This window comes from Erigeron canadensis, chromosome 5 (genome assembly GCF_010389155.1).
Source record: "Erigeron canadensis isolate Cc75 chromosome 5, C_canadensis_v1, whole genome shotgun sequence".
In the NCBI taxonomy this organism is placed as follows: domain Eukaryota; kingdom Viridiplantae; phylum Streptophyta; class Magnoliopsida; order Asterales; family Asteraceae; genus Erigeron; species Erigeron canadensis.
The window spans coordinates 23,447,023-23,519,111 of record NC_057765.1 but is presented as its reverse complement, the minus strand read 5'-3'; the positions used below and the strand labels follow the sequence as shown (position 1 = coordinate 23,519,111).

The following is a 72,089-nucleotide window of genomic DNA, read 5'->3' as shown; positions in this document are numbered from 1 at the left end:
TATGTAAAAAAACATACGTGAAAACACAAAAAAGAAAAGTGACATCTACACAACACTAAATAAGAAATGATTTTTTAAAAAAAAAGTAGGTAGGCTATCTATAGAAGCTGCTTCACTATTCACACCAAATGTTTTTAAATCAAAATAAAAAATGAAAACACAAAGATGACAAATGAAATCTACACAACACTAACTAAGAAATGATAAAAAAAAAAACCCGAAGCAGGTAGGCTAGCTGCTGAGCTAGCAGCCAGCCAAGTTACTTCACTATTCACACAAAATGTTTTTAAATAGGTTATAATAATATGTATGCTTTTGCAGTTATGTTTTTGTAATTAAAAAATAATATAAATTTTTTTTGAAAGATAAAAATCATTCGGTCATTCACTATTATCATTACTATTCTGGAATAATACAACAATTACATAAGGATTGTTATTTTACATTAAAAGAGTTTTAATCTTCCCCACTAATAGACCCATGTTTCAATCTACTAGTAGACCACAAAAAACCTATAGACTTGACTTGCGCAAAAAACATTATGACTACTAACCGTTGCTTGCTCAAATAGTTTCTTGTTTTTAGCTTTTTAAATGCATCAACATGTAACAAAAACAATACTTTTAAATATCTTCCTCCCCTTCTTGACTAAACCAATCTCGTCATATATCCCAAAGAAGCTCTTTAACCGAAAAATACATAAGCGATCCCACCTTACCACACAATAATCTCTAAAATTTAAGCTACCCCAAACCTAAATTTAATTTAGAGGTTATACTGTATTGTAGGTCTGATTGGGGTTATAAACAAAGGTGCAATAATCTCCAAAAATTAAGCTACCCCAAACATAAATTTAATTTACTTTAACGCTAGGTATTTACTCAATTGATCAGATTAATATTTTTTGTTGTGAGATGGGACACGAGTTTGTTACTTATCACTAGGAACTAAACTACTTTTTGTCCTAAATCCCCAATTCCTTAAATTTAATTTCGGTTATTGTTATAATCTTGTGCTCGTTTTTTTTTTCTTAATTTACTTTCAGATTAAAAACTGTTTCAATAATTCCATTCCGGTCACTACTTTCTATCTATCTATCTATCTCTATTTATATATTCATTTCTTTTGAATTATGGTGGCAGGGAAGGAAACGGTAATATATTATATATATATATATATGGCTAATTGATTGAAAATGCATTGAACTTTCACCTTTTTCCCATTGTATGCATTCAACTTTATAATTCATTCTATAGTGTGCATTGGATTACTTATACCTTCGGTACCCGATTACTAAAATATATATTTGTTGCCAACCAGGATAAATTTGGTTACGTGGATAATACGTGGATATATATTAGGGTTATATATTTCATTTAGTCCCGCTCAAACACATTCACCCCTAAATTTCATTCCCCCCAAACACACCTACCCTTCATTCACTCATAATCTGCTCTCAAAAATCCAAATTAGTTTATGATAATCACTTGATTTTTCTATTCTAATGTTTGATAAGGTATGTATTAAATTACTTGTTTGTTTAATTTTAGGGTTTTTTTCCCCTAATATTCAATCTTAGGGTTCTTTTCTTTTTTATAACAAAAAAAATTTGTTTATAATCTAGATGCAGGATGGTTGGAACACCAATAGCTACACAAGGTTTTGGTTTTGATGTACATCTTGGTGATGTGTTTATGTGCAACCCATTGAGGTATGATAATGGTAATGTTTTGCCCATAGATATCAGTATAACTGATTTCGATTAGTTAACTAACTTTTTAGAAAAGGAAATTGGTAGCCCATTTAGTGATTTGTATTATACTTTCCCGGGAAAAACACTTGAAAATGGTTTGCTGCTGTTAGATAACAATGATGATGTGAAAGTAATGTATGAGATCAACTATTGCTATGGTAAAATAGATATATATGTTGGTCATTTTCATGAGAACTTAAGTGAATATTTAATAGAGATGAACGATGTTAATTACGAGCCTAATGAGTTTATGGATGACAAACGTGAGACAGAGGAAATTACGGATGATAATAAAGCATTTGACAACGGGAAAGCCAAGGTTGATGACGCTGTAGTTGTGGATTGTGACAGTGAAAGTGAGTTTGATAGTGACTATGTATGCGAAGAAAGTGACTCTGAAAGTGATACGACTTCCATAGATCACTTATCAGAAGAGAGGAAGAGTTGAAAGAACTTAGATTTATGAAAGCAAATGCCAAAAAAGCAAAAAAACCAGTCCGACAGCCAAAGTTAGGTGTTCCGAAAAGATCAAAAAATGGCCAAGACCCTATGGATGCAATTGGAGAACATGGAGAGTTTATGGAAGAGCTTTTGAAGAAGTTAAAAGGTGATGAAGCTCCAAGCGATCCTTTTAAAGCTATTGTAAAGGTAGAAAAGTCGCCCATACATGATGAGAAAACTCATTGGAGATTGAAGAAACCAATAGTTAGTGAGAGATATACAAATGCAAAACAATTTAAGGACTGTCTAACATATTATGCCTTGGCAAATGGTTTCTCGTTGTGGTATCATAGGAGTTGTGAAAAGGAGGTGATTGCAAAGTGTGGCCAGAGACCGCCTAAACTAAAAGATCCGAAGGAAGGTAAACGAAGGAAGTATAATAGATACCCTAGTGTAGCTAGAGGCGAGGGACCGAAATGCCCTTGGAGATGTTATGGAAGAAAGATGAAAAATGAGGATTCATTTTAGGTTATATCCTTGGTTGATGAACATACTTGTGTTAGAATCTTTAGGTTTGGATCTTTGATAAATTACAATTGGATTGGAAGGCAGTTTGGTGATAAAATTAGAGCGAATCCAAACATAAGGCTAGTTGACATGGCAGACTTGGTGATGAAAAAATATAAGTGTATGGTAACTCCTAATCAGTGTCGTAAGGCAAAGAGTTGGGCATTAACGGAGTATGAGAAGTCCATTGAAGAGCATTATGGTTTGTTAAGGTCTTATGGTGATGAACTTTTAACAAGCAACCCGGGTTCAACAGTTAAACTAGGAGTAACTCGTAACCCCGATCAGAAAGTGTATTTTGACAGATTTTCTGTTTATTTGCATAGCTTGAAGGAAGGATGGAAAAACGGTTGTAGGAAGATAATAGCTTTGGATGGTTGTTTCTTGAAGAAACCTAATCAAGGGGAACTATTAACTGCAATAGGAAGGGATGGGAATAATCACATTTTCCCTGTGGCTTGGGTGGTTGTTAGTCTGGAGAACAAACAAAACTGGACTTGGTTTATTGAGCTTCTTGCGGCTGATCTAGAAGGTATATATATATATATATATATGTTAATACTTCCTTATAATTGTTAAACAGGGCTGATAGAAGCAGTAAAAGACATAATGTCATATGCTGAGTACATGCAATGTGCTAGACATATATATGAAGGTTTTAGGAAGCAATTTAGTGGGGTTGAATTTAGAAGTCTTTTTTGGGTAGCATCTAAATCTTCATATCCTGTTTTATTTGATACTATCATATATAGAATTAGGGCTGCCAACCCAAATGCATTCAAATACTTGAGTGAAAAGAATCCCAAATCTTGGTTAAGGGCGTTTTTTGAAATAGATAGAGGGTGTGAGGCAGTGGAAAATGGTTTTAGCGAGTGTTTTAATGCTGTGATTGTATTATTTAGACATAATGAAATGACTTGACTCGATTTATAAAAGAAACGAGAAATTTTTATTTTTTTCAGAAGATACCCACTGCGCCGCAATGGGAGGGTGCAATCCCCACTGCGCCGCAGTGGGAGCGAAACTCCCCGCAGACCAGACTTTCCCCACTGCGCTGCAGTGGGGGATGCCCACTTCCACTACGCCGCAATGGAAAATGGCTGGTCCAGGTTCAATTCAACTTCAATTGTTGACACACAAAACTTCATACACTTTACAATTCAGAAATCGACCTTCAACATATATCATTACTAATCATCAACAAGTTAAAACACTTTTACATCCATAATCAAAATACCAATTTGAACCAACTATCAAGGACACAATTAGATGGGTCATTTACCCAATTTACCCAAGGTGCCAAAAAGCCATTTTTTTAAGCACAATACTAGTTACAACCTTACACTATCATGAAATCATGACTCAAAAGATGACATTGCTATATTTTCATACAAAAGACACCAAATTGTACCAAGAGCCAAGATGAAGAGGGAAATCTAAGTCTCGAACCAAAAGGATAGCATTCTTCCGCGAATGGTCAAAATACCTTCAATTTCAACTAGCAATCCTAATCAACACTTCAATCAACAAGCCTAGTTCCTTCTTCCAGAACTACCTATAAAATGGTGAACAACTGACAGGTAAGCGAATGCTTAGTGAATATGCTTGCATATAATCATATAAACGAAGGAGGGCAATGCACAAGGGACTGTTGCATATGGACTATGACACCGTTGTGTCATATCCATAATACTCACCCTTGCACCAAGCATTACATAGATCCATATAAGCAGATGATTACAATAACAATAAATATCACAATAACAATGCTCCAGATGAGCCTATGGCCACTAATTAGGCCTGTAATCAAATTCAACCATAAACATGGGACTAACGCCAAATCAATTACCACACATGGACACACTCAACATCGAATGGTAATTGACCAAACGAAAATACAAAGATATGCAAGTATACTCACTTCCTTCGCGACACAATAAACAATTCAAGATAACCGCAATAACAACAATTCAAGCTTTCAACCTATCAACATATCATAATGCACATATAAGGCAATATTCACATTCCTAGCTATTACATCATAGCCAAACCAACCTTTCACTAGCATTCCTACCTTCTAATCACCCCATATCAAATCAAGACATCATCATCATCATCAACATTACTTCACTTAACTAGCCAAAACATCATTTTTATAGTTGGAGTTTCATTACCAACATTCTCATTATAAACAAATTTTAAATAAACAACTAAAACATAATTAATATACATGAATTTGGGGAAATTTATACATAAACTAATCTCTAACAAAAAACCCCCAATTTACCCAAAACAAGAACCCTACTTCTTAGAAAAGAAAGAAATTGGGTTAAGAAATTAATACCTTAAGGGATTCAAGAACTTAATTTAAGACTTAGTTCACAATTTATTCTTCCCCCTTTTTCTCTTGGATTTTCGGTCACCACCACTAACACCACAAACCCTAACTTTTCAATTTCTAATATAATTGGAGATGATTATTGTTATTGTTCTTGGATGAATTGTTTGGATTGCATGAAAGGATAGGATTTAGATTGAATAAAATGAGAAGAAGGTTGGAGAAGAACTGAAAAGGAGAGTGGAATGGTGACTAAGTCAAAACAAATGTGGCTGGCATCTTCTTGTAATGCCACGCCCCCCTTCACCTTTGGGTAATTTTTACTCACTAACTGTTAAAGTTCCAACTAAATTAATCCCATATCTAAAAATAAAATACCAGGAAATTAAGTTAATGGCAAAACTATAAAAAGGGGTTAATTTCTTTACCTTAAACCTTTGGGGTGTTACACATAAGCCCATAATAACCATGTTAGAAGCTATTAGGGTCATTGTTATGGAAAGGATGAACATTATGAGAACACTTGCTGAGGATTGGGTTGGTGATATTGCTCCAAATATTGTAAAGAGGCTTGAATGGAATAAAGATCAACACATGTATGTACACGATTTACATTGTTCAGTTTGATTATAAAGATGAACTCTAACTGATTTTATTTTTGTAGCAACTAGCATGCACATTTTGCAGGTGGATTTGAGTTTGAAGTTAGACAAAAGAATGAAGCTTTCAAAGTAGATGAACATAAAAGAACTTGCAGTTGCAGGATGTGGCAATTATCTGGTTTGCCATGCCCTCATGCATGTTCGACAATATTTAAGCTTGCTAAATTACCCCAAAGATTATATCCCTGCATGGTTTAGAAAAGAAATGTACATTAAGGCATACACTACATATCTTAGATCAGTTGGTGGAATGACAACTTGGGTACCAAATAAACTGAACAAACCTTTACCATCACGAATCAGAAAAATGCCATGAAGGCCTAAAAAGAGAAGAAGACGAGCTGCACACGAAGGTGGTACTGGAGTTAGAATATCAAAGGCAGGTTCTAAGGCAGGTTCTGTTATGACTTGTAAAATATGTTTTCAAGTTGGTCATAAAAAAAGAGGTTGTAAAAATACACCAAAGGAAAAACCTGTTGAGGTGTCTAATCCGGTCGGAAGGCCAAGGAATGATGGCAGGCCAAGTGGTGTTGGATTAAGTGGTCAAACGGTAGGTGGTGGTGCTCAACAAGTTGGTGGTGGTACTGGATCAGTCAAATCAGTCGGTAGTAGTTCTCAATGTGTTGGTGGTAGTGCTCGTTCAGTTGGTGATACTAGAAAAAGGAATGGTTCAACATATGGTTTAAAAGGTATAATTATGATATTACTTGTGAACTTCATACATTAATGTTTTTTTTTTGTTGACTTAAATTGGTTGATATAGGTGGTCCAAAGAGGATCTCAAAAGAGTCAAATAGGAATATGTCAACTGCAAATGCAACTAAGAATGAAAATGTGTCAAGTGGACTTAATTATGAATGAGGATGTTCCCAAAAAGAAAGTCAAGTCAAGTACTAATGTGATGATATTAAGTTGCTGATTATGTTTAAAATTCCTTTTTATACCCATGTATTTTGTTGATCATTTATGAACTAGTGATCCAAAATGGCAACTGATCTTTTGTATAGGGTGATGGCATTTATATAATCTTTTGGGTATGACAGTGTAATGACTTTTGTAAATGGATTTTTTGAATGAAAATGAAGCAAGTAATGGCATATAATGTTGATTGTTGTATGTACAGGCTAAACAAAACATGGAAAATGAATTCAAAGTGCACATGGAAAATGAATTCAAAGTAATGATATGGAAACAAAATAAAAGTGACCGGATACACCTAAGCTCATTACCGGTTAGAAGTAATCCAATGCATACTATAAAATAGATTATAAAGTTGGGATAAGTGCCTCAAAATGTAACTAAGTATGGCCAAATGTCTATTGTAAGAACCAACTATTAGTTTTGGATATTGTATGGAAGTAACTTGGTAAAAGAGTCTAAAACATTAAAAAGTGACTTGTTCCATCATTAGCCGGTAAATACTCTATTTTCTTTTTAATTATTTCCGACGTGGAATATGTGAGCTGGCAAATAACAACAAAAACTAACTTACATATAAAAACAAACGTTGGATCAGTTTCTCATTTCACACACACGAAAATTCCAAACCAAATCCACACATACAACATACGAAATCCAAAATTCGTCTTCAATCGATGTCTATTTAACTCTTCCACTGCTATATCAACGTATGTCCTTCATTTATCTACAAGTAATTCATGTTTTGTAGCAGATATAGAAACGGGGGAAACCGAAAACCCTAATTTTTCATTTTTTTAAATTTTTTAAATTTATTGCAATTGCTTTATATGTCAGAATATGCAAGATTCAATTCCTCATATATTCTTTGACCGCAGATACTAAGTATCTTTGGGAAGACTGTTAAAAGTAATTGTCATCTCTTGAATACTCATAACAGTTAATAAAATGTGATAACTTGGTTCAGTGTACAGGAATGTAAGATGAATAAAGGGGTATTACACATAGGATAATGTTGAGTCATGGATTCGCTGAGGGACTTAGCGAGCTAGTTTATCAGGAAGCTCTCAGCGAATGACTTCTTCAGCGAGCTTCTGTACCAGCAAGCATTCAACAAAGCATCAATTATCTTCATGTCTAAAGGATAAGTTCAATGACTCACCGTCCAGTTTTTGTAAGTCAAATATGGGCGGGAAAATGAAAATAAGGAGGATGGTCCCAAGAACACGTGTTGATCAAGAAGGATGAAGACATGTGACCTTGTACCAACAATGGTACCTTGGTGTTTCTCTTTCAACATCAACAAAGAACTCTGCAGATCTGTGTCAACATCAACTAAGGTTGTCATGTGATTCCAATCTGCCTATATAAGGAATCACTTGACCTAGCCACCATTCTGTTGGTCTTTGCATCTTTCATATTTAGAGTCTTCTTTGTATTTCATTGTTAAGTTTTTGGTGTGTCAAAAAACTTAAGAATCTTTTCTTTTCTTCTTTGTTCTTATTGTAAAACCAACCGACCATGTATTCACTGTTTAGTTTATAATACATACAACTAAACTTTCTTTCTTTCTTGTTCTTGTTTTAATTAGTTTACATTAGTTGTTAAATTACAATAATCTTGCAAACGTTGGGACTTTCAGTTGGTATCAGAGCAGTGTTTCGATACACTGAAACTGATCTGAGTTGATCGTTTGCAGATTATTTTTTTCTTTCTTTTCTGTATCTAAAACCCCTCTTTCTTATCTTCTTTGAATACATGGCCTCCGTACCCTCTCTGGTAAACAACCGAGATTTCAGGTACGTCTCCATTCTACCTAGATTTGAAGCACATGACTTCGGATCTTGGAAGGAGAGAATGCTCCTACACATCGTAGGAGTCGAACCCTATCTTATGACCATCTTGACCAGAGGACCATATGTACCTGTACTGGTCACTAGAACACCAGGAGCAACTGTTGATGCTCCAGAGGCTGTCACCGAAATAGTGAAACTAGAGGTACAATGGACAGACGATGAGCGAAGGCTTGTCAATCTAGATGCTCGGTTGAGGAACCTTATTAATAACACTCTTCCTGATAATATCATGAAGTCTGTTGTCAAACTTCTTTCTTCAAAATTGGTGTGGGATAATCTCTGTACCAGATTCGATGGTACGGCTGATGTTCTTTCTACCAAAAAGATCGATCTTAAACGTGCCTATGAAGGATTCTTCTCTCTACCTAATGAGAATCTAGATGACACTTATAATCGATTTAAATGTCTTTTGAATGATATGATCAACATTGGCATAAAGTATGATAAACTCGAAATATGCCACAAGTTCATTGACAGCTTGCCGAGTAAATGGCAAGGAATAAGACAAATTCTTCGGAACACCAAACAACTGAATCAACATGACCTTGAATCTCTTTATGGCACTCTTCAATTTGAAGAGAGAGCCCTTGCTCAAAATTTGAGAGCAGAAGCTGAGTGAAAACGTCATGCTGGTTCATCTTCTTCTTCCTCTCTATCTAATACTTCTAATAATTATGACCCTTTAGCCTTGGTCTCTGCTGAACCTATCAATCTAAATGATGAGGTTAGCACTTCCACTCTTCCTCCTTCTATTCAGTCTCTTGTCGATATTCTCGATGCTGACGAGAAACAAGAGATGTTCAGTGATTTTATGGATTTTGCCTTAATCGCTGGAAAGAGGTATTCCAGAAAGTGGAACAAATGTAAGTCGGTTGCTCCATATAAACCTCCTGTCGACAAGTCTTAGGAGGAATACTGGAGATGTGGTCAAAAAGGCCACTACCAAAAAGTTTGCAAGGTGTCTATTCCCACTTTACAGGTATCGAAGCCCTTTTCTTCTTCATCAGTTAAGCCATCCGATGAATACAAGAAGAAATACTATGAACTTCGAGCCAAAATGGCAGAAGTTGAAGAAACAAAGCTTCCTGCCAAAAGTCTTGTTGCTGAGCAACATGACTGGGCAGAATCTGATGATTCTGACGCTGAAGGCGAGGAGTATGTTGATGCCATTTGCTTCATGGCTCTTGCTGATGACCAGGCACTGACAAAAGATCAAGTGTGTTCTAGTCAACGGGTCAACGTCACACTTAAGAAGGTATGTAATATTTCCTCTGCATCTGAAGAGGATAAACCTAAAATTCATGAATCTCTTACTTGTGATCTTCAGTTTGTCGAATCTATTCATGCTGATCTTCAGTTTAAGCTTAACTCAGTTAGTGCTGATCTAAGTGACAAAACTGACAAGCTCAAGGACTTAAGAAACGTCCATTGAATCTCAAAAACTTGCTAATCAAACCTTGCAAGTTTCAAATGAGAAACTAAAAGACAAGGTCGCTGACCTTGAACGAATTGTTACATCATGGTCCAAAGCATCAAAGCTTCATGACCAAATTTTCAGCAAACTTATGCCTACTCAAATCAAAGCCATTATTGGTGGAGATTATGAGACAACAACTTTTGTTACCGCTCACTTTGGTAAAAATCCTGCTGCCGAAGAAAGGCTTCCACCAAGTGCTGTGGCCTCTCCTGAGGAATTAATGAAGTATTACTTTATAAAGGGAATGGATAATTACCATTCTGAACTTGGTAATAGTTCATCCTCTCCAAGCACTTCTTCCTCAACTCCAAGATCTGAAACTAGCGAATCTTCAAGATCTGCTGAAGTTGTCCTCCCAAATCATTCCATTATTGACATGATGCCTAATGAAGGAAATCCCTCAAGTTGTAATACTAAACCCATTGCTCCTTAAGTTGTCACTGTTGCACCTAAGGCTTTTGAACCCTTCAAAAGAAGCAAGGTTGTTGTCCCTTATGACTACAGTACTCCTCAACGAGTAGTACCTATGAGTCAGATAGCTGATAACTCCATTCTATTAGCTGTCGCTGATCACCCTGTGTGTCAGCCATCCACTTCAATCATTCATCCTCATGCTAAAAGTAAGTCTGATATGCATGATCGATTAATGAAAAGACGAACAAGGTTTGCTGATACACGCTATCAGCAACCCAATACAGTCTATGTCCCAAAAGGAACATACTTCCCTTTGCAACCACCCCCTATTCAGCAGGTCAAACCTCATCAGCGATTAGAATAACAAATCGCTCAAGCTATTCGTGTGTCTCAGCAACCCAAACTTGCTTAGCAGGTTAGACCACCTCAGCAAGGAGGTCAGCGAGTTGCTCAGACCTCTTTAGGACACTCTTCCTCCAATGCTCAATCAAAGGGTAAGTCTGTTCTTGGATCAATCCCTAAATCACATCCTCCTCATCAATCGAGGAAGAAAAAAGACATCATCTGGAGCATCATCCTCTGCTACCAATCCTGAGATAAGTGCATTAACCAAGAGAGTAAATGACTTATCTTCTCAGCTGAAAGAGTTTCTAATCTCTCAGAAACAAAACCCTAGAAAGTGTTATCTCTGTGGAGAGAGAGGACACATTGCTGCTGAATGTCCTAACCAGGAGTCTAGAAATCCTCCTGAGATAGTCATTCAGCCAAATCCACCCTCTTTTTCTTCCGCTGCTCCTTCTACATCTACAATGGAGGAACCAGACTCTCCCATTGAGTCTAATGTTAGCCCTAATTCATTCTCAGTTCTAAATGACAGGCAAATCGCTGATCTAATTGCAGCTCGGCGAATTGCATTTCCTCAGTCTCAAGAGATCATCACAAATGATCATGGTAGTATTCTAGTTGAATATGGTGAAAATAATCATGTCACCAACCTTACCATTCTTAACACTGAGAATACTGTCACTTATGTCTCTCCTGAGAATGAAGGAATTCATGAAACCTCTCGTGATATGCCTTCAATCAATGAGACTGCTAATCACAGAATCTCCTTACCTCTTGAACCTCTTCAAGTCTCTGCTGAACATTTCATCACCAGACACTCTAATGATTCAACCTAAATCCTTCTTATGTTATCCTGCAGGCATCGTTAGGAAAGGAAGTGTGGTATTTGGACAGTGGCTGTTCAAAACACATGACTGGATCCAAGGACCTGTTGGATAACTATGTGGAGGCCAATGGTTCCACAGTTGTGTTTGGTGATAATTCTACAGGCCAAACAGAAGGATATGGTTCTCTCTCAAGTGGGCTGATAAAATTCACTAAGATCGCTTATGTAAATGGGTTAAAGCATAACCTTATCAGCATCAGTCAACTGTGTGATGCTGACTACAAGGTCGTCCTTGACAAGTATCAAGGCACAATTGTAAATATCAATAAAGAGGTAGTGTTAGTCGCTCCTAGAAAAAGAGATGTCTATTTAGTAGACTTTACTCCTGTCAAAACTGACAACATTTCTTCTCTAAAGCTGCTTCTCAAATTATTTGGTTATGGCACAAGCGTATGTCGCATGTGAACTTTAAGACAATTAATTCTCTAGCGAAGAAACATCTGGTTCGAGGTCTTCCTCCTTTCACTTATGAGAAGGATAGGCTCTGTGGTGCCTGTGAAAAGGGTAAAAGCCATCGAGCCACTTTCAAAACAAAGCAAGCTAATTCAATAAATAGCTGCTTTCATCTTCTTCACATGGACCTTTTTGGTCCAGTGAATGTCCAAAGTATAAGGGGTAGCAAATACACTATAGTCATTGTGGATGAATATTCACGATACTTGGATAATTTTTCTCCATTCTAAGAGTGATGCTGCTGAGGAAATTATTAAGTTCATCAAAAAGATTGAAAACCTCAACAGCATACGTGTTAAAGAACTTAGAAGTGATCATGGCACTGAGTTCAGAACCCACTCTTTTGAAAGTTTTTGTGCTGATCAAGGGATTGCACAAAAGTTTTCTTCTATTCGAACTCCTGAGCAAAATGGAGTAGCTGAAAGGAGAAATCGTACTCTCATTGAAGTTTCTAGAACAATGCTCAGTGAGTGTTATCTTCCTAGCAAATTCTGGGCTGAGGTAATTAGCACTGCCTGTCATACCCAAAACAGGTGTCTTATTGTCAAAAGACATGATAAGACTGCCTATGAGATTCTTAAGGGTAAGAAACCTCAAATTGGATATTTCTATGTTTTTGGTTGCCCCATTTTTATTTTTAATGATAAGGATCATTTAGGTAAATTCGATCCTAAAGCTGATGATGGATATTTCCTAGGATATTCCTCCATCAGCAAGGCATTTCGAGTATTCAATACTCGAACTCAAAAAGTAGAGGAATCAATTCATGTTACCTTTGATGAAAGTAACTCAGCATTAGGAGACATATCTACCGCTTCATCTGCTGAGGCAAATCTTGAGGACCTCGCTGACACTCTACATGTTTCAGCGACTCCTCAGAATCTCTCTGAGACAACTGACGCTGACCTAGCTAATGCATAAGCAATCAATGAGTTTGTGGAAGCTCACATTTACTCTATTGACCCAATTGAGCCTCTTCTAAGGAATGTTAATGTCTCTTCCATTAACACTCTCCTTGCTGAAGCTCAGGATAATGACAGTGTCGCTGAGGAAATCTTCCATGATGCCTCAGCAAATCCTATCCCTGAATTTGCTAATGAGGATTCCTCTCAGCAAGAAGTGCCTTCTACACTCAGTGATCCCCTTGTCAGCATTCCTGAACCATCCTTATCAATTGATTTCTCCTCGTACTCTCTTCCTCCCATCACTTCATTTGCTGTGACTCACTCTTCTTCCATCCATTCACCAGCACTTCAATGGACTGCTGGTCATCCTCTTGACCATGTGATTGGAAATCCACTCGATGGTGTCCAAACCAGAGCAACGACAAGCAATACTTGTTTCTATGTTAATTTCTTATCTCAAATTGTGCCCAATAATATTGGGGAAGCGATGGCTGATCCTTCTTGGGTTGAATCTATGTAAGAAGAACTCATCCAATTTGAGAAACATCATGTCTGGTTTCTTGTTCCTTCTCCTTCCTACAAAGAACCTATTGGCACTCGATAGGTTTATAGAAACTAGATGGATGAAGCAGGTGTGGTAATTCGCAATAAGGCAAGACTGGTGGCACAAGGTTACACTCAAGCTGAAGGCATTGACTATGATGAAACCTTTGCTCCAGTCGCTCGCCTTGAAGCCATTCGTCTATTTCTTGCTCATGCTGCATATAAAGGCTTCATTGTCTATCAAATGGACGTCAAGAGTCCCTTTCTTAATGGTACTCTTGATGAAGAAGTCTATGTTTATCAGCCTCCAAGCTTTGAGGATTCAAAGCATCCTGACCATGTATACAAGCTCAATAAAGCCTTGTATGGTCTTAAACAGACTCCCAGAGCCTGGTATGATACTCTTTCTACCTTTCTCTTAGATCATGGGTTTCAAAGGGGAACTATTGATAGCACTCTTTTTATTTATAAAGAGAGAGCTCATGCTTTGTATGTTCAAATATATGTCGATGACATAATTTTTGGTTCCCTTTCTACTAAGCTATGTAAGAAGTTTAGTGCTCTTATGTCAAGTGCGTTTGAGATGAGTATGATGGGTGAGTTAACCTTCTTTTTAGGTTTACAAATTAAGCAACTTCCCACAGGAATATTCATCAATCAAGAAAAATATATTAGGGATATGTTGCATAAATTTGACTTTACCCATGTCACTCCCAAACGTACTCCCATGTCTCCTCCCAATAATCTTCATGCTGATCCTGATGGGAAGTATGTGAATCCCACTTACTATAGAGGCATGATTGGGTCGCTCATGTATCTCACAGCGAGTCGCCCTGACATTATGTTTGCCACATGTCTCTATGCTCGTTATCAAGCTTCTCCACGTGAGTCGCATCTCCTCGCTGTAAAGCAAATCTTTAAATATCTCAAAGGTACACCCATATTGGACCTTTGGTACCCTAGAGATTCCAGCTTTGATCTTGTTGGCTTCTCTGACTCCGACTATGCTGGATGCATGCTTGATCGGAAAAGCACCAGTGGAGGTTGCCAACTGCTGGGAGGGAGACTGACTAGTTGGACTAGTAAAGAGCAACACATAGTCTCCATCTCCACAGCTGAAGCAGAATATGTCTCTGCAGCGAGTTGTTGTGCCCAAATGCTTTGGATGAAGCATCAACTCGCTGATTATGATCTGGAATACTCTAAAAATCCAATCATGTGTGATAATACAAGTGCTATTGCTATTACACACAATCCTGTTCAGCATTCCAAAACCAAGCATATTGATATTCGATATCACTTCATTCGTAACCATGTCATGAAGGGAGATGTTGAAATCTATTTCATTCCAACTGATGATCAATTAGCTGACATCTTTACTAAACCCTTGGATGAAACTAGATTCAAACTGCTTGTAAGCAAGTTAGGAATGCTAAATCGGGAATCAGCTACATGATTTGTCATGTATGTTACCTCAGCAATTCTAAGTTTGTCTTACTCGCTGAAACAAAAAGCAATGAAGAGCTTAGAGTATTCATCTAGTCCAGTATCAAACGGTTGCTAGTAAAGACTTCTAAAATCCGTTGATCCCTGTTGCTTTGGGAAAAAGCAAAATAAAGGCAATGGAAAGTCAAAAGTTTCCATCTAGTCCAGTATCAAATGGTTACTGGTAAAGACTTCTAAAATCCGTTGATCCCTGTTGCTTTGGGCAAAAGCAAAATAAAGGCAATGGAAAGTCAAAAGTTTCCATTTAGTCCAATAGCAAACGGTTATTGGTAAAGACTTGTAAAATCCGTTAATCCTTGTTGCTTTAGGAAAAAGCAAAATAAAAGCAATGAAGAGCTAAAAGTCTTCATCTAGTCCATCAGCAAACGGTTGTTGGTAAAGACTTATAAAATCCGTTGATGGCTGACAATTTGCCAAAAATTGTTTTATCAGCGACCTCGTGTTAGTCACGAGATCACTGACCTTCATCCTTTATATACTTGTCTAAGCACCGATTAAATCCTTCCCTTCAAAAGAGGTGCTGAAGCATTTTATAAATAAAATAATATCAAAACATATCTTTTCGATATTAAATAAAACATAGGACTATATCTGAAATTATCTATTTCGGATGCAACTATGTTGGTGACGTGACACTCTTTTGAACCATATGTTTTATAATTCAAACTAAAAGTCACCCACTTGTTTCCTTGAGTACGTCACCCGTCCACTTGTGGCTGTCACTGTGGATCTGACTGACTGGTTCCGTCTGACACATACGACGCACACTCGAGTATTTGTGGACAAAATTTTCCTTTCCTTTCTTTAAACGTTACTCACAAAAGAGTTTTATATTAAATATGTGTACATATCCTATACATATATATATGACAGTTGTTAAATACAGCTGTTCCACAGTTTGAACAAGAGGAGAGAGAAAACCATTTCTGTCTTTTCACTTGATTAATCATGGTCCATCACCATACCTTATATATACAAACTCATATTCATTTTTCCATTTTCACGCTTTCTCATAACTATTCAGCTTCACTCAAATCTCTTAAATCTCTCAAACTACTCATCTTTTCTTAATCAACACTTCAAATCTCTTCAATGGCTTCTTCATCAAAAATCCCTCAACAACAAGAAAACATTGAAATTCCATCTACTTCCGCTGCCACTGAACAAATTCCTAAATCATATCTAAACTCTCTTACTTATACCCTTCTTCTAATGTAATTAAATCTTCCAAAATCTCCTTTTCTGCTTCGGATATGGTTGTAAAACCCAACAATCATATCGGCTCGTCTGACGTGCCAAAAGGCACAAAAGGATATAAGCCGATGCTGGATTTCATCCACGCATCTCCTGCCAGTTATTGCATAATGGCGGATCCGGAGAAGAATTTTGTTCATCTTCTCCGAGAATTCTGGTGGACATGTAATTTTGATGAGCCCAACTAGACGATCACTGGTACTGTTCGTCAGGGGTCGAAGATCATCACCATTACACCGGAATCTCTTCGCCAAACCCTTCGATTTCCACAAGAAACTGACGATAATAAGTTTGTGGAAGCCGTTGGTGATGATGTATAAAAGCATGGTTGCCCTCTATTGAGTATAACCATCAATTAAGAAACCCTACAGCTATCCCAAGCAACCCATTGAAGCAGAATCTGCCTGGGATCTGGAGGGTATTATTCACTCATGTGATTCAGTGCATGGGTGGAAACGATGGATCTTATAATCAAGCATCAGCAACATCGATGCCTATGATCCATGCACTGCCTGAGGGGCGATTTGTTGATTACGCCCAGCTGATCTTCAATGATATGAAGAACAAGATCACCATGAACAACAGGTCTCATACAGTGCCTTTTGTAAGTATCTTCTCTCTTATCTTCAGGGAGGCACTAGGTGAAGAATATGTGTTGCTAAATGCTGCCACTATTCCAATAGCGAGAGTGGGGAACAACATCAACAAGCAGCCCGGTGAGCATCTGGTTGCTCGCTTCACTTCTCACATTAAAGAGGTACTCTTCTCACTAAACTCTTCTTTATACCCGAAAGATAGCGACTGGGAGGCAGCACCTCTATCTGATGCGGTGGCTGGTACGGTCGCTGTGCATGCCTCAATGCCTTTAGAGGCTGGCTCGCTGGTAAACCCCCCAGTGACCTCCAAAGCCTCCAAAAAGACCAAATCTAAATCCAAGGCAACATCATCAACATAAACTCCACAATCTTCACCCTCCGCTGACGTCCTTAAACGTAAGCGGAGTGTACCTAAGGGCAAACCCAAGGTTAGGACGTCCTCACTGCCCAAGGACATTAGTACCCAGGCCACCCCAACAGGTTGCTAACGAGCTAAATGGGAACAGCATGCAACCACCTCAAACTTCTTTAGGCGAGGTTGGTGAAGATATTAGGTCACCCCAACCCACTAGAGTTCTAAGTCCAACTCCACCCCCAAATATTTCCCCTTCTTCTTCAATACCCTCCGAGTCATTGACAGCAGCCAAATCACAGGTGATGATAGAGTCAACACCCTCTACAGCCGATGATGTCCCAGTGGAACAACATACTGAGATTGAGGCACCAGGTTCCTTTACCCCCTTTATTACTACAAGTGTCTCGGAAACTGTTAGTACAGGAACTGAGACCATTGTTTTTGAAAAAAGTGTTGTTAGTGATGAAGAACTGGGCAGTGAGTTAGACCTCCAAGATGATGATGCTGAAATCAAACTCACTGCTGCAGAGGAAAGTGAAGAAGAGGTCATTACTAGTGGCTTCTTGGCAGAAGACTTGGGATATGTGCTAATCTCCTCTCCTCCCACTAAATTTGAGGATACCCCAGCTTCATTAAATGATATGCCTCCCTCTCCTAGCTATTCTCCAAGGCCTACAGCTACTCATGAACAAATTGGACACTTTGGAGAATATGCAACTGAACTTAATGATGTTGAGCTTCAGCGAAGGGTGCAATATTGTCACCCTCAAAGACTCAAGTCAACAATTTATATTGAGGTAGAAGAGCTTGATGATGAGATTATGAAAGTACCTCCATTGCACCATCCAGATTTCTTCAAGGTTCCTTGTGTTCGATATCCTGTTTCTTTAAAAGCTCTCAAGGTTCCTTTTGCTGATGAAGATCTCCAAACTGCATTTACTGCCATTAATGTGCCTGGCCTTGATTATGTTGAAACTTGCCAGCTGCACGAATTATTAAGGAGGGTGCAAAATCTGCCAAAGCCAAGGGAATAGACATGGTTATCTGTATGGTTGGCTGGTAGACAAGATTGTTGCATTGAATGCTGATGCTCATGATCAATTTCTGAAGTTGATCACTGGTAATGATGAGATGATTGATGAAATGGCTGAATTGAAAGATAAAGTATTTGGGATCATCAAGGAACATCACTACCAGAACAAGTCTCATGAAAGTCTTCTTAGGAGAAACCAATTGCTGTTGGATCAAAGCATGAAGAGAGTCAGCACTTCCAATTCTCAAATTTTTTCCTCGCTGGACAAGCTAACAAATGAACTCCACGCAGCGAAGGTCACTGAAGTGCCTGGCCTCTTATCCTCTCTCAACCAACTCTCTCAATCAAATATTCTCTTCACCGCTCAACTTCATCAACTTGATCTCACTGTCTCCTCCTTCTCAAAAAATCAAGACAACTTTCTCACCACCCTTACAAATGAAATCTCTTCCCGCAAAAATCAAGTCTTCTCTCGCACTCCCTTCCAAGTTGCTGTTGACAAACAGTTGCTTGAAGAATCTGTAAGCAGAACGAAGAACCTAGAAGACGAGGTTGCATCCCTTAAGGGAATGATAGGAGAAATGTTGGGACTCCTCAGGCGAGGAAATGTGCAAGTAGCTAGTCCCTCAACTGCTTCCAAGGGGGAGAAAATTGAGAAGGAGGTCCCAGCAACTCAAAGTAATGAACATATGAATGCTGCCCCCATGCTGAAACTGACAAAGTTGAGACGGTTGTAGAACCGGCAGCAAGTGTTGAGGGGGAGCAAAATGAGAAGGTCGTTGAACCAAGCATCGCTGAGGGTGTGCCAGCGAATGTTGAAGAGGTAGTCGCTGATGATAGTATGCCAACGAGGCCAATAAATGTGTCTACTTTTAAGCCAACTGCTGATTCCATGCTGCCCTTGAAAAGAAATATGCTAATAAGGGTAAAGAAGTTGTGGTCACTAAAAGCAAGCCCCCTAAGATTCCCTCTTCAGCAAGGGAACAACAAGAAAAGCTTATGTCTGGGGCATTTCCCAAGTCCTCACTATCAACAATAACTGCTGAACTTACTCCTATAGAAATCGTACTTCAAGAAGAATTGAAACAAAAGAAAAGGGAAGAAGAACTTACTGAGAAGTTTATAAGTGAGCAAATTGTTAGTGAGGAACTAAAAGATGCCGATGATGATGTAAAAAGATTGGCTCAACAGTCTGGTGGCCTTGAAGCTCTAAAGAAGAGAGAGGCAGAGTTCTTTGCCAACAAAACAAAGAATTTTGAAGAAAGTCAAAGACTCTACCTCAAATCAAGGGAAGTTAGGCAGAGAAAAGAGGAGATCATGTCTGTCAAGGTCTCGCTCACTCAACAAGAAATGAATCTTAACATTCAGAGGAAAGGTGTGCCCAAGTTGTATACATTGAAGAATGTCACTAAAGATACACTTGGGCCAACTGAATGGATTGAGATTTACAAGTTGATCAAGGACAAGAAGGGTGTAACTTATGATCTCTTGATCAAGATGGCAGGTGAGCAGATAAAGCACACTCGAAAAATGGAGCAAAAATATAAAGTTCAAGACTCCCTCCTCAGCACTGCAAGACATCCATTTCCTCCTCCTCCCCAACAACCAAGAAGGGGTGTAAAGAGAACAGCTTCTGGTCAAGCAGTCTCTCAGCGTCCCTCCATTCTCAGAACTGTACCAAAAACAGATATTGATGAGGAGCCGCTGCTGAATTTAAAGATGCCCTCCAGAACCCTCTTCATGGACGGAGTATATGATGACAAGCTGGGAGGCTTCTGTTTTTGTAATGTTCATGAACTCTTCTTCAGGACCAGTGAAATAGGAATTGTTCCCTCTGGCTTTCTTGTTAAAATAAGAAAATATTGCATTCCTCCAACAATCATGAGTTCATCAAATTAATTGATCAGGAGCTGATGAAGCCAGCAAGACAACAAGACAAAGGTTTCATTGAAGCAAAAGAAGAATGTCTATGGGAGTAGTAACACTTGTAAATTTTCAATTGCTCTAATGTAAATGTTTGTCATATATAATATCAGCAATTCTCTCAACTCTTTTATTATTGTTACTTGTAAAATCAAGTATCATCTACTCCGCTAAGTCTCCTCGACGAATAGGGGAGATTGTTGAGTCATGGATTCGCTGAGGGACTTAGCGAGTTAGTTTATCAGCAAGCTCTCAGCGAATGACTTCTTCAGCGAGCTTCTGTACCAGCAAGCATTCAACAAAGCATCAATTATCTTCATGTCTAAAGGATAAGTTCAATGACTCATCATCCAGTTTTGTAAGTCAAATATGGGCGGGAAAATGAAGATAAGGAGGATGGTCCTAAGGACACGTGTTGATCAAGAAGGATGAAGACATGTGACCTTGTACCAACAATGGTACCTTGGTGTTTCTCTTTCATACCCGATATGGAACTCTGCAGATCTGAGTCTTCCACCAATAGATGGTTGACAACATTCGAGGTGTCAACATCAACTAAGGTTGTCATGTGATTCCAATCTGCCTATATAAGGAATCACTTGACCTAGCCACCATTCTGTTGGTCTTTGCATCTTTCATACTTAGAGTCTTCTTTGTATTTCATTGTTAAGTTTTTGGTGTGTCGAAAAACTTAACAATCTTTTCTTTTCTTCTTTGTTCTTATTGTAAAATCAACTGACCATGTATTCACTGTTCAGTTTATAATACATATAACTAAACTTTCTTTCTTTCCTATTCTTGTTTTAAGTAGTTTACATTAGTTGTTAACTTACAATAATCTTGCAAACGTTGGGACTTTCAGATAAGTACTGTTGTATTGCTGCTTGTGTATATTTGCTACGAGAGAGGCGGAATAGAAGGCAATTCAAAGTTGTTGAGTTGTGTAAAGGAAAACAAGTAGACCCGATTCTTACAGTTATCAGATACAGTTATCATTCATTGTTATTACAACTAATAACTTGGTATATTGTAATACATATATTGTGTTAATTTGCTTAACATATCATATGAGTATTATCAACCAGTAATTTAAGTTTCCGAACTGTTGGTACCTTAAAAATTTTAGTTTACATAAGACCGCTATATACTGATCAAGTGATTAGGGCTCATGGTTTACCCTTCTCCGTACGTTAAATGTTTTTACTGGCATTTATATTATTAGTAGGGTTGACGCCCAGTCCAATGCATGACGTTGTGCCAGCACGTTTTGTTCTTTCAAATTGTATACAATGTAAACATGGAAGCATGATGGGTGTTAACTTAGGATCAGAAACACAAAGATATGCCCTTGTATTGATTATATAATCCTACATTTAAGGGAAGGATGTATGATTGATTTAGATGATAATCTCTCATGATGATCAAGAGAGTTCACCAACAACGTTCAATAAAACAATTAGCAGAATAAATTACACTGTATCAATATGCATGTTTTTGTATGACTATCTATGAATAAATGAGTTTTTAAGGTTAACAATGCCATTTTGCATTTGGTTTTAGGGTTAAATATGACATTCTATATGGTGGTTATGAATGCAGTCACTGAAATTACTTTTTTGGAGTGTTATGAATGAGTATTATCTTCAATGAGATATATAATTCAAGAAGTTGTTGGACTGCTATATTGATATACTTTGGTAATTGATAGGCAGGTGTTACAAAACATACATCTATATCTACCAAGTTCGATGGTTGGTTTAGTATTATGTCGGTCGAAGAAAAGTAAAGGAAAGATGGGATAGAACCTGGAAACGTCACAACAAGCTGTTAGAGAAGGGAAGGCTATCTATTGGGGACCTGAGGGAAGTGTTTTCTGGAGGTATTATTTAGCGTAAACATCATCCAAATGATGATTGGGATGTATATCAATTGCTAAACAAACATGTATATCATTACGTTCTTTCTTACATTATGTATTATGCTTTGAGTTAACCAGCTAAATATTTTTCCTAATACTCTTCTAATGCGTGATTGTTTTTTTCTGTTATTGATAATGTTCATTTATTTATTTTGCAGGTCTACTCTTTAGGAGGTCTTGATACTTGATAGACGATGATGATGATTATACAAGGTATTATAGATGATAGAAGTAGGCTCAATTAAAGGGTGATATAAAGGAGATAAATATATGATAGAAGTAGCTAGGCTCATTTAAGAATCATGAAAAATACCAATGACATGATACTATGGTAGTTAAAGCATCAAGAATATCCGATTTGCTTGACTCTATTTTAGTAAATTATGTTTTAATTAAGAGTATTTTTAGATATATGTAGAATTGTACTATGTAATATTTTACTGATATATTAAGATACTCATTTAACTTTTATATGTTGTTCCCATATGTATATCACTAGCACGGTTCCCGCGTCGTGGCGGTAACATTGTGATGGTAGTAATGGAGGCGGCGTCGAGTAACATGAAATTGATGTAAAAGTAATTAATGTAAAATGTTAATGAAAATATTTTAAAAGATAAATAATTGGTAGTGTAATTTAATCATTTGGGATATTTTAGATAATTTTCTCATTTAACTTTTAAAGAGAGGGTTATTTGTAATCAAACGTTAAATAGGGGTATTTTGTGAATTAAAGAATGTTGAATTTCTTAAAATAAGAGAGATCATTTTGATTTATAAGGGGTTATAGATATACGTTTGACTATTAAACTTTCAAACATATATTGTTTAAAATAGTAATAATAAATTTGTAATATGTGAATTATGTGTTTGATATGTAATTGATAATATTGAGATGAAATGTAATAGATAGATACATGCATCAAATGATTAGCATTAATATATGGATAATGGCTACAAAAGAAGAGTGTGAAGGGTAATGTATTCTAAACATCAACCTTTACCAGCCCTTTGAAATAGAATTGATTATTTGTCTTGCCTTTGTCAAGTTTTCGTATACTCGTGAGACACCCAACCTTTTTTTAATGTAAGATTTCATTCTTTTCATCTTTTTAATTAATCTTCATCAGTAGCTTTGGCCTGGTAATGCCTTTGAAACAAAGTCACGCAATATAAAGTGTTCCGTCTAAATACTACATAGCAATTGTGATTAAGAAAGCCTCTTGGTTTGTTGTATTTGATGATGTAACACACATGATTTGATCATGAAAGCTTTCAAGTCAAATAAATATTTAAAATTGTCAGTTGACGTCGTAATTTGTAAATGGTATCGTAATTAATTAGTGAGTGGTCTCGTAATTTAAGTCGATCAATTTTGTAATTGTGGGTTGGCATCATATTTTTGTTTCGGTGTTGTAATTTTAATTTAGCATCGGTGTTGTAATTTTAATTTAGCATCGCAATTGGGTCTTACATTGTAATTCAAGTCTGACATGGCAAATTCGGCCTAATAATTTGGCATAATATAAAACCCTTCTATTTTAGTACTCTATACAAACCCTCATTTTTCATCCACTTGGCCCATCAAGCAAAACACACACAAATTCTTACTACCTCACATTTATAGTCTTTTTTTTGATTTTTCGGTTTTACTTTCAATACACCCACTACACACCAAATATTAAACATTTTACGTCTAAAACATTTAGAGTCATATACTACAACTATCCTCAAAGTTTGGTACGGTTTCATTAACAAAATTTAAGGATTTCATAAATTTTTGTAACTTTTTGACCAACTTTGCTTAAATGGGTTTTCAAGATTTAGTCTCTTTTTTAGTTTGTAACTTTAGTAAAGATTTTTACTGCGAAAAATATCACAAACGAAACTAGACATGTGTTAAAGTGCAACTTTTTTTGTTTTTACATCATCTTAGTGAGTCAAGTACTATATGATGTTTGAAACGTCTCTCAGATCAAAAGAATCGATTAAGATTTTCTAGAACAATTTGTGAACAAGAATAATTCTTTTTGCGACCCCGTTAATTTGTGACTTCGGAATTTCATTTGCGATCTCGTATTTCATTAATGACGTCGCAAATCATTTGAGACCCCTGATTCAGACCCTAAATTTAAGACCCATATCCAAATTGAGATCCCAAATCCAAGTTGAGAACCTATATTTAATTTGAGACCCAAGATTCCAATTAAGACCTTAAAATAACTAACGTCTGTTAGGTATTGCTTGGCTAACTAACGGTAGTTACAAAATGGTATTTAACGGTGTTTATTTTCAAAGTTTAAGTTTTTAACTTTTGTCACTAAAGTTTTGCGTAATTTACATTTTGCCATATAATTTTTGGTTTTGAACCTTTTTTCATCAAAACTTTATTTCTTTCTTATTTTTACCATACAACTTTTACTTTTTAAACTTTCACCACGGATACATTTTTTTCGTTACATTTCTCCTGTTACTTTTTGCCACATAACTATAGCATCTTTTTTTTCAACTTTAATTTTCTTATCTTTTTTAATTTTTTCCACGTAACTTTGTTTTTTTTTAAGTCTAACTCCGAAAATTTTCTTTTATTTGCTTTTAATCACATAGTTTTTGGTTTCTAAATTTTGTTACTAAAGTTTCATTTTTTTACTTTTGACCACAATTTTTATTTTTTTAACTTTTGTCACGAAAATTTTATTTTTCGGCTTAATGTTCTTTAACGTTTATCACGAAAGTTTTATTTTTATCCCGAGACAACATCCCCGTACAAATACTTGTTATTTAAGTATCAAAAATCTCTTGCCGAATTTAAATCAAGGATTTCTTGAGAGGCCTCCCACCTCTTACTGGGCATTTGTATAATCACTACTAATTAAACCAAAAACTTATTCACCAAAAGTAAATTAACACGTGCCAACTTATAACATTTACTGGCATGCGTGTGCAACTACGTAACACTTGTAACTATTGTTTCTTACTCCATAAATGCAAAAGAATACTTTGGTGTTCTAAAGATAGTCGTGTTGAATACTTAAATTTATAAGTTCAAACTTTATGAGGTCTACAGTATTTTCTATACATTGTGAATTTTTTGTATACAAAAATCATATATATGGGGGCATCAAAATCAAGTTATCAGGAGAACAAAATGCAAAGATTGAAGGCAGCGTTGATGATGATTGTGGCTGATTTGATAATTGCTGGATTTAATGTTTCATATAAAGTAGCTTCACATGATGGAATGCATATGAGCGTTTTGATTACTTATCGTTACTTGTTTGCTCTCATTTGCCTTTCTCCATTTGTTCTCTTCGCCATCAGAAGGTTATCTCGATCTCATTATGCTTTATGTTATTTTGTATTTACGCAAATATATAAGAAGTTTACTAAAAACTACTTTATTTGAGCAAATCAACTTTTTGGGGGTTATTATAGTAAAATCATACAAATAAATCAAAATTGGCTACTATAAAAAGTAAATAATGAAAAGGTGCAAGCTAATGCTTGCTTATTCTTGAAATAGATGTTATTTGTGTCTATAATTTTGTTTAGAAAACACAACAAAAGAAAATATTAGTTAGTAACAAAAAGACATTTATTTCCTTTTTTTTTTTTTTTTTTTTTTTTTTTTTTTTTTTTTTTTTTTTAATAATTATCAATTTTTTGTCACTAACAAATAACAACCTAAATTTAGTCGCAACTGGAGCTAGAAACCAAAATTTTATGTGATTTATTTTATAACTAATAGGTCCATCATAAAGAACAAATAAAAGATGTTTTTTGTTCACTAGTTTTCTAATGAGCAGATTAAGTGATGAACAACTTTTTTAATGTTAACGAAATAAAATTATTATTAAGAAACAAATATATACTTATATTTATATATATACTATTAAATAAGAACAGTCTTAATGTAAGAACACGGTGAGTACACTTAAAAACAAATTTTGATGCATTAAAAGTCCATAAAACTAACATAGTGTATAACTAATTATCATTATTTAAATGTTTAATAACACATTGGCCTGTCAAAATCAAGAAAATCGTGTTTTTTGTTTTGTGCATCCATCTTGGATGCATATTCTTCAAAATGATGCATCTAACAAAAAACGTGATTTTTTCGATTTTGACGGATCAATGTGTTGTTAAACACTTAAATAATGATAATTAATTATGCACTATGTTTGTTTTATGGACTTTTAATGCATCAAAATGATTTTTTAAAAGTGTTCTTACCGGAGTGTTATCTTTTATATATATATATATATATATTATTTGTACAGTAACAAAAATGGTTTTTAGGAACAATGTTTTTTAATGACTTTCCTCACGACGTGAGCCAATTTACCCGGAGGGCGGACTGTAAGGATGTGAGTCGTGTTATTTAATTTGCTGGTATATATACGTCATTAAAAAACATTGTTCCTAAAAACCATTTTTGGTAATGTACAAATGATCATAAGAGAACCCTGCTATTTCATATTATATGAATAATTGTCGTGTATCTGTAAACTCTTTTGTAAACAAAATTATTTTACAAACAACATTTCTTCACTACTCTTAATTTTTATAGTTTTATCATCGAACTGAAAAAATGTTACATGTCATCATCACACTAAAAAAATATATAAAAATCCACTGAAAATAATTAATTTTAGAAGTAATGTTGAACAATTATCAATATTCGAATTAAAAATCAAATTTGAAGATTAAAATTTCAAATATAAATTTTGAACTTTAGTTTTAATACAATAATCACTACAAATAATACAAATAATATTGCATTTGTCCATACTTTTAGTTAATGTGAACAAATTAAAAATTTTGTAATGCTTTTATGTGTAAAAATATGTAAAATTAAAGGTGTGTAAAAATTTCTTTACACTAAAAAGTGTGTAGATTTAAAAGTTCACACTTTTTAGTATGAATATTTCTAATTATTTTGTAACACACCATTTGTTCACGCTAACTAACTATGAACATTCATAATTATTTTGTTAGCGTGAACAAATGGATTGTTACAAAATAATTACGAATGTTCACACTAAAAAGTGTGAACTTTTAAATTTACACACTTTTTAGTGTAGAGAAATTTCTACACACCTTTAGTTCTACATATTTTTACACACATAAAAAGCGTGAAATTTTTTTTAATTTATTCACGCTAACTAAAAGTATGAACAAATGCAACACTATTTGTAGTAAATTTAAATTGTTTCATTTTTTAGATCAATTTTGAAAATTCTCTATCCAATATGGATATATCTAGTCAGCACTCGGCAGGTTATGCGCATGTGGCATCCACCTCTTAGCGTATGTGGTCTCCACCATACTAATAACTTGACATATGTTTGTGAGTGTGACATCTCATGCATGTAGCTAGCATATGACCTTGTTAAAGAAATAAATATTTTAAAGAAATAATTAATCCTCTAACAAAATAGTCTAAAGATTTTTTTAATTATTGGATGATGATATGTGAAAAAAATCAGGGGACAAAATTAGGAAAGAGAATTAGTGGATACCACATCTTAACTATTATTTATTTTTTTTCCTTTTTCACATCTCAACCACTCATTTTCTTTCTTACTCTTTCTAGTTCTCTCCCTCCTCCTTCCTCTCCGGCCACCACCTTCATCTACGGCCACCACCATCATTTACGAATACGACCACCAACTCCTCCTCCTTCCTTCTTCTCCGGTGACACAGTCAGACAACCACCGCCACCACCATCATCTCCGACCATTCCAGCCATGACGTCGGCGCCGACAGCAAGGGCTATGCCCGTACCGTATCAAACCACCACCATCTCTTGGATCGCCGCCCATCAGATTCATACGATTCCTATATGCGTCCGGTGACCCATTTAGTACGAATGAGAGCAATGCCCGTATCGTATCCACCCGAAAACAAAATTGATTGTTGTCGGAAATGTCGCGGTCATTGCCAAAGATTTCATCGGATTATGGAAAATGGGATTTGAGGTTTGAATAGAGAGAAAAAAAATAAATAGTTGATATCTTGTCTTAATGGTACTAATTTAAGATTGGTCTTAAAATAATCCAACCCACTAAAATAATGCCCTTATTTTGAAAGATATTAGATACTCTAAAAACTTTAGCTTAATAACATTTTGACGAATATTTATTTCACCGGTTTTGATATTTTTATATACATGTTATGATTCATCATGTCTATGTTGAATTGTTATGTTATCAGATTAAACGAGCTAGTTTACACCAATTTATTCACACCTATATATACATATATGTATATATATATATATAGATCATATAGTATTTACACTTATGATTGCATAAAAAACCTCCAAACTCAATTTAAGTTACATTTCAAATGTTGGAAAAACTATCATACTAATTTATTTTATGTTTACTCTAGTTTTAATACCCGTGTGCGATGCACGGTTTGTGTTAGTATGCATTTTCTAGTGATTTGTTAGCTTTTTAAAACTCTGAGTGCATAAAATGTATACCAAAATGGTGACACAAGTAAGAAAAAACTCAATCAATATATATATATATATATATGTTAGGTCCAGTTTTGACTATAAACTGGAGCTCTCCAGCTGCATCTGGAGAGCATAAAGAATTGTCCGAAATATTAGAAGTCCAGTTGCATTGTACTGTTTAAGCAACTGATGACTTTCTCCAGTTGAGATCTGAAGACATAAATCTGAAGACCTTCTAGTTGAAGTCGAAGACAACAAGTGGAAGAAAGGAAATGGCAATGGCAGCGAAGCCCAGTTGACATTTCACCATATCAATTAACTAGAGATCATTCAGTGTAAATGCCTTTACAAAGCTTTACACTGATTACGAAGAGGACCTTTTACACTATATCCTTTTAACCGGACAATAATCTTGTCTGTGGATAAAAGTGCAAAGATGTAGAGTCGTGAATAAAGTAACCTTTTGTTCTACTTTATTTAGCACACACAAAGGATTATTTACTAATACTTTTGTGTGCTGTCAAACATATTTCTACGTCGAAGTTGAGATCCCAATGCTCATACTTCGACTATAAATAGAGGTCCTTGCCCAAGCATTTCAACAACTTTGCAAACACATACATTCTGCAATATTGGTGAACTTGTGCAATATTCTCTCAATCGTAAAAAGAAACATTTCACAACTTTAAGTGTTTCGATTGTTAGGAAAATTTCCAAGTATAGATCAATTGTATTTCATAGGTTGTTAGGATATTTACATCTTTGTATTATCTTGGTTCCGCAACAACCTTGTATTTTATTTAATAATCAATAAATAAAATACACTTGAAAATTACATATTGTCTCACCAATTATATATACTTGTCAGTTACATTATTCCATTGTATTTACTTATTCCGACTGTCATCTTAATAAGTAACATTCCAGTTAACCTGGTACACTACTCACTCTAAACTGGTCACGTCCAGATTAAGTGATAGTGTTGCAAAGTACACTCACCATTGACATAGAGGTGTCTTCAGCACCCATCTAGTATTAGTTGGGACTTACAAGTGGTATCAGAGCAGGCAGGTTGAATTGTTTCAATTCTATAACCTAGGTCTGCTTAATGGCTGCTGAAGGTGAGAATGGTTCTGGTCCCCAAAATGAAACTAATCCTAATCCTAACATTAATGTTACAACTCCTTTGAACACCAATCATCCTCCTCCTCCTCCTCCTACACCTGGAGCTAGCCATGTCCATGTAAACTATTCCAATACTCCAGTTCCCAAAGTCGATGGGAATGGTGAGACCTTTGGTACATGGAAAGCTAGAATGCTCTTGCATTTTGGTGGGATAGAGAGGTATATGTTGAATATCCTCAAGGATGGAGCATATATACCCATGTCCAGTGGTGTTAGCCCTCTTCTTGACCCAACTGGGAGAAGAGGTACCAGGGAAAAGTCTGAGGAACATTGGTCAGACGAGGATCGCAGGCTGGTTGATCTTGATACTAGACTGAAAAACATGATCCTTGCTGTTGTCCCTGAGGAACTAATTCCAACACTTGTGTTGTTTCCCAGTGGTAAATCTATGTGGGATGAATTAGTTCTCCAGTTTGAAGGAGGAAATGACACCATTGTCACTAGAAAGGTTGCACTAAACTAGAAGTATGAATCCTTTTTTGCTCTTCCCAATGAAAGTTTAACTGGTACTTATACCAGATTTACTGGCCTAATTAATCAACTTAGAGGCTTGGGAGTGGAGAAGGATAAGAATATTCTTCTTGAGAAATTTTGTGATGTATTGCCATCCAAATGGGCACACATGGTTCTTGTCTTAATACAAGGTAAGACCTTGCACAGCCATACTCTTGCTTCCCTTTATGGAGCCTTCAGATTCACTGAAGATAATGATGCTGCAAGGATATTGGCTGAGCAAGATGCTTTAAACCATGCTCAGAGTTCCAAGGTCGCCAACCTTACTGGGCAACCTTGTGCTGCTTTAATGTCTGCTGAGAATGTCCAGTTACATTCTATGAAGGAGATGTTAAACAACTTACTGAACTCTGGCCTAACCACAAATCTAAGTAATGGTTGTGAGGAAACTGACGATGATGATCTGGTAGCCATGATTGCTAAAACCTTTAACAGGTTCAAGCATAAATCTAATCGATTTAATGGGTCCAATAATGCTTCCACTTCAAATTCTCTGGATAAGGCCAATCTTCTCTGCTATAAGTGTGGTAAGAAAGGTCATTTCATGAAGGAATGCAGATCTAGTCAAATGAACAACCAAACTGGTCCTGTTGTCCCAAATTTTGTCAAAACTGATGATTATAAGGCCAAATACAAGAAACTTAAGGCCCAAATTACTCTCATGTCTCTTGAACAAGAAAAAGAGAAAGAAAAGAACAAGTGCATGATGGCTCAAACTGAAGGGAAATGGGAACTCTCTGATGACTCATCTGATGATGAAGAAGAGATTAGAGATGTGTGTTTCATGGCATTAGAAAATCAACAACCAGTGGTAAAAGATGATGTTGTTTCTGGAAGATGGGTGGACATCATTTTAAAGAAGGTAAGAGATTATGATGTTGAATTGGATACTGAACCAAAACTGGATATTGCTGAGTCATTAAATGATGACTTGTTATTTGTTGAAACTATGAGAACTGACTGTGAAAGATACTTGGAAACAGTTTTAATTGAGTTTAATAACATGAAAAGTCAAATTAATGATTTGCAAAGTGTCCAGTTGGCTCTCAAAGAGTCAAATTTGAAAAATGAGGCATTGGAAAGAGATAACCAAAAATTAAAATTTGATCTTGAAAAGGAACACATGGTTATCAAATCTTGGGTACAAGCATCTGGTAAAAATTATGACGCTTTTTCAAAAACCATTGATGCTCAAAAAACTGCCTGGAAATCTGGTGATCTTCAGATGACAGCTGTTTTACCCACAATTCACCAGATGCCAAAATCAGTTAGAGTTGAGACTCCATATGACTCCTCTAACATTGCCAAATCTGAATCCATTAAGACTACCCCTGTTGAGGTCAAAACTAGAGCCAAAAAGGCTAAAGCTCCAGTTAAAAGAAGCTGGTGATAATCCTTTACCTCAAAAGTCCAAAGAGCCCAAGACTCCAAAGACTCAGAATTTAGCTGAACCCAAGTCCAATGTTCAGCAGCCTGAAGAAAATAACCTTTTGTTAAAACTGGAAAGTCAACTCCAAAATTTGTCTAGGCAAGTACAAATTTGTACTGCTAGAATAAAAAATCTGGAAGGAGCTTCGTCTTCTTCAGTTGAAAAACAAATTGTTAAAACTCCTCCAATGAAGCAAAAGCAAAAACAAAATCAATCAGCTCAAAAAGGAGCAAAATCTGGAATGAAAAAGGAGGATGTTGTTCCCATCAAACCAATTGTTTTTACTCCTGAAGCTGGAAATAATCCTCCAGTTCCAACCCAAGTAAATCTGCAGAGACTTCTCAAGAGAAGTCTGGTGGACCCATCAAGAAAAGATGGGTTCACAAAAACAACTAATTATCTACTTGGGTGTGCAGGGCGATCGAAAGAAGAATATCTGGTATCTGGACAGCGCTGCTGGACGGACAATGACCGGATGTAAGCCCCTGCTGGAAGAGTTCACTGTCCAAGATGGACCGGCAGTGACATTTGGTAATGATGGAAGTGGGAAAACTGAAGGATATGGTGTCATTGACAATGGAAAAGTCCAGTTCACAAAAGTTGCATTTGTTAATGGTTTGAAATATAACCTGATAAGTGTCAGTCAACTTTGTGATGATGGATATAAGGTGTTGTTCGATATTGCTCAAGGTACCATATTTAACAAGGACTAGAAAGTGGTGATGATTGTACCAAGGAAAGGGAATGTGTACTTAATGGACATGGAACCAGCTCCAAAAGAGCATTGTTTCTATGCCAAAGCTGATGAGGACACCAACTGGTTGTGGCACAAAAGGTTATCCCATCTTAATTTCAAGAATATCAATAAGTTATCTAGAAAACAACTGGTGGAAGGGATTCCTTTAATTTCCTTTAAAAAAGAGAAGCCATGTCCAGGGTGTGAGATGGGCAAAAAGAAAAAGGCCAGTTTCAAGACCAGGCAAAACTTCAGTATCTCTGAACCTCTTCACATGCTGCATATGGACCTCTTTGGTCCAGTGAATGTTCAAACTAAAGGTGGTAAACGATACACTTTAGTTGTTGTTGATAAATACACCAGGTATTGTTGGGTGGTATTCATCAGATCAAAAAGTGATGCACCTGGTGAAATCATCTCACTCATCAAAAGAATTGAACTCAAATATACCAAGAAAGTGTGTCAGTTGCGAAGTGATAATGGTACTAAATTCATCAATAATGAATTAGAGTCATTTTGCACTGACACTGGCATTTCTCAAAACTTCTCTTCAGCTCGTTCTCCAGAGCAAAATGGTGTGGTTGAAAGGAAAAATCGCACTTTGATTGAAGCTGCAAGAAGTATGTTATCTGAATCAGGTCTTCCTACCAGTTTTTGGGCAGAAGCAGTGTCTACAGCCTGTCATACCCAAAATCGGTCAGTCTATGTCAAGAGACATAGGAAGACTGCCTACGAAGTCCTCAGGAATCGTAAACCAAACATTGGATATTTTCATGTATTTGGCTGTCCAGTTTATATTTTAAACGATTCCAGTCAGTTGGGAAAATTTGATGCAAAAGCTGACGAAGGTGTTTTCGTGGGGTATTTAGATATAAGAAAGGCCTATAGAGTTTACAATTATAGACTCCAAAAGGTAGATAAGACAATTCATGTCACATTCGATGAATCAAATGAGGCAATCAATAAAAGACCAAGCCTTGATTTATCTTCAGTTGACCCAGTTGATTTTGGTGTATCTGATCAAGTTCATCAATCAGTTTCTACACCAGAAGATGTTTCCAGTCATCAAGACTTGGAACCAGTAGCACAGAAGAAAATCTCCAGTGACACTCCATTTTATCTCTCCATCAGTTTCAATTTACCACAGAAACTGGTGATTCAATCAGATGTTCATGCCACAACAACATCAGAACCAGTTCAGACTTCTTCGGTTCTTTAAGACTTGTTTGAAGATGATCATGTCAATATGCCAGCTGACACTGATGATGAAGTTGAAGTAGTTTGGACTGATCCTTCTCCAGTTGCCACAACTGTTGAAGATCGTCAGGTGTCTTGCACTGATGTTGTGCAATATCAACCTAGTCAATACACTAAATGGACAGTTGCTCATCCCATTGAGCAAATTATTGGAAATCCAGATAGTGGGATTCAGACTAGAAGAGCCACAAGTGAACAATGCTTGAACGTCACCTTCTTATCACTGATTGAACCGAAGAAGATTGACGAGGCTTTGGCAGATCTAAGCTGGGTTGAGGCTATGCAAGAAGAACTTAACCAGTTCGAAAGGAACAATGTTTGGGAACTTGTTCCTTGTCCTCCAGGGTTAAAGAAAGAACCCATTGGAACGAGGTGGGTCTACCGAAACAAGATGGATGAAGATGGCAATATTGTCAGGAACAAAGCAAGATTGGTTGCCAAGGGTTATTGTCAAGCAGAAGGTGTTGATTTGGATAAAACTTTTGCTCCAGTTGCAAGACTTGAAGCCATAAGAATTTTCTTGGCTTATGCTGCTCATTTGCAATTCAAAGTCTTCCAGATGGATGTCAAAAGTGCGTTCCTTAATGGAAAGTTGGAAGAAGAAGTGTATGTTAAGCAGACTCCAGGGTTCTTGAACGAAAAGCATCCTCACTAGGTTTATAGACTAAACAAAGCTTTGTATGGTCTTCGTCAAGCCCCAAGAGCCTGGTATGACACTCTAACTAAACATCTTCTCAATAATGGTTTTCAAAGAGGTGCAATAGATAATACCTTGTTTATCTTGAAAGAAAAAGGTAATATCTTGTTGGTACAAATTTATGTTGATGACATTATATTTGAGTTGTGTAAAAGGTTTTCAAAAATCATGTCTCAAGAATATGAGATGAGTTTAATGGGTGAATTAACATTTTTCTTAGGTTTACAAATTAAACAAACCATGGATGGTATTTTTATTAACCAAGAAAAATATGTCAGAGATTTGTTAAGAAAATACAAATATGATTCTATCCCATCGAAAACCACATCTATTTCAGATCCATTGAATTTGGATTCTGACCCAAATGGTAAACCAGTGAATATTGTGGAATGGTTGGTTCACTGATGTATTTAACTGCCAGTCGACCAGATATAATGTTCGCAACATATCTTTGTGCCAGATTTCAGGCTAATCCAAAAGAATCACATTTGCATGCTGTTAAACGCATTTTCAGGTACCTAAAAGGGTGCCCTAGCCTTGGTCTTTGGTATCCCAAAGGCTCAGGGTTAGACCTAATGGGTTATTCAGATTCAGATCATGCAGGTTGTAAGATTGATAGAAAGTCTACAACTGGTGGTTGTCACTTCCTGGGGGGAAAACTGGTGAGTTGGACCAGTAAGAAGCAGACTTCGGTCTCAATGTCAACTGCTGAGGCGGAATACATTTCTGCGGCCAGTTGCTGTGTCCAGATTCTCTGGATCAAAAACCAGTTACTTGAGTATGGTATGAAATACACAAGAACCGCAATCTTTTGTGACAACACCAGTGCAATTGCTATATCTCACAACCCAATGATGCACTCGAAGACAAAGCATATTGACATCAGGTATCACTTCATTCGTGATCATGTTATGAAAGGAGACATTGAAATACATTTCATCCCCACTGATAAACAGTTAGCTGATGTTTTTACAAAACCTCTTGATGAGAAAACTTTTAAACATCTCATCAGTGAACTGGGTATGTTAAATCCTCACTAAATTGGAGAGGCCCTTCAGTTGAGGATGGTCCAGGTGATCCTTGATTGGTTGGAGATTGAACGCCTTGATGTACTCAAAGACTAGTCATTGATCAAATGGATCACATTTTTAGGGGGAAAGACTCAAAATATTTTTCCAATTAAAATTCGTTTTATTTTGAAAAATGCAACTGGTGAATCTCTCAGTTGAAACTGGGATCTAGAAAATCTCTCCAGTATACTAGTTTAGTCTTGTCTTAAAGTGGTGGTCAACCAGATTTCATAACGTTATGTTTTACTTGGTGAATACTTGTGACACGTGATGATACTCGAGTGTTTGTATCGCACTCACAAACGTCACCTGACATGTCTTACGTGTCAAGACTTTTTGCTGAAAATTGTTGCACTTTTTATGGGAATTGTTGACGTTAATGGGTGAGTGGGAATACCAGCCGTCATAGCATTAAATGCTTGATGGAAGGTATTAAATGTTTTTGAATTCTCAAAATTACTAAAAAATCAAATTTTGAAATTGTGTGTAAAATTTGGGGATTAAAATATCTTTTCATATATATATATTGGTAATATTTTACTGCCTATCTATACCCCCACTAAATATTTTTCTCATTTACTTCGCATCAAAATTCCTTTCATTTACTCCTCCAATCATTCACAATTTGAGATCCCTTTCTCTCTTTCTTCTTTAAATCAAAAACCCTAAATCCAAACTCTCAAATGGCTCCTAAATCATCATCTTCTTCATCTTGCTCTCGTGATGTGAATCTACTCACTGTCGAGTATAATCCATCCGAAAATGTTTCTCATGCTGTTGGTGCCCCCATAAGCTCAAAATTAATAAAATTAAATCCAAACAATCCAATGGCATCTCTTCAAGGGCATCAGGCCGCTGATTCTCTCATTGGGAAAATCCAATCCTTCCTTCGGGATTCTCCCCTCAGCGATGCCTTTTCTTTGAACCCAAACAAGTTGTTTCATGACTACTTGTGCGAGTTCTGGTACACGGCGTTCAATTCTGATGACTGCTCATCCATCTCCTTCACTTTAAAGGATGGGTCAGTCCCGTGTACCATCACCACTGAGACATTGAGGGAGGCCCTTAACCTTAATTACTGGAGACAAGATGAGAGTCCAGTGGTGATTTCTCTTAATATCAACTTCCGTCAGGTCTTTCTTGACATGGGGAATAAAGAAGTCTTGGAGGGAGGTGTACTGAAGACCAAAGGATCAATTACTATGAGAGGGCTTTCACCATCTTGGAAGTACTTCATGGTCCATTTGGTGGAAAGTTTAGGTGGGAGTTCTGGTGGTTTGGACCAGATAAACTCTTTCCAGGCAGAGATGGCATACTGCCTGTGGAAGGGACTAAGGGTGGACTTCGCAAACATCCTGTTCAGAAGCCTGGTGTTTAAGTTAAAAGGCAACAGGGGTCCTTGTATCCCATTCTCGCGATTTTTATCCCTTTGTTTCATATTAATTCTGGGCAGAGAGGAATACAATAACACTCAATCATTATACTTTGTGCCAGAATTATTAAGAAATCTGGACAACCTTGTGTCCACATCTGATGAAGTCCAGATTTCTCCAAGAATGTTACTGGCATTCTCTAGAACTGATGCACCACCACCAGGTGAGTCAGAAAGACAACTGGGCGGGCCTCAAAATAATAAGGGACCCACCAGTTCATCTGCAGATGCAGTGACTATTGCAGAACCTGGAGATCTCCCCTCAGGCATCCAGGCAGTTCCAAAGGCAAGAAGATCTACCAAAAGTAGAAGAAGAGGAGGAATCGCTTCAGGGAGTGTTGGGCGGCACTCTCTTTGGTTTTATACCTTATAATATATACCACTGGTAGATCAGGACTTGCTATATCTGACCAGTCACAGCCAGTGATCGTAGTCTCCGAATCACAAGCCCATGACACTACAACTGAGAAAAGAGCAGTTGTAGTTGAGGCTCCAGCTACCTCTTTTCAGGTAGAAGATGCTTCAGCAACGGATCCCATAACTGATGAAACCATTGAGGAAACTCAAACTGGTCATCAGGAGTCTGAACAACCTGTTCAGCCACCCCCAACATTTATGGATCTTGGCATAAATGAGGGTGAGTTTCAGCTTGAATCCTCGGATTCATCTGAGACTGAATCTGACCAGGAGATGGCTGATGCAACTGTACTTGATCAGCTCCCTTCTCTCCTTGGTCAGCCCCAAGAACCACAAGTTTCAGTTTCACCACTTGACTTCTCCTCCTTACAAGAAATTCCAACATTCGCCTCTCGACAACTACTTTCATCCATGAATGTGCCTAGAAATAGACACATTCTTACACCACCGTCGCCGACGTTCACACCTGGGCATTCTCAGCATGAACGTCACATTGAATATCTTCCCCTTCCTTCTTCAACAACTTCTATTTCTTCAGTTGGTGCAACAACAACTGGAGAACCTTCACTTTATGTACCTCCTCCAGTTGTATCTGTTGCATTCCAAGCAGGTCCAGTGACACCTTATCCTCCGTCACTAGACAGCCAGTTCATGTCTTTCCAAACCGATATCTCAAACCTTGTAACAAGGGTGGAGGATATTCAGAAGACACTGGACAAGAATACCAAGTCCCTCTCCAAATACCACAAGGATCACATCACTAATGTAAGGGTGGTTGATTTGGGGATTAACAAGTTCTCTGGTAATGAGGACTTGGTATTCAGGAAGCTCAACGAGTTAGTCATCAGCTGCAATTCACTGGCTACTTCTTTAAAGGAAGCTTTTGACTTAACTCAATCAAAGGTACACACATCCATCACCAACCTACTGAACAATACTGTCAGATCATCAGAGGTTGAGTTGAACGAATTAGAAAGACAGGTCAAATTACTTGTTGATAGACCTGGTCTGGTAGTTGTTGAGCTTGGCAACCAGTTGGCCACTCCAGTTGGTCAGAAAATTGAAAATACCTTGGCTGAAAGGGAGAATAATTTGATAGAAAGGGTGATATCTGAGATCACCAAGACTGCAGCGCCCCAGGTTGATCTCACCCCCATAACATCTGAGATCAATCAGTTAAGGTGCAGTCTGGATACATTAGCCAGCAAGGTATCTGATCACACTACTGCTATTGAAAAACTGACCACTGAAGCTGGCAAAGAACAGGAAGGAGAAGTTGGAAAGGAAGCACCGACAACTGGGCTCTCCCTAGATGATTTAAATATACTTCAAGCGATTCAAAAGAGTCAAGACACCACTTGTGGAAATGTCATGACTTAATCTCAAGAGATTAATCATCTATGGAGGACAGTTTGCATGTTATGTGGAGTCTTCAAAGAGTGCAAGAACATGAAATCGTGGCAGCCTCTAGATCGCTTGCCCTCCAGTCATGCCGATTTTGAAGCTATTAGGCAAGGACTAGATGCTGCCAAGGGGGAAAGGTCTGTTCGTGCCCCTCACACTCTTGTTCAGGTTCAGGGAAGGAGATGGTTGTTGCTACCAGTACTGAGGCTGGTGAGCAGCTAATTGAATCTTTTGATGATGTGGTTAAGGGGAATGTGGATAAAGGAAAGGCCATTGCAACTGATGACTCTAAGAAACCTACCGTCGATGCACCCTTTTTGGAAACTGGCAATATTGATCAATTGCCTCCAGTTACTGAAAGTGAAAGTCAGAAATTAGCAAGGGTTGGGTATCTGGTCAAGGAAAGGAAGAAACAAATGAAGGCCAATCAGTTTGAATCAAGGAAAAATCTTCCAACCCCTCTTGTTGATGTAACTGACGCACAACTCCTTGGCTTGCAACTGTTGGAATACAAGAAAATAAAAGAAGATCCAAGGATTGTCAATGCCCTGAAGGAAATGCTTGAAGTAGAACTGGACAAACACTACCAAGATGATGAAGCTGGTCTTGATGCCAAGTGTTTGAATGTATCGGTGGAAAAGGCTAAAGAGATAAGGTCAGAAGGGATTCTCAAAAGGATTGAACAAGTTAAGAAGGTGGTTAGCAAAGTATTAACTCCACCCAAGTCCAAAGGAAGAAAATAGAAAGCCTTATCAAGAGATGCAAATCTGAGGACTTGGGTAGAACCATCTGAACCAACAACTGATGATATTCGAGCTGCTACTCACAAACTGAGCACAAGTAAGATAAAGCTGACCAATGAATCAGAGGCTCGCACATACTTATCTGATGTACAGCGTCGAAGGCACAATAAAGGTAAGATCACTGATGTAAAAGTATCGATCAAACCTGGTGCCAAACATTTTGTTGTTGAGGTTCAATACTTTGGTGGACCTAAGAGAACCACTGAGAACCCTGATGTCCATCAGTATGGTCATTCAGAGCATGTGGAGATGTTGAGCTTGCTAGAGAGTAGGCAGCGAAAGAACAAGGTAGAAAAAGGCTGGGAATATGTATTGCAAAATCTGATCAAGTTCAAGGAAAACATTGAAGAAAGATTAGGCCTTGATCTTGAAGACAAACAGCCAATCTCATTGGTTGCCAAGAGAAGGAAAACTGGCGAAGGGCCATCTGTTCAAGTTTTCCTTCTATCTATCTGCTTGTAATTTTATTTGCTCTCTTGTAACTTCTTTGTAAAATTGTGTATATACAAGTTGCCAGATTGTAATTCACAAGTTAGATAACTGATAAGAAAAAACTCAATCAATATATATATATATGTTAGGTCCAGTTTTGACTATAAACTGGAGCTCTCCAGTTGCAACTGGAGAGCATGAAGAATTGTCCGAAATATTAGAAGTCCAGTTGCATCGTACAGTTTTAGCAATTGATGACTTCCTCCAGTTGAGATCTAAAGACATAAATCTGAAGACATTCCAGTTGAAGTCGAAGACAACAAGTGGAAGAAAGGAAATGGCAATGGCAACGAATCCCAGTTGACATTTCACCAGATCAATCAACTGGAGATCATTCAGTGTAAATGCCTTTACAAAGCTTTACACTGATTACGAGGAGGACCTTTTACACTACATCCTTTTAACCGGACAATAATCTTGTCTGTGGATAAAAGTGCAAAGATGTAGAATAGTTGAATAAAGTAACCTTTTGTCCTACTTTATTTAGCACACACAAAGGATTATTTACTAATACTTTTGTGTGCTGTCAACCATATTTGTACATCGAAGTTGAGATCCCAATGCTCATACTTCGACTATAAACAGAGGTCCTTGCCCAAGCATTTCAACAACTTTGCAAACACATACATTCGGCAATATTGGTGAACTTGTGCAATATTCTCTCAATCGTAAAAAGGAACATTTCACAACTTTAAGTGTTTCGATTGTTAGGAAAATTTCCAAGTATAGATCAATTGTATTTCATAGGTTGTTAGGATATTTACATCTTTGTATTATCTTGGTTTCGCAACAACCTTGTATTTTATTTAATAATCAATAAATAAAATACACTTGAAAATTACATATTGTCACACCAATTATATATACTTGTCAGTTACATTATTGCATTGTATTTACTTATTCCGACTGTCATCTTAATAAGTAACATTCCAGTTAATCTGGTACACTACTTACTCTAAGCTGGTCACGTCCAGATTAAGTGATAGTGTTGCAAAGTATACTCACCATTGACATAGAGGTGTCTTCAGCACCCATCTAGTATTAGTTGGGACTTACAATATATATATATATATATATATAGGAGAGAGATCAAATAAAAAGGTATGTTAAGGAGAGAAGGGAGAGAAGGTTATATTAACCAATAAGAGTGTGACATGTCATTTTTAAAAAAAATTGCTCGGTTGCATTTTTGTAAATAAATCAAACTTTTAGTCAGCCTGGGTTCTGGGTCAGCTTGGGTGGTCAGCTTGGTTGGTCAGCTTGCGTCAGTTTAGTTAGCCTAGGTTCTGGGTCAGCTTGGTTCGTCAGCTTGGTCAACCCCAAGCTAACCCAACCCAACCCAACCCCAACTTGACCCAGAACCCAAACTGATTCAACCTGACACAGACCCGAAGCTGACCCAACGTGACCCAAGTTGACCATAATCTACATTTGTGTAGATTATGTGTAAATTGTGTCAAGCTAATCCAAACCCAAGCTGACCCAACCTGACTAGACCCCAAGCTGACCCAGAAGACCCGATGCTGACCCAACGTGACCCAAGCTGACCAAAACCCATAATCTACATTTGTATAGATTATGTGTAAATTGTGCCAAGCTAACCCAACCCCAAGCTAACCCAACCTGACCTGTTAGAAATTCAAAATAGTGCTTAGTTGTATTTCCTTATCTTTGTTATTATGTAAATATAATATAAGGTTGAGGGGGAGCTTATGTATTTACTTAGAGTATAATACCCCTCAAGCCTTAACCTTTTGTAACTTTTAGTCACATATTGCAAAATATATTTCCAAGCTTTCCCCACACACACCTCTGTCTCTCTCAATACACACACATCCACCATTGTTACTCACCTTACTTCCGCACCCGAACACGAACGAGTTTTGATTATTACATTTGGTATCAGAGCAGAACAACAATCTGTTGACGATCCAGAACAGAATAATTACAGATTCATTGAATTCAGTTCAAATTCTTCTTCTTCGTGTTCTAAGAAACTTTTGCCGCCATTTCTGTTCTTCAACAATTTACATTCAATTTTTGTTCAATTTTCAAGTTTTTGTTCACCAATACATTCCAAATCATATTTCAAAACATTCTGTTAAGTTTCAGAATCAAATTCAAAGTTTTGAGTAAAAATCAAAATTTTTGAAAATTTGATGAAAATTTGATTTTCACAATTAAGTTGATTTGAGATATGGGATTGTTCTTAGGGTTGTGCGCGATAATTTTCTGAGCATTTTGATGTTTGGAACACATCCTAATTTTCAAAACTGAGTGAGAACTGATCAATTTTGTATCAAAAACCATTTGTTTTATCTGTTCTGTTTATATGTGCAGGTATCCCAAAACAATCTTTGTTGAAGGAACTAAACCGATCTCTTTTAGATCGTTCTAGTTATTAGACCTTTTTGAAGTTAAAACGATCTAATTTAGATCGTTCTAGCTTGTATAATTATGTGTGAATTGTGTGATGTGTGGATCATGATTATGAAGTTATTGTGATTGGGAATCACACACTTCCTTGGGTAGTTGATCTCCTTGAGATTGGTTTTGCTCAAAAATTCCGAATCATTGTGTTACTCTGCCCATATTTCCAAAGTTTTCATACTTAGAAAATTTTTCATCCTAATTGTTAAAACGATCTAAATTTAGATCGTTCTAACTTTTCTTTACAATTCCTTACAACGATTTCTTTTAAAACATTTCATTTTTTTTCTACTTTCGTCTGTCTTCTTCATCACTTAGAAAATTTCTTTTCTAAAACGATCTAATTTAGATCGTTCTACTTTCATTTTTCAATACTTAGAATTTTTTTTCAAAAATCTAAAACGATCTAAATTTATAGCTTCATTTTTTAAAATCAAATTATTTTGTAATTCAATCATTTCAAATGACAACAATCAACATCAATTCAGACATTTCATCAAGAGAGGTACAAGTTTTTACTCAAACTGATTACTTGTCTCTTCAAACAACTGCTGATACTTTGACAATGCAAAATCATACTTTGAAGACAAATTTGAATATAGCTAAACAAGAATTTGATAAACTTAACGAAGTTTTTTCTCAACTCTCAATAGCTCATTATGCTCTCAAAGTTAACTATAACTCTTTGAAAGAAATGCATTTGTCAAGTAACAGTTCTCAAGTTGTTTCACCCAATGCACATTTAACCATTAAATGTCAAGACCTTGAAAAGACTGTCCATTCACTCAAGCAAACCATTGAGACCTTACAGCTTGAGAAAACCAATGAATGGATAAGAGCAAATGCAAGACAAGCAGATGTTGAGTTTCTCACAAACAAAATGAAAGATATGAGACCAAATTGTGAAAAACATGAAAGACAGATTTCTGACTTAAACAGTTCTTGTTTTCTCAAAGGAGTTGAAATTGAAACTCTTCAAAAACAAGTTGAGGATTTGAAAGCAAACATTTTGTTCTACCAAGAGAAAATTTACAAAATAGAACAAAATCCTTTCTTAGATTTCACTGCTTATTACAACAAATCAAAGATTGATAAATCAGAACTTCTTTTTGGTTTAGGTTGTGAGAATCCAGCACATTTAGAGAAAATTCAAAAAGAAGATCTTGGTGCTTTGTATGATGAAAAAGTTCTTCGCCTTGGCATGATTCAAGAATTCATCAGACCATCTGAGGATGATTTTGAGTCAGATGATGTTGAAAGACCAAAACCAACTCAAATAAACATTGGTTATGTTGCTTTTAATGATACTTACAAGCAGACTCATAAGAGATCAATTTTTATGAGTTAGAAGAAATAGACAACATTTTAGTGAAACAAAATGAGTCTCAACAAGAGTCTTCAAAATCAATTTCTCACAGAGCTTATATTCCAACTACCATATTGGAAAAAGAAATTGAAAACCTAAAGCAAAAAGTTGATTCTCAACAAAAGGTCATTGAACATCTGAAAACTCAAGATTATTCCCCAAAGGATGATAGCATCTCTTCTAAAGAAATTCAAGAAATGTCCACAACAATGTTATCATCATTTTCCAAGATTGAAGAAAAAATTCAAGCTTTGAAGACTAAACGTCTTGCTTCTGTCAAAAAGGTACCTTCTTTTGAAACCCCTGTGATCACACCTAATGACAAAAGTAAAGTGACTTTAGAGCATAAAATTGAGATTCCTGAATATTTTAAGGCTAAAGCAAAAGCATTGATTGAAAAGATGACTACCAAAACTGGTTCTCAATCAAAAAATCAATCAAAAATTGAAAAAGAAGTTAAAAAACTTTCTTTCAAAAAACCTAAAGTTGAATCAAAGAAGGAATCTAAATCTAAGATTGCTCCAACTTCATTTTACTCACCCAAAAGTCAGCTTGCACCAGCTGTCAAAGGTAAGAACACCATTAAGGTTCATGTTTCATCTGTTTCTAGAACCTCTGCTCTTAAAACTATCTCTAAACATAGTTCCATATCCAAGATGTCAAAAACTAATCAAGTTTTCCTCACAAAAGAAACATCTAAGGGTATAACTAATTATAGGGATCAGTATGGATGGTTCACCGTCAAAACTCCAAAGAAACAGAATACCAAATCTTCAAACAATAACATGATCAATTTTTCTAACCCAAAAGGACCCATTCAAAAGTGGGTACCAAAAACAACATAATTGTTTTTGTAGGTAATAAAGGTCTGTGCTACGTATTTCCATTTTGGAAGATATTCAACACATGATCCTGGAATGAGTTTATGATCAAAGAAACTATCTCAAATAAGTGCTAATTACCAATATACTAACTTACCTCTGCATGTTGTGTAAAAATCCTCTATCTCTATAATTTCATTCATTATCTGTCAAACATTGATGTTATGCTTACGTGCAATATGTTTTATATCATGCAATGTTTGAGGGGGAGAGAAAGGATAATTCATGAAGCAAAGGGGAGTTTGTGTATTTGCACTATTTGATTAGAAACTCATTGTTATTTTAGAAAAACAAAATATAAAAATATAAAATTTGAAAATTCACAAAAATATTTTTGTTTGTTTTGTTTTGTTTGTTTATTCTAGTTTTTAGAAATCTGATAAATGAAAAAGCCCAAAAACTAGTCAAGCCCAATATCAATCAAGTCCATAACCGACCCAGCCTGACCCGATCCATTTTTTTTCTTTCTTTCTTTCTTCTTAAGGAGGGAAAAACATTTTTTTCTTTTCTTATCTGTTCACGTATACCAGTAAAATCACTAACTCTCTCACTAAAAATCTTCATAAAAACTTTTTGTTGCTGATCATCAAAAGAAGTTAAGGGTCTTGTTCCAAATCATTCTGTGATCATTTCTTTCTATAACATCATCAACTTTCAATCACATCCACATGTACTATCTCGGTTTGAATGTAGATTTCATTGTTTTTATTTTTCTTGAATTTCTTGATTCTGTTAGTACTTCTGTGTTAACTGTGTGAATTAGAAGCATGTTCAGGATAGGTGTAAATGATTACTACATGTTTAAATGCATTGTTTGATGTTTTTGAAAATTCAAAAACCCTTCCCCCCCTGTTCTTGAAAATAAAGTTGATCAGAGTATGTTTAAATGGATTGATGCGTTTCTGTTCAGATATGTTGCGTAATGATATTGTTAGTTTGGCTAGGGATGAATGTTATGCCATGCTCAAGTTGCAGTTTGATCCATTGAATGTGAATATTGATGTATGTTTGGTTAACTGAAAAGTGTTTGGCAAAAATATTCTATTTTAGAGTTGTTTGATTCTAAAACGATCTAAATTTAGATCGTTTTGATTTCTAAACAACTTGAAGTAAAATAAGTTTACCATTCACCTTTTATGTTCTTTTCATGTTATTTCTTTGATAAAACCCTTGAGACTGAGACCAAAACGATCTAATTTGGATCGTTCTTGGTTCTGTACGCTGTGTGGTTTGTTAATAAGTTTGGAAATTCGACTGATGGGTAACTGAATTCTTATGAATTCGGTTCGCTCAAATCTGATACTTTTTAATGTAAAGAGAAATCATGAATTTGATTTCACTTTATATTTTTTAAGTGTTGGAAAATCTTGAAAAGAGAAGTTAAGTGTTTCTCAAATTTTTTTTCCAAAACGATCTAATTTAGATCGTTTCATTTTTCCTTCACTTCAAAAGTTTTTAACAAAACCTAAAACGATCTCTTTTAGATCGTTTTACCTTTCCTTTCCCATACTTAACATTTTTTCCTCTCTCTCACATGAGAAACTTAAAACGATCTCTTTTAGTTCGTTTTACTTTCTTTTTCCATACTTAAAATTTTTTCTCAAATAAAGGTTTAACACGATCTCTTTCAGATCGTTTTAACTTCAGTTTTCCATACTTCATTATTCTTCCTTTATATCTTTCAAAACGATCTAAATTTAGATCGTTTCATTCTTTTTACTAAGATTTACTCAGAACGATCTAAATTTAGATCGTTCAAAATTTTACACTTAGAAATTTTTTTTTCCTTTCAACATTTTTATTTTCACTTTTATTTTTGTGTGGTGTGACAAACTGTTTTGTATGATCATATAATTGTCATACTTATATGATTATATATTATTTTCAAAGTTATATACATATCAAAGTATATAAGAGCACAAAGAATTGATCGCCTTTGTGAACTTCTTTGTAAACTTATATATGGAAAATATGTATTTAACTATTCTGTGTTTATTTTCTCATAACAAATGATTTATAAAGGATACACTGAGTTGATCGCCTTTGTGAACCTCCTTGTATCTTATATAAGTTGTCTGTGTGAACCTTGTTATTTGCTATTCAAATATTATTTTTCTGTGTGTGTTAAAAGTTTTTATGTCTTAAAACAGAAAATTATAAAAATAATGGATCATCAAGAGGAGGTTAGACATGATGAAGAGATTGTCATTAATGAATCAATAGAAGAAATTCTTACAGCCTAAAATTCTATCAATATGAGAAATAATCGATATCTGAATAATCCTTTCAATGCCCCCAGCTTTCCAATATGTCAGCAATCTTCCACAATCATCCTCTTACTCATGCTCTAATAGTAGATGTTGATCTGGCTGAATCATATTTATTTGACATGTGGAGATCCATTATCTTTGTGCAACCACATGATCCATCTTTATCAAGGACTAAATCAAAAGTCAAATCTCCAGAACTTCGTAGACAAGGCTATTTTCAATTTGAACTTCAGTCTGGAGATAATACATATGACTTCGAGTTCAATTTAGATGATTTCAGAAGATATTTAAGGCTACCAGAAGCAAACTCAAATGGGAAAGATGATTATGATGAATTTGAATCAAATGATGTGATGTTTGCTGCCTTGATATCACTTGGTTATGATGGTCCTCTGACAAAAACAACTGATTTTAAGCTGAAAAAGTTACCAAGAATTTGGTACTATGTGTTTTCTGTTCTCAGCAACTGTTTACATCCATATACAAGAGGAATGGATAACTTGACCCAGACAATGCTGTACATATTCTATGGGTTTGTTTTCACTCAGCACTACAACATTGCTCAACTTCTTTGGGATCAGCTGATAGTAGCAGTAAATGGAAAAATATCTGCTCCCAAGAAGTATATTCCTTTCATAAGATTTCGCTCAGCAATTGTCCGAAGTATAATCAGGAACAAGAAGCACATTCCAAGACTTCTTGAGACAGGGAAAGTTGTTACTCATCCATTCAAGTTTGTTAGAGACTCTGGTATCCCTAACTATTCTTATTTGATTCCATCATTTTTACTTGATATGGTTTTTGATGCTGATGATGCCAAGAAGGCATATCTGGACTGGATTAGGACAACAATGGGACCGGAAAGCCTCCCGGTTCCTACCCAAGTTGTACATAGGTCGCCAAGTGAGGGGTCTAAGAGGAAAAGAAAAGAGAGTGAGGGTGAATCCAGTTCAGGTAGGTCAAAGAGTAAGAAACAAAGAGGTGAAATGTTTGTGATAAAGTTGAGTAAGAAAGTACATCAACAAAAGAAGAAGGGAAGTTCAAAGAAAAAGAAGTTGAAAAGAAAAACACCAGTTGAACCTTCTTGTCCAACATCTTCTGAGGATACAATCTCTGAGTCTGGGACTCCAAGACCAATTCGATCACCACCTCCTAAAACCTCAAATATCAGAAGATCACCATCACTAAGAACACCTTCACCACAAAGATACTCTTCACCAATACAAACATCTCCACTTCCAGAAATGCTAACACCAGAACCCCCAACAATGCCTCAATCACAACAAATTCCAACTCAAATTCCTTCATCAACAATTTCTACACCTGTTTTCCTATCACCTCCACCGACATACTTTCAAGGCCGCAGGAAGTCCATTCCTGTTAATATCAAAAAGAAAACATTCAAAAGATCTCGCTTTGAGTATGATCGTTTCTCCCGAGCTGAACAAGAAGATGTGGCTGATTCTGATATTGATTCATCTGATAATGAAGCCAATCAATTTGCTGATGATGTAATGGACATCCCGGAGGAACAAGGTGGAGTTGAAAATGTTAGAGAGGATGAGAGGTCCGGGCTAGGTATAAGGCATAAAGAAAACGTTGGCCTTCCATTAGTTCAAACAACATATACTCGCCGGGTTCGACCTAGGATAGAAGACAAGAGCTCCCAACTCTTGCACGGTCAAACCTCCACTAGCCATTCGGAAGTCTCTCTACAGACTGACGTCTCATTTCTGCATGGGCAAAATCCACGTACTCCATCCCAGTCTCCTTCAGAGTCTGTGGATGTTGAAGATAAAGAGACATCTGCCCCTCTCTTGACTTTCGATTCTGCACGTCTGTCTAGTACTCCTAGGACACTTACACCGATTGTTATACCATCTGCACATCTAGGTGATGCTGCCGGAACAAACATAGAGAGCTCGGCTTTAGTGCCCTCTCAAGGATTGTTTGGAAGTCCTTCCATTGCTAACGTTATGCCAGCTTTGAACGAAGGCACCCGTGTAGCTGAATTGGCTCAGCGACAGTTTGAACTCTCTCGAGCTCGAGTAGTTGCTACAGCTATTCGTGCTTTGGGTTTAACGGTTGATCTAAGTGACACCGGTGTTTTGTTTGTCCACTTTCCTAAGGATTCTGGTTGTGAAGCTGAATCATCAACTGTTGCTCAAACTCTTGAACCAACAGGAAATCCTGTGACAGTCATGATGTCGTCAGGTCACTCAGTAGAACCACTTGGAACTACTAACGTGTCAGCTTCCATTACTCCTGATACTTCAATTTCTGAATCTCCAGCTGTTGTAACATTATCTCCACTTGTTCGTACTCTTGTGACTCATCTGGTTGAAGGGATTGAACAAGAACAAGAAAGCGTTTTACGTGCTTCCCGATATTCTATTACAGGAAAACTTCCAATGACTCAAACCAGTTCTTCACCACGCAGATTGCTTACTGGTGGTGCACTTAGAATTGGCTCATCTGTTGTTACTCCAATCTCAACACCTACTACTCATATTTCAACTGTTCCAACTGTTATTCCTTTGTCATCTCAACCAATCATATCAACACCACCAATTACTCAATCATCTCCAATTTGATCATCAACCCCCCCAGAAATTTCAACTTCATCAACTCAACAATCATTTCCTGATCCTGATTTTTCTTCAAGTTCTTCATCTTCATCAGACTCTTATCTCAGTGATACTTATCTGAATGACTATACTGCTAATAGGCTTCATGAAAGTGGTATATCCACTGATACTCTCATAATGGCAGTACTTCGTAGATTAAGATCTGAAGAGCCTAATCTGAATCCACCAAAGCAAGCCAGAATCAATCAATTCTTTCTTATCAACATTTCCTGGATACTGATACTGCTCATAAGGCTGAAACTGAAGCAATTCGAAAGAGACTAACTGAGCTTGAACAACAATGTCGACCGGCCACTATCTTAAGGAGTCGGGATGATCAAAATCCGGATGATCAACCCGAGGGGGAGAATAATGCTCAAGATAGTGGAGAAGGTCATAATACAACACAAGAAGCAAGTGTTCAAGAAGTAACAGAAGGAAATCAAGATCAAAGTCAAAGTGTGGATATTCCTTCATCATCTCAAGCTCATCAAGTTCATAATTGTGATTCAGATGATCTGCCTCCACTTGTCAAATATATCTCTCACTACTACTCAACTACATCAAGTTCTGATCAATCTAGTGATCTTGATCCGTTTCAACCAGGGAAGAGGACTGATGATGACAGTGATTCTGATTCAGATGATTCTAATGATGCTCCACCAAGACCTGTTATGTCTCAAGAACAATTTGAGAAAGATATCTTTGAAGAGATTGTCTATGATCTAAGAGATACAAATAATCTTGACACTCCAAGAGAGCTTAGCATGGGCATTAGACATCCAAGAATCACTCGAGACAAAATCTGGCAGATCAACGAAGGATATTTTTATGAGAATTATGCTCAAATGGTAGATCTGAATGTCAGACCTGAAGAATTAGTATGCAGGGCAAGATACATTGAAGAAAGAGCCTTCCCGATGTACTGCTCATCTGAGGAAAGACTCAACATGACCTTGAATAGGTTGAGAGCATTCTTTCTTTTCAGACATCAAAATCAAAGGGATGCATACTTAGAAATGATGAATGCTGAAAGCACAGTAAGAAGTGAAGAGTGGTATAATCAGTTCCAGAATCCAATCACAAGAGTGTTGACATTGATTGCTCCTATCAAGTATAAGAATCAAAGACTTGTCCGATTTAGAGTTCAAAGAGCTGATGGTCACATTTATGCTATTCATGAAGAATCTTTCCAATACTTACCAATCTCTGACATCCTCTTTCTCTACAACCAGTATGCTCATTTGATCACAAAGACTCCAGATCAACTCCTTGCTTATGAAGCTCTGAAGAGTCACATTCAGGCTTTAATCAGATACTATGAGTTCAATGATTTCCAGATTGGTCTAGAAAGGAGAACGAGAATAATTAATCTCACGAGACCAATTCAGAGAGCAGGAGGTTATGAGTTGGATTCTTATCAGATTGGAGACCCAATAGAAGAATTGGATGGATTTGTTTTCATTAACAGCTTCAGAGGAAAAATCTTTATCCGTGCATCTGATTTTCCCAAGTATTCAGATGGCACTCTGAAATATTGTTTATTCTTCCTCAGAGCAATTCATGATAATCCTAATCCCAGTGAAAATGAACACATCCAGATTCAAAGAGAAAGACACATAAGAAGGATTCAAGAAACAATTGATGTTCGTCAAAGGGTTAGAGATCTTATTGCTGTCAGAACTATTAGACCAAGAGAAGGAATCATTCATACTGAGACAGGTTCATGGGTTCTTTGGAATCCAAGTCATGAACGAGATCTTCATAATATTCCTCCAGTTAACTTTCAAGATAATATCAGATTGCCCGATGAACGTCCAGAAGGTGCTAACTGGCATTTCATTCCTAAGAGGTATTGGAATGACTCTTGGAATAGTTACAAGAAAAGAGCTTTTTGGAATTCTATGAAAGATAAGCCATCTACATCAAAAGCAGCTTAAGATTACAAGAAAAGAAAGAACAAGAAAAGACGAGCTGAGAAAAGAAGGAGGAGGAACAGGAGGAACTGATTGAAGACAACCAAGCACTAAGGGGGAGAATGTTAGAAATTCAAAATAGTGCTTAGTTGTATTTCCTTATCTTTGTTATTATGTAAATATAATATAAGGTTGAGGGAGAGCTTATGTATTTACTTAGTATAAATACCCCTCAAGCCTTAACCTTTTGTAACTTTTAGTCACATATTGCAAAATATATTTCCAAGCTTTCCCCACACACACCTCTGTCTCTCTCAATACACACACTAACACACACATATCCACCATTGTTACTCACCTTACTTCCGCACCCGAACACGAACGAGTTTTGATTATTACATGACCAGACCCCAAGCTGACCCAAGCTGACCCAAGCTGACCCAACCCAGAACCTAAGCTGACCCAAAACCCATAATCTACATTTGTGTAGATTAATCTAAATTTGTGTAAATTATGTGTAAATTGTGTCAAGCTAACCCAACCCCAAGCTGACCCAAGCTGACCCAAGATGATCCAACCCAGAACCTAAGCTGACCCAACCCAGAACCCAAGCTGACCCAAAATCCATAATCTACATTTGTGTAGATTGTGTGTCAAGCTGACCCAACCCTGACCCAGACCCCAAACTGACCCAACCCCAAGCTGACCCAAGCTGACCTAACTTGACCTGACCCCAAGCTGACCCAAACTGACCCAGACCCAACCCCAAGCTGACCCAAACTGGCCCAACCTCACCAGACCCCAAGCTGACCCAAACTTACCAGACCATAAGCTGACCCAACCTGATCAAGCTAACCCAAACTAAGCTGATCCAACTCAGGCTGACCCAACCCAAGCTGACCCAACCCACTGGGAGTTGAAGCTGACCAAGCTTCACAAAACTTTAAATTATTTATGAAATTGCCACCGCGCTTCTTTTTTATTTAGACACATGTCGCGTTCTGATTGGTCAATAGGATCTTCTCTCCCTTCTCTCCTTAACACCCCTTCTTCTAGGATCCTCACCCTATATATATATAATGATAATTAGTTAATCACTATGTTGTTAAACACTTAAATAATGATAATTAGTTAAGCACTATGTTAGTTTTATGGACTTTTAATGCATCAAAATGATGTTTTTTAAGTGTACTCACCGTTCTTATTTTAAGATTGTTCTCACCGGAATGTTACCCTATATATAGGGGAACAATCAAATAGGAACAATCTTAAAATAAGAACGGTGAGAACAACTTAAAATCGTCATTTTGATGCATTAAAAGTCCATAAAACTGACATAGTGCATAACTAATTATCATTATTTAAGTGTTTAACAACACATTGATCCGTTAAAATCGAAAAAATCACATTTTTTGGTGCATGCATCGTTTTGAAGAATATGTATCCAAGATGGATGCACAAAACAAAAAACATGATTTTCTTGATTTTGACAAGCCAATGTGTTGTTAAACACTTAAATAATGATAATTAGTTAAACACCATGTTAGTTTTATGGACTTTTAATTCATCAAAATGATGTTTTTTAAGTGTTCTCACCGTTCTTATTTTAAGACTGTTCTCATCGGAATGTTACCCTATATATATATATATAGGGGAAAGATAATTTGAGACCAACTAAAAAAAGTCCAAAAAAGGACCATTGATTTTCGTAACTTACACACCACCATTATCATCTACTACGATATACAAGACTTTTTTGTAAAAACACTAAGACTTTCCAGCGACGGGCCCACTAGAAAATCATGTGTAAGTTTTACAAAAATGTTTTGTATATCGTAGTAGATGATGATGGTGTACAAAAATCAATGGTCCTAGTTGGTCCTAAAATAAGAGGTGGTTTCAAAATATCTCACCCCTTTATATATATATATATATATAAGGGGACAATCAAATAAGAACAGTTTTAAAATAAGAACGGTGAGAACACCTTAAAAACATTATTTTGATGCATTAAAAGTCTATAAAACTGACATAGTGCATAAATAATTATCATTATTAAAGCGTTTAACAACACATTGATTCATCAAAATTGAAAAAATCACGTTTTTTGTTGGATGCATCATTTTGATGAATATGCATCCAAGATGGATGCACAAAACAAAAAAACATGATTATTTTGATTTTGAAGGATGAATTTGTTGTTAAACACTTAAATAAAGATAATTAGTTATGCACTATGTTAATTTTATGGACTTTTAATGCATCAAAATGATGTTTTTAAGGTGTTCTCACCGTTCTTATTTTAAGAATGTTTTCACCGGAGTGTTACCCTATATATATTATATATATATAGGGTAAAGTTATTTTAGGAACCCTTTTTTTTACGAGAACCTTTGAGAACTTTTCAAATCAAGCCCAACCGATGATTATTCTTTACATGAAAATTGTTTTTTGATTGTAATTTGAATAACTTATATGTAATTTTGAAGTTTATAACTGTGTGGAGCATGGATTATCACCCGTTATACAATTATGTGGAGATTTGGATTCTTGATCACATGTGCACGAATATTGCTATGATCACATGTATGGAAGTCGATCACATGTAATCATAGCAATATTCGTGCACATGTGATCAAGAATCCAAATCTCCACATAATTGTATAACGGATGATAATCCATGCTCCACACAGTTATAAATTTTAAAATTACACATAACTTATTCAGATTACAATAAAAAAACAATTTTCATGTAAAGAATAATCATCGGTTGGACTTGATTTAAAAAATTCTCAAAGATTCTCGAAAAAAAAAGGTTCTCAAAATAACTTTTCAATATATATATATATATATATCACGTTAAAAAGATAACATTAATACACAAGAAAGCAATGAGGAAAAAACCAGATAGGTTGGATGAAAATATCACAGTTCTACACTTCTACCTATACGATCCTTAATTATTACTGAATTAAAGTCAATATATGTATGTAATTTGTAGTTAAGTTATAGATTGCCATATATGTAAGATACTAGTAAAGAATAATGAGCATCGAGAGAAAACCATATTTATAAATACAACAATGGGAAGTTACATCAAACAAAGTTAAACATATATTCAACTAAATTACATATTTTATGCATTCTCACAGTTCTTGTAGAAAAATAAATTTTCAAAATAAGGCTATCATATATATATATATATATAGTTTCTTCTTTAAGTGTATATGCATGTATTCAGTTTCTTCTTAAATGTTGCAGAAGCAAAAGAACAAAACTAACATGGGCGATACTCTTCCAAGCTTTTGTTTGTGTAATTTTTGGGTATGTGACCTGGTTAATAGTTAAGCTATATATTTAACGTCGTATTTGATAATATCAATATGTATATATGTATGTTTACAATCTAAATTAATCTATTATAAAAAATGTGATTCTCCAAGAACTAAAACACATTTCTTCTAAGCTTTTGTTTGTGCACTTTTTAGCGCACACTTTTATAATTTGTAATACCTCTTTTGGCCATGCTAACTAAAACACATTTGTAGTTCTACATAATTTTATATATATAAAAAATGTGACAAAATTTTTAATTTGTTAACACCAACTAAAAGTATGGACAAATACAGTATTATTTGTGGTGGTTCTCCAATGTTCAATGGAACAACATACACAATTAATTTAGTCGTCCTTGCATTCTATGTTAAATGATACTACATATCTTGACTAAAACTTACGGAAAATGTTCCTTAATAAAGTTTACAGACTTTATCATTTCCAAAAAGATATTTTCAAGAAATATTAAAATATAGGATTCTATTAAAAAAATAAATAAATAATTTAAAGGCAAAATTTTACCGATGATCACGAAGAAATACATTTAAATTTATTTTTTCATATGCAGGGGGCCAATGTCACAAAATCTATATGCTAAGGGTTTGGTTCTAACATCGGCCACATTTGCTTCTGCTTTTAGCAATCTTATCCCTCCATTCACCTTCGTTATAGCCGTTCTTCTAAGGTATGGTTTTTTAACCACATTTAATTTGTTTAATATGATATGGGTATGATACCTAGTAATACAAAATAACACTTTTAGTTGCTCATACAAGTAACAAAACAAGAAATTAAATATTATCACGCACACTTTTATTCACCGACCTCTTTCTAAAACATATTAATACTGCGATAATATCATTTTCAAAATCGAATTATGTCTTCATGGTTGTTGCCGGCCTCTTTAATCAAAGTACATGTAAGAATCTAGTACTCGAGGTCTTCTCAAGCTCGAGTACTAGATTTCAATCAACTTGTGAAAATAATTGAGTCCGCATATATTCAGTGTAAGTTTGGCCAATCTAAAATCTATTATTGGATTATCAAGTGGAAACTGAGATTAGATAAAGCGTTTAAATTAAGCACGATTTTGGTTATTTAGACTCGATCTCTCCCTAGCTAGAGCTAGTAAAATTTCAAAAATAAAAAGATAACTTACCATATGTATATATACCATGAATACGACAACGTAGAATGATCTAGCATTGAATGACACTAGCTAGATCCTGAATGCTTAAAAGGCTTCCGTAAAAAAATATATCAAATGTACGACCTAACTCTTGATTATTATGTTTTAAAAATAAGCATTTTACTAATTTTTAAACTTGAATACAAGGTTGGAAAAGGTTGAACTAGGTAAAATTTCAGGAAAAGCAAAAGTCGTTGGAACCCTTGTAGCGGTTGGCGGGGCAACGCTTCTTACTTTTTACAAAGGTCAACAACTCAATCTCTGGTCAACTCATTTCAGCCTTTTAAACGACGATAAACGCATAAGTGGCCAGGTGGCAGCTGCTCGGACGACTTCTACACAACACATAATAGGCTCAATATTGGCAATGGGTTCTGCTCTATCTTATGGCCTCTATTTAAACCTCCAGGTCAATACTCATCATTCACTAATATCGTAGTTAGACATAAGGCTGTGTTTGGTTCATAAAATGGTTTTGGAAAAAAATAAAACATTTCAAAAGAATTGGAATTTAAAAAAATGGATTTGAGTGAATAACTCTTTGTCTTTTGATGATTCATGTAACAAATGGAACGACTATCCTTCCACACACCAAAGGAATGAAGATTCCATCAAATGAGACAATGTTTAAATTCGAATGGAATGAGATTTTTCCAACATTGAAAAATCAAAGGAATAATATTCAAATTCAAAACCATCAAATTTCATCATATCTATGAACCAAAATGTATGTGTCCAAATGTTTGTCCATAACATTGAAGCATAACTAAAATTATGGTGTTTGTAGGTATTTGTCCATACTTAAAGATATGTTTGTAGATGGTTTTAGAATCAACTTGATATATGAAACTTTCTTTGTATGGTCATGTGGAAATATAAGAATAGAGGTGTTTGTATGATTAAAGATAAAATTAAAAGACTTTTAGGAATTGTAATAACATGATGTGGTAGCTGATTAAGAAGTTAAAGCACCTAAATGCATCTCTAGCGTTGGAGGTAGTCTAACACAACCAAAGATGTACTTAGGACCGTATTAGAGTTGGTTATGTGTTTTTTCTTACTAATTGTTTCTTGATATCGCATATGTCTTAAATATATGCAGAGTAAAATGAGTGTGAATTTTACTTGTCATTACTCCGGCACATTTTTGTTTTGCTTGTTTGCCTTTATACACTCGTTTGCTTATGCTTTTTCTACCGAGAGATCTTGGAGTCAATGGAAGATTGGTTGGAATATTAGATTGTTTTGTAGCGTTTTTCAGGTAATTGGTCATCGTTTTACCTTTATTATTATATATAACAAATACATTAAACTCATAGTAAACTGTATGCATCATGTATAGGGAGTCATGACAGCGGGATATATTTTTTTGGTAATGGTAGCTGTGCATCTGCAAGGTCCATTGTTTGTGTCAATGTTCAACCCTTTGGTGCTTGTATTTGTGGCAATAGCTGGCTTTCTAGTTCTCGATGAAAAGTTGTACGTGGGAACGTAAGTAGACTAATTACACCATAAATTTTCGTCTTGTTTGTGCATGATAATGAATATATCACTAACGTTGGTTTGATGCAAAATCTCATTGCTAAAAACATTCACGAAGGACTTGTGATAATATACGGGCACACACCAATTAATCATTAATAGCATTCATATAGGGTGGATTATTTGGGGGATTTTTAACAGTCATGTGTTTTATCTCATGCATTTATGTAATTTAAAAGTATAAGTATGATAGTTTGTCGTTCTAAAAAATTATATGACTGACATTGCTTGCTTATTGATATAATTTTTTCTTATAAATGATAATGTAATATATATCGTGTGCAGTTTGTTAGGATCAACAATAGTTATAATGGGGTTATACATGGCTTTATGGGGTAAAAGCAAAGAGATTAGAACGTCGTACGAACTAAAACCTTCTGGTAGCTCAAAAGATGTGAATGATGCCTCAAATGCCGCAACTACAACAACAACTCTCCAGGATTTGTGTTTGGCTCATACTACAACTTTGATTGTCAATGAAGACAATGAGTTGGTTGTAAAGTCTCCAATGGAAGCACATAAAGAACAAGTAACTATTGAGGAAGTTTAGGGGCCCAAAGATATATGTTGATATGTTTTGGTTTCTATGGCCTATAGACTACATAATAAAAGGTTGTTAGTAAAGGAAAGTGTAAGAGGATGAGTTTTCTTTTTATATGGTTGATGATTGACTTGATAAGTTGCAAACTATTATGTTACAATAGTCAATGGGAAATTAAATGTTATTCGGAGGCCTAATATGTTTCCTATCGAATGATGGTATACTTATCGCTGCAACAAAAGTGACATATAGCGAGAATTTTTGAGCTCGCAATAAGTCAAAATGTCCTATTTATAGGTTTTCTTTTAAACATCTCCTCGAGTCCTAGCAAAAGCCTCTTCCCAATAACTTATTTAAGAAAAGTTTTAGCCCATAATGCTTGAAATGTTTGATTATGATATAATGAAAAGAGTTAATTGCAAGATTGGTCCATGTGGTTTACACCTTTTTGTAAAAAGAGGTCCCTTTTTAACTATCGTTGCAATGTGGTCTTTGTTTTGATAATCTTTTGCAAATTTGGTACAATTTTGACAGATCCGTTATTCAAAGGCGTTAACTGTGCACGTGAGCACCACGTGCAGGGGTATTCTTGTACTTTGCCATGCATCTGCCCCCACACCCACATTTTCCCCATTTTTTATACCTGATTATCATCAAATAAATCTATCTATTAAAAACCTTAAATATATTATTCCCCCGAACCCATATAAAGAACCCTAAATCCTAAATCAAGCAAATGTAAAATCGGCATCCTTAATCAAAATACTAATAACACATTCGTCATCGTCATGAACTGGGTACTTCGAGAACATGCTAATTCTCTTAATCTAGTTGCAATATATGGTTAGTGATTGAAGTTATACTTTTTTTTCCCCTTATCTGTTTATGCTAAAATGTAACAGTTTGATTTATATAGTTGTTTGTTTATACTAAAATTCTATATAAATCTAAATTTTTATAGGTAAAAGCACTACATACTTTACTTTGAAAATCCATCATGGGGGTGGTTTACCAAGTCTCCCGGGAGAAAATATATAAATGGCAAGGACAACTTTTTCGATGTTGTGGATGGAGATCAATTTTCAGTGCTGGAGCTAACTGCTATGTTTAAAGAATTAGGGTATGTGAAAAAAGTTCCTACTTGGTACCACTTTAAAGAACCTAAAAGTGATCTTGATTTAGGATTGCATTATTTACGCAGTGATGATGATTTTAGGCAATTATTGAAGTTTGTTCCCAAAAACTTAATCATGGAAGTATATGGTGAATTATGGAAAACCAATTTAGAGACTAGTCCAACCCCAACAACTGATGTTAATAATGATGATATTATTAAAGAAATAGATGATGCCCTAACACAACCCTTTGTGCCTGCTAAAAAGATGGTCCCTAAAAAGCAGTTGTTTATTGAATCACAACCTGGGATGGGTACAAATGAAAATGTGGATGATGAAACCCCTACAATTTCACCTTATGTACCAAAGCAAGTTCAAACAAGTCCTTGTCTGGGTACAAATGAGGTAAATGATGTTCTTAATGCTGGTGGTACAACAATGAGTCAATTGATGAATGATGGGACCTTCACAGAGAACCTTGTCAATGTGGATATTCAAACCGAGGCTGGACTAAATACGCATATTGATGAAAGTATTGTACATGAGGCAAGTGTTGAGCATGTAAGTAATACACATATTGATGAAAATGATGAGGAGGATCAAGTGATTGAGGATAATGATAGGGAGAGTAATGATAGTGATAGGGAGAGTGAATATCCTGATTTTATAATGGATGAAGAACATAGGATGAATGATGTTGAAGTTGACATGCCTGAATTTAGGGATAACATAGATGGTGAAGTTGAATGGATAGAATCTAATCTACATGCAGGAACTGGTAAAGAGAAGGAGATAGATGGTGATGATGAAACTCTTAATTTTGATAATCTTGATAGTGGGACAGATGAGGAGGATAATGCAGGTAGGAAACAAGCTTTGAAGAAGTTAAGACAAGCACATACTACCAGACTAGAAAAGAAAGCACATTTTCATCTGGGGCAAGTATTTGGGACCAAGGAAGAAATGAGGTACATGGTGTCCATGCATGCAATAGAAACTAGGAGGCAACTGAAAGTTATAAAAAAAAGATTCAGGGTTATATGTGAAGGCCATATTCCAGTATTTGACAAGAGCAGTAACCAAGTGCTCAAAGAAGGTGGGCCCAAAATGGAAAAAAAGGCACTGCCAAAGAAAACAGTGGGTCATAAAAGGGTTGAAAGTCCAACTGGGATTAGGTGGAAAAAGAAAAAGACAATTGAAATAGAATCTAGTCCTAGTGGGGAGCAAAAGTCTCCTTGGTTATTGTATATGGGTAGACCAGATTCAAAGGCTACATGGATGGTCAAAAATTATAGAGAAACACACAAGTTTCTTCAATCTAGACAAACAAGAAAATGCAATTCTGATTTTCTGGCAAAACAAATTCAAAAGGAGTTAAACCCAGATTCAAGGTTCAAGCAAGCTATTTTAGAGACCAACTGTAGAAGAAATTTGAAATAGGTGTCTCTAAGTACAAGATCTATAGGGCTCATCATAAGGCAAAGGTAAGAATAATGGGTGATTTCACACAACAGCATGGGATGTTGAAGGACTATATCCTAGAACTACAAGCATGCAATTGATGTGCGTTTGTTTTACGGGTCTTTAAATTTATATGTTGTATAAGTAACTAAACTAAACAAAACCACACTTACGGGCAGCGAACTCGGTTGATGTAGTATAGGCTAGTGGTAAGCTAAAGGATCATTCGCAGGGACGCGTTGCACTGTTTAATCTATACCTAAGTGTAATCCTAAAGGTTGGGGGTTTGTCACGATTTCCTATTTTAATTAATTAATTGCAGAAAATTAACTCTAAGCCACACACTAGTAGTGAGAGACTTAACCTGAAAATAAAATTGAAAAAGCAAATAACAGTAATTAAATTAAAATACTTGTTTGGACATCTCAGATCTCATGGTACGACCAAATACTAGTTCTACTGGTTTGTTAGACTGTTGGAAACTTCGTCAGGGCTCGTTAGATTCACCTTACCTAAGTTACTAGTCCTGTCGCTAGACTCACACTACTCTATAGACAAATTCTCGTTAGATTCATTGTCTAAGCATTAAACGACCTAAAGTTTGTGTTACTAGTTCATCTTTTAGTTACCCGGCTCTTAAGCCAAAACCAGATATAATTCCCTCCGGTGACCACAGTGCTCGTTTCCAAGTCAAAGGATCGCGTCTGACATTGTTAAGCATCATGTTCAATTCAATCTAGTTATTATGGTTCTGGATCCCTCGGTTACAAGTGAATCACTTTTTACTTCTAGTTAAAGACCGACTAGTCGTTTTCTGTCCTAGCATGTTAGTCCTAGTGTATGATCATAGATAACCATCAGAATTAAACTAACATATTCAGATATAAATCCAATAATAACATGACTTGCTAATAAACATGGATCTACGATGAACAGTAAAAATCACACTCCAACAATATACTAACAAACACAATAAAACAGTAAACGTCTACATGATCACATCGATTCCAAACAAATATCCAGCCCTAAGCCTAGCATTATTAATGGAATAACAAAGTCTGAAAATATGAAAGACATAGTTCAAACAAATAAAAGATAAATAGAAAGCTAGATCTAGACCGAGGATGAAGATCGGAAAGCGTTAGAAGCTCCAAAACCTTCTTGGAATCTGCAAAATCGACCTAGGGGTGTTGCTGGGCGGCTAGGGCTGCTGTTTCGGCTCTCTCTTTAGGGTTTTGAGGGTTAGTTCGACTTAAATAGGCAGCAGAGTTGGTCTCCTGAACTGGGCTCACCAACGGCACTGGTTAGTGGGCCTGATGGACCAGCGGCGCTGGGATGCTTGAGGGAGCGGCGCTAGTAGATGACTGGCCAGCGGCGCTGGTTGTTGCCAACGGCGCTGGTGGCTCTTGATGCACCTCTCGCGTCTTAGTTCAGCTCCGAATCGCTTCCTTGTGTCTTGTAATCATCATAGGCTTCCCTCCTGAGTTACTTGATGCCATTTACCCTCTCTCGCATCTTCCATGAACCTATATAAACATGCAATTTATTAAGTACCAAAAGTTCCGGAATATTAACTTATTTAGACATAGAAATGAAGCCTTTCAATAGGGGTTTTTATCACAATTTGGACGCTCATCATATACCCCCACACTTAAGTCTTTACTTGTCCCCAAGCAAATAGTCCCATAAGATAAAACAATTGATGAGTGGACATCTTAAGTGTAAAAAGTAATCTACTATATTGAATTCATTTGAAAGAACAGTCATGCAAAGTATTTTGAGAAAGCTTTAGACAAAATTAGTAAGCTATAGCTAGAGGCGAGATAATTGGTCAATTAGAACTAAAAGCTAACTTTGTACTTGTGTTAATACCTCTAAAACAGTTCATACATCCACATGTTTTAGAGCTTAATCTTACTACTTTCTACTGACTAGTTAAGCACTTAATTAAGGTTTGTATAGCAATCAGAACTACTAGCTACTAGCAAGGCATTTCACATTTCAAGGTTTGTGTACTTGTGAGTCACTACTTAGACATTCTTCTACACTACAGTCATGCTCACTAGCTAGATACAAAAGCAATTACATGATATTATCATCTTTAATAGTTGAGACAGTGGTGACAGGTCGGTGATTCCTCACTCACAGAGCGACATAACTCAACTAAAAGTTCACATCAAGACAGCGGTGACAGGTCGGTGGTTCCCCACGCGCAAAACGACATAACTTGATTTATATTGATTTTACTCGCTAATAGTTCTTTGAACTTTAATTAATCTACTGATTGCCCTTTTCTTTAAGATACTACATTATTCATGCATAGACATTTATCAGAGATCCCAGATGACTCATATTCTTACTCCGCATGCAACTAGTTTACATTAAATAGTGTAAGAAGTATCTACCTCAGTCAAAGTTTGATTCAAAGGTTGAAGAGGGATTTCTCATGGGTTATAAACCGGGAACATCAATTCGACGGGTTTACAACAAACAGACCGGCAAAGTTGATTTGGGATCAAATGTCAAGATTGTCAGTCATAAGCCCGCTATTCATTCTGGAAGTGGCAAAAACTTCGATTACAATAGTGTGTTTAGTTCACTACATGGTCCTGATTCTTATTCAGATCCTGAGACAATTGATGATGTGATTATTTTAAGAGATCACATGGATAATACTCCTATATCTCTGCCTACTCGAAATGTCGATACTACTCCAACCAACGTTCAGTCTACTACTGATGTTGATGAAAGTGGTAAGGACAAGAATAAGACACCAGATTCAGATAATAGTGAACCCGCGAACACTACACCACTTACTCCGTCAAAGGTTTCACTGCCTGATGATGATCTTATTTCTAAAGAATCAGAAGATGATTTAAGCTCTCCTGAGTTTCAGATTAAAACGAACTTAGAAAAAGACTGAATGTTGATTCGGTTCCTCAATATCGAATTAATAAAGATCATCCAGTTGAAAATATTCTTGGTAATGCTACAGAACTTGTTCGAACTAGAACAGTTGAATAAGGATCTGACTAGTTTGTTTTGTGAAGTGAAAGACACTGGATTGATAACTGAGTGTTTGTATTCTGGTTTCATTTCACAAGTAGAACCTAAGAATGTTAAGGCAGCACTTCAAGATCCATGTTGGGTTGAAGTTATGCAAGAAGAATTAGCTCAATTTGAAAAACTTGGAGTTTGGGAGTTAGTAGATGTGCCTAGAGGTAAAGAACCGATTGGAACTCGTTGGGTATATAAATGCAAACGAGATGACAAAGGGATCGTTACCAGAAATAAAGCACGTTTGGTTGTTCAGAGGTTTGCACAACGAGAAGGATATGACTATAACGAAACTTTTGCACCAGTTGCTAGGATTGAAGCTATAAGGTTATTTTTAGCTTTTGCAAGTTTCAAAGGTATAAAGGTGTATCAGTTAGACGTTAAGAGTGCCTTCTTATATGGTGAAGTTAAAGAAGAAGTGTATGTTCACCAACCACCAGGGTTTGAAGATCCGAACTATCCAAGAAGAGCATATCGTTTTGATAAGGCTCTTTATGGATTGCATCAAGCACCCAAAGTGTGGTATGAGAAATTGTCGACACATTTGTTGACAAATGGTTTATCTAATTGTACAAGTTTATGTGGATGATATCATTTTTGGTTCATCTAATATAAAGATGTGCAAAGAGTTTGAAATGAGCATGAAATATGTATTTGAAATGAGTGCTATGGGGGAATTACAATTTTTCCTCGGACTACAAGTAGATCAAAGAAAAGATGGATTCTTTATTCACCAGTCTAAGTATCTCGATGACATCTTGGAGAGGTTTTAAATGCTAGAGTCCAAGACATATGGTACTCCTATTCAACAAAATCATGGTTTAGGAGTTATTGATCCGAAAGATGAACTTGTGGATGCAACTTATTATCGTGCTATTATTGGCTCATTGATGTATCTTACTGCAGCTAGTCCAAAAGAGTCACATTTGACTGCAGCAAAACGTATTCTACGTTATCTTATAGGAAACCAAGGGCTTGGTCTATGGTATCCAATGGGAGGAACGTTTGATTTTGTTGCATATACTGATTCGGACTTTGGCGATTGTAACAATGACAAAAAGTCTACGACTGGAGGTTGTCAGTTGTTAGGAGGAAGATTAGTATCGTGGCAGTGCAAGAAGCAGACATGTGTTGCTCAGTCTTCATGTGAGGCAGAGTATATGGCTGCTGGTAGTTGTTGTTCCCAGGTATTGTGGATTCAGCAACAACTTCGTGACTACGGTATGGATATTCTTGATACTCCTATTAGAATAGACAATAAGTCAGTTATAGACATTACAAATAACCCTGTCATGCATAAGGTCACCAAGCATATTGATATTAGATATCATTTCTTGCGTGATTGTGCCCAAAAGAAGTTAATTCATTTGGAAAAGGTTATAATTGATGATAATTTAGCCGATTTATATACCAAAGCATTTGATAAGACTCGATTTGAGAAGTTAATTCTTCTCAATGGGATGAAGAATGCTGATTCATATTAAATCTCTCAAAGAACTAATTTTGTAAGTTTGTGTCTGTAAATAGCTAGAGTCATAAAAATACAAAAAGATTTCTTAGTGTCATAAAAACCATAAAAATGTGAAAAATGAGAAAATAACAAAAAAAAAGGGAGAGATTTAAGTTAATGCTGTCAGATGATTAGAAGTGAGGATACTTAGCTTTTAAGTCTGCTTAATCGTAATATAACTGCTTAGTTCAGTGATTACAATTTGGGATATATTGGTAGACACAAAGTAGCAAGGTTTCCTTAATCTGAACTTCAATTATACAATGTTCTTGTGGGAAACATATTCAAATATATGGCTGAGAATGCTTGCTTTTCAGTAATGAATTGATCTAGTCCTTAAATTTTGTGAAAGATCTAGCATTACTATAAGATTTGTTCAATGTATAGGCAAAAACCTCTACCAAGCATGAGCATGAAAGCTAAATGTGATATTGTTTATGCAAATGAAATGAATGTTAATTAAGGGGCTAATGTGGTCTTTGAGATTCGGATAAGTATGTCATCGGGGTGTCTTTGTATACCTAGCCTACCTAAAGCTTCCAACTTGGGATAGGTTGTCAGGAAGTTCGCTACATGGGTCTCATAGAAAATCACGGGTTCCTTATAAATAATAAAATGCAAAAGCAAATAAGTTAAATCACAAAGTAATTAAATTTTGTTATCTAAAAAGTGTCTCATGATTTGTTTAAGGATGTTTTTGAATATATATTGAATATTTGTTATCTTAGTGCTTGTATCGATTACGGAAGTGTATCTGAATGTGGGTCACATAAGTTCGCAAACTATTCAGTGGCATATTAGGCTACTCGGGTTACATGGTGACTGTCCTTGGCCAGGGTATGTCGAAAGTGTCACAACACAAAGGAAACTGGAAATACCGAGTGTTTAAGAGGACAAATATACCGGTAATCGTGGTTGGGTCACTGTTCATAACTAATAATAAGAGAATTATTTCTTACTTGCAGACTTATGTAAATGCTAATCTGATCTAATCTACAAAAACTTAGAATTTCTTGTAAATAAATAAAGTAGCTTAGTGTTTTATTTTTATTTTGTTTCGTGTTTATTTTTATTTTTGTTTTTTGTAATAAGTATCAGTTTGTGTGTCAAACTAGTTCTTATTGCACGAGAGATGTGATAAGCATTAATGTTATAATTCTTAGTGAATTATATAAGTCTTGTTGCTTACAGTATAAATGTTTAAAAGATGGATTTTCTAATTAATACATAAGTTGTTTAATTTAGAAAATTAAATGTTTTGAAAATTGAAAAGTCAAAATATTTTTGAATGTGTTTCAAGTAAATTTTTGAAATTTCAATTGTTTTTGGTTGATAAGTATGCTTGACAAATATTGGACTTGCCTTAGATCTTGTAATGATTGCTAGGTTAAGATTTTGGTTGTTTTGCATATTTATGATATTTTTATTGTTTTTGATGCTTTGATGAAGTTTGTTAAGTGTGCAGGTTTCAAATGATACACTCATTTTATAATGAAATTGGCATCAAAAATTTAAGATTGTGATTGAAGGCAAAATTGTTTTCGCTTGCTTATTAGAATTGCATTGCGACGGACAATAAAAGTTGCTCAGAAATTACAAGAACTGTGCTACAAGGATGGATTGCCTTGTATTTAACCTAAGACTTAGTGTGATAGGTTACCATTGTATTATCAAGATCACAACCTAAGATGTAATGTGATAAGTTGTTGATATAATATTTTGATATATTGTATTGCATTATACATTAAATATGTTTTAGTGTAAGTTTGCATTTGTTGAGTTAAACATCAATGAAGAAATGATCGATTTTATGTCAAGATAATAATGTAAGATTTATTTGATACATTATTGTGATGACAAGTTAGTACGGATGATCTACGATTGCATATTCGAGTAGATACAAGTTTTTGGTAAAGAGTATCTACAGGTTTATGTTTCTGGAATTTTCGTAAATTTTCCTTGTTTAGAATTCTGGAAAATTCACAAAGTTTGGCTAAGGAATGAAGCCTGTGTGAATAGAAATCTGAAAAATTCGAAGTCCTTCGTGCTGACGTCAGCATGCCTCGCGTTGACATCATCACGAAGCCCACGAAGTTAGTACTTCGGCCCAACCAATGTGGATTCGAATATAAATATGGGTTATTGCTATTCCTTAATTACCATTAATCGAAAATTAACCCTAAGTAATTCACACGAACTACATCCTTCATGCCACTGTTCATTCGTGATCTCTATTCGATCGATTTCATTCCCCTTTTCCGTTTCTTATCCAGATTTGTTGGTACATTCATGATCTAGGATAGTTTATTGATGTTTTAACTTCGAATTTCATCTATAATCAAAGAGATTTGTGTTTCGGTCACTATTCACACGAAGAACATGAACCAACTTCGTGTTCATTGAATTAGTTTCGATTTTGATTTCTGGGCATGATAGTGAAGCAAAACAAGTCCAAGTTGATGATTTAAATTCATTTATTCATCGAATGGATATGTTTATGCTTCGTGTTTCTTGGTTTCGTTTGAAGCTCGTGCTGACGTCATCACGACGCAGAAGACCAAAACCTTAATTTTTGTTTTTCTAATATATGTTTTTCTTGTCGTTTTTGTCTGTTTTTGTGCAGGTATGGCAGGACAAGGTGATAATACTCGCGTGTTCGTGAAAGAGCACAATGTTGCACTCGATCTCAGCATTACGCAGACGGAGTGCACACAAGAGTTTCACGGTGTTCTACAGTTTCTTGCACGATGTGGAATTCATTTTGCGTTGACCGAGAACCCTCCATTGGTGATAAGTCTCATTCGGGAGTTTTGGAACTCAGCCCAAGCAGTGCAGATGGGTGATCATACGTACATTCGCACTACTGTTGGAGGATGTTCTTTATCGTTCTCAGCTGGAGACTTGAGGACTATATTGCACTTATGTGATGATGACATGGAGCAAGGTCCGACTGAGTTTTCTGAGGAATTCTGCGACGGTGCTCTACGTCGTATGGGTTATACTGGTGACATTACCCACCCAATCTTTAGGAAGAATCTTCGAGGCAAATGGAAGCTACTTGCTTACTATTTGTTGAGGTCCATTAGTCACCGGAGTACGGGTCATGATCAGATGAACATCCAGAATGCCTCTCAGATGGTTTCTTTGGTGCTGAACAAGCAGTATAGCTTTTCTCAGTACATTTTTGATAATTTGGAGAAGCAGCTGAGGTCATTTGGTACAGACAAGAAATTCTTTCTGTTTCCAAGATTTGTGATGATAATCATTCGTCACTTTGCAGCTGAATTGCCATTTGACGGTCCTACATTCAATTTAGGTCGTCTTACTCATAAGGAATTTGTTGAAAGCATAAAGCATTTGTCGGGAAGAAATGTTCCGATTGAGGTTGATAATCCACCTCTGTTCGGACATTTGATTGATCCTAACTATGTTGCCCCTAGACAAGGTTGGGAAGATGACGAATCTGTTGCTGCTCAGTTTGAAGGACTCAATGAAGTTCCTTTGTTTGCTGGAGATCTGGAGGATGATCCAGATATGGATGCTCTTATGGAGGATATTGATGATCCTGCAAATCTTGTGCCACCAACTACTGGAGTTTTTACTTCTGCCTCTGCTCCAGTTGGTGTTGATGTTGGTCCTTCTGAATTGCCAGTTAATGTGGTTGAGGATTCAGAAGATGAAGAAGAGGAAAAACGTTTGCCGAAGCGAAGAAGAAGACAAATAAGATCTCAAGATGAAGTTGATAGAGATTTTGATGTATATCAAGCTGCTATGGAGAGGTCTCATGCACCTAATGTTGGTGATACTCCATCAGTTGCTGATTTAAGAGCTTCTGTCTCTGAGATTCCTGTTTCGGTGTCTACTACTTCTACTAGTGTTGTTGTTGGGGAGAGAAGGTCGAGACCAGAGTTTATCATTAGAGGAATTGGTTCTTGCGCACAAGTTGTTACTGAGGCTACAACTGTAACAATTCCAACTGCTCCGGAGTCTACAGTTTGTCAAGAGCCAGAGCCGACACTTGTTGCTCCTAGGCCTTCGTCTGCTCCTATTCAGGCAACAGTTCCTATTTCTACTGTCATGGGACGTCTGTTGGCTCCTCTGCAGCGCCCTCAAATGCCTCCCACAGGACCTTTCAGTGCTCGTATGCCTTCTTTTGGAGCTACGATCCCACCTCATGCCTCTACATCTGATGTTGCTTCTACGTCACGTCCAGTTGCTCCTGTTGAAGTGCAGCTGAGTCGTTTATTTTCTGAGAAGAAGATGTTAGAGTTGAGGGTTACAGCTTTGGAGAATCAGCTACAGCTCCAAGCTGCTAAGCATCAAGAAGAGATGGACGTAATGACAGCTCTTGTTCATTCTCTTGGATCTAGACTTGACCAATTCTTAGCTCAAGGGGGAGATAAAAGTAGTTGTAAGGATGATGAGCTTGCTAAGAAGACTAGAGATGATGATCATGATGATCACGATCGAGCTCAAGATCCAAATCAACAACATACAGATGGTGAGCCAGAGAATCAGGGTCAAGGTCAAGATGCTGCTGACGATGCTATGGATACAGAGACTGGAGATATTCAGGGGGAGTCATCAAGACAAAGAGAGTCAGAGATTGCTGGTACAGCTAGTGCTAGTACTTCTAGGACTCAAGATAAAGGCAAAGCTGTGATGGCCGCTCCAGATGCAGATCCTGATGATCCAAATAATGATGATGAGGAAGATTCCAATTCAGGTAACTCCGATTCTAATTCTAATAGAATAGAAAGGGAGATTCGAGAAAAGCTAGTGAATGATCCTCATAATCATATAGAAAAAGAAAATCTTAGCAAAGGAAAATCTACTCAGGATAGTGAGTCAACTAAGACTGATTCTACTACCAATGCCTCTACAGAGTCAGATTTACACCCATTAATTGTGCATAGACTAGAAAAGAGATTGGGTTATGATCCACAAACTCATATGAGAGCTAGAGCAGAGATTATGGATTATAATGATTATTATGATCCAGGATCACTTAGGGATCAAATGAAAGAACAGTCAGGGTTAACTCATACATCTTCAGAGTCAGAGTCAGATTCGGATTATGAACCTTAGTGCTAAAGATTTTTGTTTTTGTAATAATTATAAGATAAATATGAATGTATTTGTTACATAATATTTATGATATAATATTATTGTTGTAAGTTAAAATAGATAAAGATTATAAGATAAATATTAATGTAATTTTTGCATTATATTTATGATATAATATTATTTATTTTAATTTCTTTTATGTATTTATACTATTTTATTATGTCTTGACTTATGATTTATGTCATAAGCTTCAAAGGATAGGTGCATTGGACAATCTTGATGCTGAAGAAGACTTAGAAAGTATCAATGATGAAGATATGGAAGAAGGAGAGTTCATTACTTCGGAAGCTGATAGAAAAAGGTTGCTTGAGATACCTTATGACTTTGATCGTGTCTTTAATGAAGATGAAGTCATTCAAGTTGAACCAATAGCTGAAGTGGAACATCTCAATCTCAATCCAATCAGAGACAGTCCAGATGAACCTAAGAATGCTGCAAGTTTGAGGTTTGTTGTATATGCAAATATAGTTGATGAAGGACATGATAATATTTTTGATCTATACTGGAATATAGATGCTACGCGAGAGGTTGATCTTGGAAGATTTAATATACCTCCGGTGCAGCAAGATCATGAGTTTATTATTAATAGACTGATTCCAGGTTATAGAGGACATACTGGTTTGGTAATATGTGATACGTTTAAGCCATCAATGTTTTGGGAATTTGTCTCAGACAAGGATGCACCTAAGTATTTCTCAGTGATACAAAGTTGGTTTTATGATCAAAGAATCGATTTATTTGTTATCAAGAGAAAAGAGGGATGCCAGTATATGTCTATGAGTCAAAGACATTTCCACTCTCTTAGTGATTCTGATATGATAGATTTGGGAAGACGATGGTTTCGTTAATCTTCAGAGCAATGGACTTGCAGATTTCTACTGGAATAGATTCAGAGATGAAAGAATTAGGAATTTCAGTGATAGAGGTCTGAAGCCAGAAGATAGGTTGATTAAGCCAACATCTTTGAAGAAGATTAAGAATCAAGATGGCACATTTCGTTTTGTCCAACCAAGGATTAAATGTGTTAAGAAGGTTCCCGCTATCAGATGGGATCAAGATATGCTGACAGAGATGACATTTTGGCAAATAGATATCAAGTCAGGCGAAGCTCAGATGTTTGTTGATGATTCACAAAAACAAATGTTGCTACGCATGTATGATCCAATGCAGGTTGTCAATTTGTCAAGAGGTGATCAGAGAAGACTTTTGGATACACCTTGTTCAGCAGTGGATTTTTGGAGAGTTGAAGAAAGACGCTATCGCAACATTCTCGCACATTGTTTGCAAGAGAGAATTCATGCTAATAGCACAAGACTTTTATTTAACGGATAGCTTTGAAGTTCAAGTTTTGAAGACTTTAAAGAGATCTAGTTGCAATCATCAAGGGGGAGTCTGTAGATGCAGATTCGTTGTGACAATCACAACATAGATTTGATTATCGTTTATGTTTTAGGAACTATGTTTGTAATCATTTAAATAAGAACTTGTGTTGATATTTAATGATTACATTTGAACTTCAATATTATATATGTTTGTGTTTTGTATTGTGTTTGTGTGTTATATATTGTTTTGCGGGTACAAGAACATAGAATCAAGGTTTATAAGTGTCATAGAACACTTGAACGATGATTGGATGTTATTTACGAGCCAAATGAAGCTAAACAAAGAGTCAAA

At 36.1% G+C, this 72,089-nt stretch overlaps 2 protein-coding genes across 2 annotated transcripts; both read left to right on the top strand.

The window, feature by feature from the left end:
• Nucleotides 1–25,255: 25,255 nt before the first annotated feature.
• On the top strand, nucleotides 25,256–56,501 carry LOC122601368 (WAT1-related protein At1g68170-like). Its single transcript, XM_043774132.1, has 3 exons — nucleotides 25,256–25,467; nucleotides 55,442–55,558; nucleotides 56,210–56,501. The coding sequence occupies exons 1-3, from the start codon at nucleotides 25,256–25,258 to the stop codon at nucleotides 56,499–56,501; spliced, it is 621 nt and encodes a 206-aa protein (XP_043630067.1).
• Nucleotides 56,502–57,415: 914 nt separating this feature from the next.
• On the top strand, nucleotides 57,416–58,212 carry LOC122599013 (WAT1-related protein At1g09380-like). The gene is made up of 2 exons (XM_043771461.1): nucleotides 57,416–57,553; nucleotides 57,890–58,212. The coding sequence occupies exons 1-2, from the start codon at nucleotides 57,438–57,440 to the stop codon at nucleotides 58,152–58,154; spliced, it is 381 nt and encodes a 126-aa protein (XP_043627396.1). The 5' UTR covers nucleotides 57,416–57,437; the 3' UTR covers nucleotides 58,155–58,212.
• The last annotated feature ends 13,877 nt before the right edge of the window (nucleotides 58,213–72,089 follow it).

Excerpts from the sequence above, each read along its gene's own strand:
- LOC122601368 (XM_043774132.1), top strand. The coding sequence starts at position 25,256 with ATGGGGGCATCAAAATCAAGTTATCAGGAGAACAAAATGCAAAGATTG. Across the intron at positions 25,468-55,441 it reads GTTCTCTTCGCCATCAGAAG|GGGGCCAATGTCACAAAATC; the intron begins GTTATCTCGATC and ends TTTCATATGCAG. Across the intron at positions 55,559-56,209 it reads GTTATAGCCGTTCTTCTAAG|GTTGGAAAAGGTTGAACTAG; the intron begins GTATGGTTTTTT and ends CTTGAATACAAG.
- LOC122599013 (XM_043771461.1), top strand. The coding sequence starts at position 57,438 with ATGGTAGCTGTGCATCTGCAAGGTCCATTGTTTGTGTCAATGTTCAAC. Across the intron at positions 57,554-57,889 it reads GAAAAGTTGTACGTGGGAAC|TTTGTTAGGATCAACAATAG; the intron begins GTAAGTAGACTA and ends TATCGTGTGCAG.